The sequence below is a fragment of the Manihot esculenta genome, chromosome 18 (genome assembly GCF_001659605.2).
Source record: "Manihot esculenta cultivar AM560-2 chromosome 18, M.esculenta_v8, whole genome shotgun sequence".
Lineage (NCBI taxonomy): Eukaryota > Viridiplantae > Streptophyta > Magnoliopsida > Malpighiales > Euphorbiaceae > Manihot > Manihot esculenta.
Genome location: NC_035178.2, coordinates 14,762,074 through 14,834,162, shown reverse-complemented (window position 1 = coordinate 14,834,162; position 72,089 = coordinate 14,762,074). Strand labels below are relative to the sequence as shown.

The 72,089-nt window shown below is 44.3% G+C and overlaps 1 protein-coding gene across 1 annotated transcript; it reads left to right on the top strand.

Annotated features, from left to right (window-relative positions):
• Window positions 1-46,686: 46,686 nt before the first annotated feature.
• Window positions 46,687-47,733, top strand: LOC122722408. The gene has a single exon (XM_043953104.1). It carries the CDS (start codon window positions 46,687-46,689, stop codon window positions 47,731-47,733), a length of 1,047 nt encoding a protein of 348 aa, XP_043809039.1.
• Window positions 47,734-72,089: the final 24,356 nt, after the last annotated feature.

Genomic DNA, 72,089 nt, shown 5'->3' with positions numbered 1-72,089 from the left:
AGTAACCTGCCAAACCCAAGAAGCTCTTGATTTCTGTCACTGTAGTGGGTCTAGGCCAGTTAGCTACGGCTTCCACCTTCTTGGGGTCCACCTCTATTCCATTTTCTGACACAACATGCCCCAAGAATGAAATACTCCTCAACCAGAACTCACAATTGGAGAACTTGGCATACAAGCCGTGTTCCCTCAAGGTCTGCAGAACTAACCTCAGATGATGGGCATGCTCCTCTGTATTCCTGGAATACACTAAGATATCATCTATGAAGACAATAACAAAGTGATCCAGATATTGACTGAAAACTCATTTCATGAGATCCATGAATGCTGCAGGGACATTGGTTAACCCGAACGGCATCACAAGGAACTCATAGTGCCCATATCTGGTTCTGAACGCCGTCTTCGGCACATCCTCTTCTCTTATCCTCAGCTGATGGTACCCGGATCTCATATCTATCTTGGAGAAACAACCTGCTCCTGCTAGCTGGTCGAATAGATCGTCGATCCTTGGCAACAGGTACTTATTCTTGGTAGTGACCTTGTTCAACTGCCTGTAGTCGATACAAGGTCTGAGGGATCCATCCTTCTTTCTCACAAACAGCACTGGAGCACCCCAAGGTGAGGTACTCGGTCGGATGAAGCCCTTATCTACCAACTCTTGCAACTGCTCTTTAAGCTCCTTCAATTCAGCTGGTGCCATCTTGTAGGGAGGGATAGAGATCGGTCTGGTTCCAAGCATCAACTTTATTTCGAACTCTATCTCCCTAGTAGGTGGTAAACTTGGCAGCCCGTCTGAGAAGACGTCTAAAAACTCTCTGACCACGGGCATTGAGGCGGGCTCTCTGACATGACTATCCAGCTCTCTCACATGAGCTAGAAAACCTTGATAATCCCTCCTGAGCAGCCTACGAGCCTGTAGGGCTGATATCAAACCTCTAGGTGTACCCCTCCTGTCTCCTCTAAAGACAACCTCTGACCCATCCTGACCTCTGAACCTGACTACCTTGTTTCTGCAGTCCAAGGTAGCACCATGGGTAGATAGCCAATCCATCCCTAGAATGACGTCAAAATCTGTCAAATCTAGAACCACAAGGTCGGCTGAAAGGCATCTCTCCTCAACAAAAACTGGACTACACTGGCATACTGACTCTGCCACTGACGGGTCACACTTGGGTCCACTGACCCATAGGGGACACTCTAATCCAGAGACCATCAAACCCAACCTCTCGACGGCTCTCAGAGCAATGAAAGAATGAGATGCACCAGGGTCCATTAAGGCATAAACATCTGAACAACCAATGATGAGATTACCTGACACCACGGTGTTTGATGCATTTGCCTCCTGCTGAGTCATCGTGAAGATCCGTGCTGGAGCTGATGGACCTTCACCCCTGAAACCCGCTGAAGAAGAGGTTGACCCTCTCCCTCTGCCTCTGCCACTGGCCTGAGTCGCGGCTGGAGCTGCTGGCTGAGCCACACTACCCGAAGTTGTCTGCTGGGACTGCGCCACAAAAGCTGCTCTAGGACACTCCCATGCCATGTGTCCCTCCTGCCCACATCTGAAGCAGGCTGTCGTCCCAAACCGACATACCCTTTTGTGTGGCTTCCCACACTTCATACATACTGCATTATCTGCACCTGAGCTCAAGCCACTTTCTAATCCCAGTCCTGACTTGATCTTGTTCTAGAACTTGTTCTTCTTAGACTTGGCCTTACCCCACTTTTTACTGCTTGAAGCTGCTGCACTCAGAGAAGAAGGGTCTAACCTTCTCCCACCTGGGGTCTTGGAACCAGAGGGTTGTGCCACTAACTGCTTAACTGTTCCCTGAATGATGGCACTAGCCTCCATTTTTCGGGCCATATCTACTATGGCATGGAAGCTCTCCCTATCTGCTGATTGGATCAAGGAGGAATACCTGGAATGAAGCTTCATGATATACCTCCTAGCCTTCTTCTAATCTGTATCAAGGGTCTGCCCTGCAAACGCAACAGCTCTAAGAACCTGTCTGTGAACTCCTCTACACTCATATCCTCTATCTGCCTCAACTGCTCAAATTCGATCATCTTTAACTCCCTTGAACTGTCAGGGAAAACCCATCCTGCAAACTCATTAGCTAACTCTTCCCATGATAGGCTATCCAATCTCGGGTTCACATAGTTTTTGAACCACTCTCGGGCCTTCTTACACTTCAATGTGAACCCAGCCATCTGAATGGCTCTACTGTCATCAGCTTCTATCTCATCTGTAATCATCTTGACCCTCCCAAGGTACTCAAACGGGTCATCACCTATTTCATATTGGGGAGCACCCAGCTTCATGTAATCGGTCATCTTGACCTTGCTCCCTCCAGATGAGCTGGGTTTAGGTACTTGGGTTTCTGGGACAGTAGGTTTTGCTGGTGGTGGAGGAGGTGCAACATCCCCTGGGTTAGGGTTTGCTGTACCTGGGTAGAAAGATGGGGGTGGGTACTGTGGGTATGGTGGGTAGAAAGGTGGGTATGGCATGTGAGAATGATATGGTTTAAAGCTGGGGTAATCTGATGTACCTCCCATCGAATACCCGGGATTCTGTGAAAGGGTGGGTACTGGGGTGGCTGAACAAATCCCGAGGCCTGAGTGCCTCCCTGAGACTCTCCTATGCCCTCTTCAGACATACTCACTCCAAGACTACCATCCCTCCTCTGGTCCACATCCATATCATTCCCCACATCTTCCGACATTTCACCTTGCACTGTTTCTCTTCTGCTCACATCAAAAGACCTTCTAGGGTCCCTTGATGTTCTCTCCCTGCTAGACCTGCAAGACATTGCCCTAGGCAATGCAGGAGAACGGGCATCCGTGCCCTCGTCCTGAGGTGGTACTCCAGTCAATCGTGCAGATCGACGAGTTCCTCTCATCTTGCTTACTGAAAAACTGCACACATCATATAAGACATTAGCATCAAATGGTTCATGTGCAAACACATGAACCCGCATACATCCATCACATACATAGCATATCATCAATGCACATGCATAAAATCATGGCATTTCACATCATCATTCAAGACAGGACTCTACATCCTATCCTAGTGGACATGATTTTCCCATTGTGCTTGACCTTCTAGAACATCTATGAGCCCGGCACTCTAGGTCCGACCATATAAACCTAGGGCTCTGATACCAATCTGTAACGACCCGAAAATCGGACCGCTACCGACGCTAGGATTCAGATCGACTTAAGGCCACCGAGACCCGTAGCAAGTCTAACACACAACCTGTACACCTATTTAATCCCATACATGATCAACATATACATAAAAATTTTGAACTTTTCTCATTCATTTACCAAACTCAACCTGTGCATGCACAACTCATAAGCATAACCATCAACCCCACATTGGAGTCCTCACTAATGCTCCAATGGGGTAACATACATAAAATAAGTTTGGTTTACATAAACAGTGATAAAACATTTTATAGATCATGTACAAAGGGATTAACTAACATACTAAGGTCAAGCACATCTCTAAACCTCAATACTCGTCATTACATTACATTACTATACATTACATCATCCTCATGTCCACAACAAACTATTACATAAAACATAACTTTACTCTTCTTGACCTCCCGGCCTATCCCGTACCTGCATACCTGGGGGATTAGGGAAATGGGGTGAGCTACTAGAGCCCAGTGACCAGAATAATAAAACATTTAATTTAAAACACATGATCTCATGGAATGCATCACATCACAAACAAATCACAATCAAGGATGGTTTTGTCACCAATAGTCCTCTACATATCCAATAGTGCCAGGGGCGTAGAATGGGCCTCGTCCTGGTCTTTCTCTTAACATAACATACATAACATAACATTCCTATAATGCCAGAGGCATAGAATGTGCCTCGACATGGTCTTTCTCTTAACATAGTGCCAGGGGCATAGAATGGGCCTCGACCTGGACTTCCATACCATACCATATCACATCATGTCATCATCATCTCATATCATACGAGGACTAAAGGATCATTCAATACTCATCCACATCATCATCATATTATGCAATGCAACATATTCGTGAATTCTAATGCAAACAACCTAATTTATCTCATGGCATTCGTGATGCATGAACATGCTCAAAATCTGATTTATTTACTTTGAAACATAAAGAGTTATTCCACTCACCTCAGGCTAGCTCTGACAAGACACTGAAGCAGCTGCCTCACTGCTGGGGTCCTCGATTCCTCGGGTCCGAACCTACACAGGTGGACTCAAATGAGGGACCAAACATACATGAACATGGCTCTAAAATACTCCCCAAAAACCCCCTAAAACACCTTAAAACAATCATAGAAATCATGCAAAGGAAGGCTGAACAGGGTACTTTCGGCGGCAGGTTCGGCGGCCGAAAGTCCCTCTAGTGACGAAAGTCAGGCACCTTCGGCGGCACTTTCGGCGGCCGAAGGTTCCTTCCAGAGACGAAACTCATGCATGTTCGGCGGCACCTTCGGCGGCCGAAACTCCCTTCCAGAGTCGAAAGTCCACTTTCAGGGGCAGGGTTCGGCAGCCAAAGGCCTACCTCCACAGGCAGGCCTGAGTTCTTCCAAAGGGCAGAACTCAGCCTCCACAATGTACATTTGTCTCCCAAACCATCCAACTGAAAACCAACACTTCCAAAACATGCATACATACTTCCATACGCTCATAGGGGCCTCAAACTAATGTAAACCCCAACCAAAACACATCAAACAAACATACACAACATACATTGCTCAAAAACTCAACATTAACCTAAACATGCATTTCTACGCCACAAATCTTATAAAACTTGTTTAAAACATGGAATGAGCTAAAGATCTACTCTTACCTCGTGAAGATCGAGAGAAGAGGCGATCCAACTCGGAGATGGGGGAGATCGAGCTCCTGGGGTCTCCAAGTTACCAACTTCACTCTTTTTGCTCAAATATCTTCAAACCAAGGTAGAACTAGTTAAAACTCGAAAGATTTGAGGAAAGACATCAAAAATCAACCATGGGAGAGCATGGACTCACCGTTGGCCGAAAATGGGGAGAAAGCTCGCCCGTTTCGGCCATGGGCCCATATATAGGGGCTGGCCAGACCACCTTCAGCAGCCTAAAGTGCCTCCAAAACTCATGCAAGTTCGGCGGCCGAACATGGGGTTCGGCGGCCGAACATGGGGTTCGGCGGCCGAACCTGAGCCACTTTCGGAAGCCTAACTTGCCCCCCTAAACTATCCCTTGTTTGGCGGCCGAACTTGAGGTTCGGCGACTGAACCTAGAAATGCCTCCATGGTCTTTTTCATTCAAATTTCAATTTCTTTCTTACTTAAAATCATAAAACACATTAAAACATTTTATGAAAACATGATTTTACCCCTCTAGAGGTCTCCGACATCCGAGATCCCACCGGACGGTAGGAATTTCGATACCGGAGTCTAGCCGGGTATTACAGGCGTAGCATGGGCCTCACTGGTCTTTCTCTTACATTGTACCAAGGACGTAGAATGGGCCTCACTGGTCATACATACCACACCATATCATATCATATCATATCATATCACCATACGAGGGCTAATGGATCATTCAACACCCATCTTCATCAACATTATATTATGCAATGCAACATATTCGTGAATTCTAGTGCAAACAACCTAATATATCACATGGCATTCGTGATGCATGAACATGCTCGAAATTTATTTGCTTTGAAACGTAAAGATCCATTCTACTCACCTCAGGCTAGCTCTGAAAAGACACTGAAGCAGCTATCTCACTGCTGGGGTCCTCGGTTCCTCGGGTCCGAACCTACACAGGTGGACTCAAATGAGGGACCAAACATACATGAACATGACTCTAAACTACTCCCCAAAAACCCCCTAAAACACCTTAAAACAATCACTGAAATCATGCAAAGGAAGGCTGAACAGGGCACTTTCGGCGGCAGGTTCAGCGGCCGAAAGTCCCTCCAGAGTCGAAACTCAGCCACTTTCGGCGGCACCTTCGGCGGTCGAAAGTGGTTCCAAAGCCGAAACTCGTGCATGTTCGGCGGCACCTTCGGCAGCTGAAACTCCCTTCCAGAGTCGAAAGTCCAACTTTCGGGGGCAAGGTTCGGCAGCCGAAAGCTTGCCTCCACAGGCAGGTTCGGCGGTCGAAAGTCATTCGGCTGCCGAACCTGAGTTCTTCCAAAGGGCAGAACTCAGCCTCCTCATGCACAATTTGCCTCCCAAACCATTCAAACATGCATTTAGCTATTCTACAATATGCATACACATACCACCAAGCATATAGGGGTCTCAAACTACCCTAAACCCCAACACAAACACATATAGCAACTCAAACAACATATATTATCCATAAACTCAACATTAACCTAAACATGCATTTCTACCCCATAACCCCTCAAAACTTATTTAAAACATACAAGAAAGGTAGGATCTAAGCTTATCTCTTGAAGATCGAGAGGAGAGACGATCCTAACTTGGAGATGGGAGAAATCTAGCTCCTTAGGTCTCCAAGCTCCAAAACTTGATCTTAGATTCAAAAATCTTCAAAACCAAATTAAAACTTGTTAAAACTTGAAAGATTTGAGGAAAATCATCAAAACCAACCATGGGAGAGCATGGACTCACTGTTGGCCGAAGATAGGGGAGAAAGCTCGCCCATTTTCGGCCATGGGGCCTTTTATAGGTGGCTGGCCAGGCCACCTTCGGAAGCCGAAGGTGACTCCAAATCTCATGCATGTTCGGCGGCCGAACATGAGGTTCGGCGGCAGAACATGAGGTTCGGCGGCAGAAGATGAGGTTCGGCGGCAGAACCTGGATTTCCCTCTATGGTCTTTTTCATTCAAAACTCAATTTCTTTCTTACTTAAAACCATAAAATACATGAAAACATTTTATAAAAAACATGATTTTACCCTTCTAGAGGTTTTCGACATCCGAGATTCCACCGGACGGTAGGAATTCCGATACCGGAGTCTAGCCGGGTATTACATTCTCCCCCTTAAGAACATTCGTCTCCGAATGTTCATCAAACCAGCATACATAGCATAAAACATAAACATTCATACAAAACACATAACACTCACCTTAGAAGAGATGAGGATATTGCTGGAGCATAGACTCCCGTGTCTCCCAAGTACACTCTTCGATGTTGTGGTGATTCCAAAGGACTTTCACCATCGGGATTTCCTTGTTCCTTAGCTTTCTGATCTGGGTGTCTAGGATCCGTACTGGCTGCTCAACATAGGTGAGATCTCCAAGGATCTCCACATCAGGCTCACTAAGAACCTTGCCCGGATCCGACATGAACTTTCGTAACATGGAAACATGGAAAATCGGATGGATTCTCTCCATTGAAGCAGGTAAGTCCAACTTGTACGATACATTTCCAATCTTTTGCAAGATTTCAAAGGGTCTGATGTACCGTTGAGCTAACTTACCCTTCATTCATGAGCTTGTGAAACTATTTCACCACCGGTCTCCTCTCTGCTGTAATATGGGACAAACTGTTAAGTGATTTCCGGTTTAGGGCGTCTGCCACAACATTCGCCTTATCCGAATGGTACTGAATCTTGCAATCATAGTCACTAAGCAGTTCTACCCATCTCCTCTGCCTCAGATTTAACTCCCTCTGACTCAAGATGTACTGCAAACTATTATGATCAGTGAAGATCTCACATTTAACCCCATAAAGGTAATGCCTCCACATCTTGAGTGCAAAGATTACAGCTGCCATCTCTAGGTCATGTGTAGGATAATTCAACTCATGCTTCTTCAGCTGCCTAGAAGCATAAGCAATTTCATTTTGCATCAACACACAACCTAGTCCCACACGGGACGCATCACAAAACACTGTGAAGTCTTCATTACTAGTAGGCAGAGCTAACACCGGTGCCGACGTCAACCTTTTCTTCAGCTCTTCGAAACTCTCTTCACACTGGTCAGTCCACACGAACCTCTAATTCTTCTTAGTCAGTCGGGTCATAGGAGCTGCAATCTTAGAGAAGTCCTGAACGAACCTCCTGTAGTAACCTGCCAAACCCAAAAAACTCTTGATCTCTGTCACTGTAGTGGGTCTAGGCCAGTTAGCTACGGCTTCCACCTTCATGGGGTCCACTTCAATTCCATTTTCTGACACAACATGCCCCAAGAATGAAATGCTCCTCAACCAGAACTCACACTTGGAGAACTTGGCATACAAGTCGTGTTCCCTCAAGGTCTGCAAGACTAACCTCAGATGGTGGGCATGCTCCTCTGCATTCCTAGAATACACTAAGATATCATCTATGAAGACAATAACAAAGTGATACAGATACTGACTGAAAACTCTGTTCATGAGGTCCATGAATGCTGCAGGGGCATTGGTTAACCCGAACGGCATTACAAGGAACTCATAGTGCCCATATCTGGTTCTGAACGCCGTTTTCGGCACATCCTCTTCTCTTATTCTCAGCTGATGGTACCCAGATCTCATATCTATCTTGGAGAAACAACCTGCTCCTGCTAGCTGGTCGAATAGATCATCAATCCTAGGCAACGGGTACTTATTCTTGGTAGTGATTTTGTTCAACTGCCTGTAGTCAATACAAAGTCTAAGGGATCCATCCTTCTTTTTCACAAATAGTACTGGAGCACCCCAAGGCAAGGTACTCGGTCGGATGAAGCCCTTATCTACCAGCTCTTGCAACTGCTCCTTAAGCTCCTTCAACTCTGCTGGTGCCATCCTGTAGGGAGGTATAGAGATCGGTCTGATTCCAGGCATCAATTCTATTTCAAACTCTATCTCCCTAGCAGGTGGTAAACCTGGCAGCTCATCTGGAAAAACATCTAAAAACTCTCTGACCACGGGCACTGATGTAATACCCGGCTAGACTCCGGTATCAGAATTCCTACCGTTTTGTGGGATCTCGGATGTCGGAGACCTCTAGAGGGGTAAAATCATGTTTTTATAAAATTTTTTAATGTGTTTTATGATTTTAAGTAAGAAAGAAATTGAAATTTGAATGAAAAAGTCCATGGAGGCGTTTCCAGGTTCGGCCGCCGAACGTGGGACAGTTTAGGGGGGCAAGTTAGGCTTCCGAAAGTGGCTCAGGTTCGGCCGCCGAACCCCATGTTCGGCCGCCAAACTTGCATGAGTTTTGGAGGCACTTTAGGCTGCTGAAGGTGGTCTGGCCAGCCCCTATATAAGGGCTCCATGGCCGAAATGGGTGAGCTTTCTCCCCATTTTCGGCCAACAGTGAGTCCATGCTTTCTCATGGTTGTTTTTGATGGTTTTTCCTCCAATCTTTCAAGTTTTAACAAGTGTTTTCTTGGCTTTTGAAGATTTGTGAACCTTGAGCAAGTTTTGAAGCTTGGAGACCCAAGGAGCTAGATCGCCCCCATCTCCGAGTTGGATCGCCTCTCCTCTCGATCTTCAAGAGGTAAGGGTAGATCCTTAGCTCATTTCATGTTTTAAACAAGTTCTATGAAAGTTTATGGGGTAGAAATGTATGTTTAGGTTAATATTGAGTTTTTGGGTTAATGTTGAGTTTTTGAGCAATGTATGTTGTATATGCATGTTTGATGTGTTTTGGTTGGGGTTTAGGCTAGTTTGAGACCCCTTTTTGCTTATGAAAGTATGTATGCATGTTTTGGAAGTGTTGGTTTTCAGTTGGATGGTTTGGGAGACAAATGTGCATTGTGGAGGCTGAGTTCTGTCCTTTGGAAGAACTCAGGTTCGGCAGCCGAAGGGACTTTCGGCCGCCGAACCTGCCTGTGGAGGCCAGCCTTTGGCTGCCGAACCCTGCCCCCGAAAGTGAACTTTCGACTTTGGAAGGGAGTTTCGGCTGCCGAAAGTGCCGCCGAACATGCATGAGTTTCGTCTCTAGAAGGAACCTTCGGCCACCGAAAGTGCCGCCGAAGGTGCATGACTTTCGTCTCTGGAGGGACTTTCGGCCACCGAACCTGCCGCCGAAAGTACCCTGTTCAGCCTTCCTTTGCATGATTTCTATGATTGTTTTAAGGTGTTTTAGGGGGTTTTTGGGGAGTATTTTAGAGTCATGTTCATGTATGTTTGGTCCCTCATTTGAGTCCACCTGTGTAGGTTCGGACCCGAGGAACCGAGGACCCTAGCAGTGAGACAGTTGCTTCAGTGTCTTGTCAGAGCTAGCCTGAGGTGAGTGGAATAACTCTTTATGTTTCAAAGTAAATAAATCAGATTTTAAGCATGTTCATGCATCACGAATGCCATAAGATAAAGTAGGTTGTTTGCATTAGAATTCACAAATATGTTGCATTGCATAATATGTTGATGATGTGGATGAGTATTGGATGATCCTTTAGTCCTCGTATGATATGAGATGATGATGATATGATGTGATATGGTATGGTATGGAAGTCCAGGTCGAGGCCCATTCTACGCCCCTGGCACTATGTTAAGAGAAAGACCAGGTCGATGCTCATTCTACGCCCCTGACATTATAGGAATGTTATGTTATATATGTTATGTTAAGAGAAAGACCAGGACGAGGCCCATTCTATGCCCTTGGCACTATTGGATATGTAGAGGACTATTGGTGACAAAACCATCCTTGATTGTGATTTGTTTGTGATGTGATGCATTCCATGAGATCATGTGTTTTAAATTAAATATTTTATTATTCTGCTCACTGGGCTCTAGTAGCTCACCCCATTTCCCTAATCCCCCAGGTATGCAGGTACGGGATAGGCCGGGAGGTCAATGTAACGATCCAAAAATCGGACCGCCACCGGCGCTAGGATCCAGGTCGGCTTAAGGCCGCCGAAACCCGTAGCAAGCCTAACCTGACCTCTGTGTACCTGATAAATCCCATACATGATCAAACATAAACACAAAAAACTGAAAACACTTTCCTTTCCCTTACCAAGCTTGACCTGCAAGCACTATGTGTGAAAACATAGAACCCACTCTCATAGGGTCAGCATTTCACAAGTCAGCCTTGGCTCGACACATTTCTCATCAAGAAACATAAAACAGGCAATAAAGATCATGCATAACAAGGGATTAACCATACACTAGGGCAAAGCACAACTCTATCCATTACATGACATAACATATCTATACATTCCATTACATACTAATCCTTTAATGTACATCATGTCCACGACTCTATTACATACACTTCATACTCTAACTCTACAGACTCTGACTCCCCATAGCTATCTCTGGCCCTGCAAAACTAGGGTTAGGGGAGAGAGGTGAGCTAAAAAGCCTAGTGAGTAGAAACAAGGAAAACAGTTCATTAATAACATGCTTTCATGAAATGCGTAACAGCACAAACATTTCACATCTCGGATTGGACATGACCTCAAAACTCCCTCTGTCAACACCCAGCCCCTCCCAGGAGCTCACACAAGTCTTTTCTTGCTTAATAGATCGTGGGCTATTGAGCTCACCTTGGTCCATCCCCATCAATAAGAAATAATGCAATGCATCATATTCGTGTAACTAGTAATGCAATCAACCTATTCTCATGGTACTCATGGTGCATGAAACATGCTAAAAGCATTTAACTTCTCTTTAAAACATTAAGTTTAGTTCCACTCACCTCTGGCAGACGCTGGACTGACTCTGCAACAGCTAACACTAACGGCCTCCTCGGTCCTTCGGGTCCGATCCTACACAGGTGGACTCGAATGAGGTGCCAAACTTACTCTAAACAACTCATAAACAACTCCCCAAAAACCCCCTTAAACATCCTCAAACATGCATGGGGAATAAGGAAAGAAAAGCTGGACAGGGCATCTTCGGCGGCACCTTCGGCGGCCGAACCCCCTCTCCAGAGACGAAGCTCAGGCACTTTCGGCGGCACCTTCTGTAATACCCGGCTAGACTCCGGTATCGAAATTCCTACCGTCCAGTGGAATCTCGGATGTCGGAAACCTCTAGAAGGGTAAAATCATGTTTTTATAAAATGTTTTAATGTATTTTATGATTTTAAGTAAGAAAGAAAATGAGTTTTTCATGGAAATAGCCTTGGAGGAAAACTCAGGTTCGACCGCCAAACCTCAAGTTCGGCCGCCGAACATCCATGCATTTCGGGAGTGCTTTAGGCCCCCAAAGGCATGAGTGAGGAAAGTCTAGGTTCGGCCGTCGAACCTTATGTTCGGCCGTCAAACCTTATGTTCGGCCGCCGAACATGGCATGCATGCGAAGGCACGTTAGGCCCCCGAAAGTGGCCTGGCCAGCCACCTATAAAGGGGTCCCCATGTCCGAACGGGTGAGCTTTTCTCTCCGTTTTCGGCCAAGGTGAGTTCTCCGCCATCCCTCCTCAATTTTGAGCTTCTCCTTCCAAATCTTCATGATTTTCTTATGAGTTTTCACTTGGTTTGAAGATATTTGAGCAAAAGAGCAAGTTTTGAAGCTTGGAGACCAAAGAGTTGATTTCTCCCCATCTCCAAGCTAGGATCGTCTTTCCTCTCGATCTTCAAGAGGTAAGCTTAGATCCGACCTTCCTTGTATGTTTTAAACAAGTTTTATGAAGATCTATGGGGTAGAAATGCATGATTAGGTTTATGTTGAGTTTTTGGTTTATGTTGTGTTTATGGACAATGTGGGTTGTTTATGCATGTTTGATGTGTTGTAATTGGGGTTTAGGATAGTTTGAGACCCCTATATGCTTGTTGGCTTGAGTTTGCTTGTTGTAGAATAGGTAAATGCATGTGTGAATGGATTGGGAGGTTTTGATGCATGAAAGAGGCTGAGTTCTGCCCTTGGAAAGAACTCAGGTTCGGCAGCCCAAGGCTCTTTCGGCCGCCGAACCTGCCTGTGGAGGCCAGCCTTTGGCTGCCGAACCCTGCCCCCGAAAGTGGACTTTCGGCTCTGGAGGGGAGATTCGGCCGCCGAAGGTACCGCCGAACATGCATGAGTTTCGTCTCTGGAGGGAACCTTCGGCGGCCGAAAGTGCCGCCGAAGATGCATGACTTTCGGCTCTGGAGGGCCTTTTGGCCGCCGAACCTGCCGCCGAAAGTGCCCTATTCAGCCCTCCTTTGCATGATTTCTATGATTGTTTTAAGGTGTTTTAGGGGGTTTTTGGGGAGTATTTTAGAGTCATGTTCTAGTATGTTAGGTCCCTCATTTAAGTCCACCTGTGTAGGTTCGGACCCGAGGAACCGAGGCACCAGCAGTGAGTCAGCTGCTTCAGAGTCTTGTCAGAGCTAGCCAAAGGTGAGTACAATGACTCTTTATGTTTTTAAGCATATAATGAAGGTTTTAGCATGATTCATGCATCATAATTGCCATGTTATATAATAGGTTGTTTGCACTAGAATTCACGAATATGTTGCATTGCATATGATTATGTTGGTGCGGATGGATATTGGATGATCCATAGCCCTCGATCTATAATGTGATGATATGATATGTATGGTACGGAATGAAAGACCAGTGGGACCCATTCTACGTTCGCTGGCACTATGTAAGAGAAAGACCAGGACCCATTCTATGTTCTAGCACTTTGGAATGTTATGTTTAAGTGAAAGACCAGGACCCATTCTACGTTCTGGCGCGATTGGATATGTAGAGGGCTATTGGTGACAAGTCCATCCTTGATATGATATGTTTGTGTTGTGATGCATTTCATGATAGCATGAACTTTTAATGTAATGTTTTATTATTCTGCTCACTGGGCTCTAGTAGCTCATCCCATTTCCCTAATCCCCCAGGTTTGCAGGTACGGGATAGGCCAGGAGGTCAAGAAGAGTAAAGTTATGTTATGTAATAGTTAGATGTGGACATGATGAAATGTAAAGTATTGAATAGTTATATAATGTAATAGTGTTGTTGAGGATAGAATTGTGCTTGACCCCAGTATGTTGTTAATCCCCTTGAGTACATGATTTTAATGATGTTTTGTGTAGACCAAACTTAATGCATGTTATGTTACCCCATTGGAGCATTGTTGAGGACTCCAGTGTGGGGTTAATGATTATGTTTATGTTTAGTGCATGCACAGGTTGAGTTTGGTGAATGAATGAAAAGAAAAGTTCAAAATTTTTATGTATGTGTTGATCATGTATGGGATTAAACAGGCATACAGGAAGTATGTTTGGCTTGCTACGGGTCCCGGCGGCCTTAAGCCGATCTGGATCCTAGCACCGGTAGCGGTCCAATTTTCGGGTCGTTACAGAGTGGTATCAGAGCCCTAGGTTCATATGATCGGACCTATAGAGTGTTGTCGGGCTCATAGATGTCATAGAAGGGCAAACACAATAGGAAAATCATGTCCACTAGGATAGGATGTAGAGTCCTGTCTTGTATGATAATGATGTGGATGCCATGATTTTATGCATGTGCATTGATGTTATGCTATGTATGCATGTATGTTGCAAGTTCATGTGTTTTCACCTGAACCGTATGATGCTAATGATTGTTTTGTATGCTTGTGTGTTGTTCTTCAGAGGAGCTAGGATGCGAGGTACTCGTCGATCTGTGAAATCGACTGGAGTTCCATCTGAGAGGGAAGGTACGGGCACCTTTCCCCCTGCCCTGCCAAGAGCACAGTCATGGGGAGTCAGCAGATGGGGAACATCAAGGGACCCTGAAAGGTCTTTTGATGTGAGTAGAGAAGGAATGGCTCCAAGAAGGATGTCAGCTAGTATGAGGGAAGTAGAGATGGATGTTCAGAGAAGGGATATCAGTTTGGGAATCAGAGTGCCAGGAGAAGGTATGGGAGATTCTCAGGAGGATGCTCAGACTCAGGATTCCAGAATCTCGGGTTCAGGAGGGATTGATCCCTCCACTTTGAGTACAGTCTCCACGAAAAGCAAGAAGTGGGGCAGAGGCCTCAGAAGGTCGAAGAAGAAGTTCTGGAAGAATTTGAAGGCTAGTCTGGGTTTTGGTGGTGGCTCAAGCTCTGGCTCAGGCAGTTCAAAATGCATGAGGTGCGGAAGGCCACACAAGGGAGTCTGTCGGTATGGGACCAATATATGTTATAGGTGCGGACAGGAGGGGCACATAGCACGTGAGTGTCCCACTGCGCCCTGGTTGGCCCAGTCCCAGCAGGCAGTTTCAGGTAGAGCGGCTCAGCCAGTAGCTCCAGCCATGTTTCAGGTCAGTGGTCGAGGCAGAGGAAGAGGGTCAGCCTTTTCTTCTGAGGGTTCCCTTGGAGAAGGTCCGTCAGCTCCAGCTCGGATCTTCACCCAAGCTCAGCAAAAGGCAAACACATCGAACATGGTGGTGTCAGGTACGCTCACTTTTGAATGTTCTGATGTGTATGTTTTTGTGAACTCCGGTGTTTCTCTTTCTTTAGTTGCTCTAGGAGCCGTCGAGAGGTTGAGTTGATAACTTCTGGGCTAGAATGTCCTCCTTGGGTCAGTGAACCCAAGTGTGATCCATCTGTGGCAGAGTCAGTCTGTCGGTTCAGATCTATGTCAGCAGAGGGTAGATGCCTTCCACCCAACCTTGAGGTCCTAGACTTGATTGTCTGGACGTCAATCGAGGGATGGATTGGGTTTTTCTACTTGTAGTGCTATCTTGGTCTGCAGAGACAAGGTAGTCAGGTTCAGAGGACAGGATGGGTCAGAGGTAGTTTTCTGAGGGGACTGTGTAGGGATGCCTAGAGGTTTAATGTCAGCCTGTCAGGTTCGTAAGGTACGTAGGAGAGGTTGTCAGAGGGTTCTAGCTCTTGTGTGAGAGAGCTGGATAGTCATGTCAGAGAGCCCGCCTCAGTGCCCGTGGTCAGTGAGTTTTTAGACGTTTTCCCAGATGAGCTGCCAGGTCTACGCCTGCTAGGGAGATAGAGTTCGAAATTGAGTTGATGCCTGGAACTAGACCGATCTCTATCCCTCCCTACAGGATGGCACCAGCAGAATTGAAGGAGCTTAAGGAGCAGTTGCAAGAGTTGGTAGATAAGGGCTTCATCTGACCGAGTACCTCACCTTGGGGTGCTCCAGTGCTATTTGTGAAAAAGAAGGACGGATCTCTCAGACTTTGTATCGACTACAGACAGTTGAACAAGGTCACTACCAAGAATAAGTACCCGTTGCCAAGGATCGACGATCTATTCGACCAGCTAGCAGGAGCAGGTTGTTTCTCCAAAATAGATCTGAGATCGGGGTATCATCAGCTGAGGATAAGAGAAGAGGATGTGCCGAAGACAGCATTCAGGACCAGATATGGGCACTATGAGTTCCTTGTGATGCCGTTCGGGTTAACCAATGCCCCTGCAGCATTCATGGACCTCATGAACAGAGTTTTTAGTCAATACCTAGATCACTTTGTTATTGTCTTCATAGATGATATCTTAGTGTATTCTAGGAATGCAGAGGAGCATGCCCATCATCTGAGGTTAGTTCTGCAGACCTTGAGGGAACATGGCTTGTATGCCAAGTTCTCCAAGTGTGAGTTCTGGCTGAGGAGCATTTCATTCTTGGGGCACGTTGTGTCAGAAAATGGAATCGAGGTAGACCCCAAGAAAGTGGAAGCTGTAGCTAACTGGCCTAGACCCACTACAGTAACAGGGATCAAGAGCTTCTTGGGTTTGGCAGGTTACTACAGGAGGTTCGTCTAAGACTTCTCTAAGATTGCAGCTCCTATGACCAGACTGATTAAGAAGAACCAAAGGTTTGTGTGGACCGACCAGTGTGAAGAAAGCTTTGAGGAGCTCAAGAAGAGGTTGACTTCAGCACCAGTGTTAGCTCTGCCAACTAGTAATGAAGACTTCTCAGTGTATTGTGATGTGTCCCATGTGGGACTGGGTTGTGTGCTTATGCAGAATGAAAGGGTGATTGCTTATGCTTTCAGGCAGCTAAAGAAGCACGAGTTGAATTACCCTACACATGACCTAGAGATGGCAGCGGTGATCTTTGCACTCAAGATGTGGAGGCACTACCTTTATGGGGTAAAATGTTAGATCTTCACAGATCATAAGAGCCTGCAATACATCTTGAGTCAGAGAGAGTTGAATCTGAGGCAGAGAAGATGGGTAGAACTGCTTAGTGACTACGATTGCAAGATTCAGTATCATCCGGGTAAGGCGAATGTTGTAGCAGACGCCTTAAGCCGGAAATCACTTGGCAGTTTGTCCCATATTTCAGCAGAGAGGAGGCTAGTAGTGAGGCGGTTCTTTGAACTCATTAATGAAGGTTTGCAGTTGGAGTTGTCAGGTACAGGTGCTTTGATAGCCCAGATGAGAGTAACACCCATGTTTCTGGAGCAGGTGGCTCAGAAACAGCATGAGGACCCAGAGTTAGTGAAGAATGCCAGAACTGTTCAGTCGGGCAAGAATGAAGAGTTCAGATTTGACAGCAAGGGGATCCTCCGCTATGGGAATAGATTGTGTGTACCAGATGACGTAGGGCTAAAGGGAGACATTATGAGAGAGGCTCATAATGCCAGATACAGCGTTCACCCTGGAGCCACCAAGTTGTATCAAGAATTGAAGAGAGTTTATTGGTGGCCAGCTATGAAAAGGGAAGTGGCACAGTTCGTGTTAGCCTGCGAAGTATGTTAGAGGGTGAAGCTGGAATATCAGAAGCCGGCTGGAATGCTTAACCCACTACCTATTCCAGAGTGGAAATAGGAGAATATAGCTATGGACTTCGTGGTGGGGCTACCGGCGGCATCCAATAGATTGGACTCCATATGGGTGATTGTGGACAGATTGACCAAATCTGCTCACTTCATCCCTGTCAGGAGTGGCTACTCTGTGGACAAGTTAGCGCAGGTGTATGTAGATGAGGTTGTCAGGCTGCATGGGGTTCCTGTTTCGATAGTGTCTGATAGAGGGCCCCAGTTCACCTCCAGGTTTTGGCGGAGTCTGCAGAACGCTATGGGTACCAGGTTGGATTTTAGCACTGCTTTCCATCCTCAGACGGACGGACAGTCAGAGAGGACCATCCAGACAATAGAGGATATGCTCAGAATGTGTGTGCTGGATTTTGGCGGTTCTTGGAGGCAGCATCTACCTTTGGTGGAGTTTGCCTACAATAACAGCCATCATGCTAGCATAAGGATGGCTCCATATGAGGCTTTGTATGGAAGGAAGTGCAGGTCACCTGTTTGCTGGGAGGAAGTTGGAGAAAGGGCCTTGGCAGGGCCTGAGCTAGTAGAGATCACCAGCAGAGTGGTGCCCATAATCAGAGAAAGGATCAAGACTGCTGTGAGCAGGCAGAAGAGTTATGCAGATATCCGCAGAAGGCTAGTAGAGTTTCAGGAGGGGGATTTGGTATTGCTCAAAGTGTCTCCAATGAAAGGGGTGATTCAGTTCGGGAAGAAAGGTAAGCTAGCTCTACGGTACATCGGACCCTTTGAAATCTTGCAAAAGATTGGGAGTGTATCATACAAACTGGACTTGCCTGCTTCAATGGAGAGAATCCATCCGGTTTTCCATGTTTCCATGTTAAGAAAGTTTGTGTCAGATCCGAGCAAGGTTCTTAGTGAGCCTGATGTGGAGATCCAAGAAGATCTCACCTATGTTGAGCAGCCAGTGCGGATCCTAGATACCCAGATCAGGAAGCTAAGGAACAAGGAAATCCCGATGGTGAAAGTCCTTTGGAATCACCACAACATCGAAGAGTGTACCTGGGAGACACGAGAGTCCATGCTCCAGCAATATCCTCATCTCTTCTAAGGTGAGTGTTATGTGTTTTGTTGTGTGGTTATGTTTTATGCTTTGTACGTTCATGTTTTATGCTATGCCATGTTTGTTTGGTGAACATTCGGGGACGAATGTTCTTAAGGGGGGAAGAATGTAATACCCGGCTAGACTCCGGTATCGGAATTTCTACCGTCCGGTAGAATCTCGGATGTCGGAAACCTCTAGAAGGGTAAAATCATGTTTTTATAAAATGTTTTAATGTATTTTATGATTTTAAGTAAGAAAGAAAATGAGTTTTTCATGGAAATAGCCTTGGAGGAAAACTCAGGTTCGGCCGCCGAACATGCATGCATTTCGGGAGTGCTTTAGGCCCCCGAAGGCATGAGTGAGGGAAGTCCAGGTTTGGCCGCCGAACCTTATGTTCGGCCGCCGAACATGGCATGCATGCGGAGGCACGTTAGGCCCCCGAAAGTGGCCTGGCCAGCCACCTATAAAGGGGTCCCCATGTCCGAACGGGTGAGCTTTTCTCTCCGTTTTCGGCCAAGGTGAGTTCTCCACCGTCCCTCCTCGATTTTGAGCTTCTCCCTCCAAATCTTCATGATTTTCTTATGAGTTTTCACTTGGTTTGAAGATATTTGAGCAAAAGAGCAAGTTTTGAAGCTTGGAGACCAAAGAGTTGATTTCTCCCCATCTCCAAGCTAGGATTGTCCTTCCTCTCGATCTTCAAGAGGTAAGCTTAGATCCGACCTTCCTTGTATGTTTTAAACAAGTTTTATGAAGATCTATGGGGTAGAAATGCATGATTAGGTTTATGTTGAGTTTTTGGTTTATGTTTTGTTTATGGACAATGTGGGTTGTTTATGCATGTTTGATGTGTTGTAATTGGGGTTTAGGATAGTTTGAGACCCCTATATGCTTGTTGCCTTGAGTTTGCTTGTTGTAGAATAGGTAAATGCATGTGTGAATGGATTGGAAGGTTTTTATGCATGAAAGAGGCTGAGTTCTACCCTTGGGAAGAACTCAGGTTCGGCAGCCGAAGGCTCTTTCGGCCGCCGAACCTGCCTGTGGAGGCCAGCCTTTGGCTGCCGAACCCTGCCCCCGAAAGTGGACTTTCGGCTCTGGAGGGGAGATTCGGCCGCCAAAGGTGCCACCGAACATGCATGAGTTTCGTCTCTGGAGGGAACCTTCGGCCACCGAAAGTGCCGCCGAAGGTGCATGAATTTCGGCTCTAGAGGGCCTTTCGACCGTCGAACCTGCCGCCGAAAATGCCCTGTTCAGCCCTCCTTTGCATGATTTTTATGATTGTTTTAAGGTATTTTAGGGGGTTTTTGGGGAGTATTTTAGAGTCATGTTCTAGTATGTTAGGTCCCTCATTTAAGTCCACTTGTGTAGGTTCGGACCCGAGGAACCGAGGCCCCCAGCAGTGAGTCAGCTGCTTCAGAGTCTTGTCAGAGCTAGCCAAAGGTGAGTAGAATGACGCTTTATATTTTTAAGCAAATAATGAAGGTTTTAGCATGATTCATGCATCATAATTGCCATGTTATATAATAGGTTGTTTGCACTAGAATTCACGAATATATTGCATTGCATATGATTATGTTGGTGCGGATGGATATTGGATGATCCATAGCTCTCGATCTATAATGTGATGATATGATATGTACGGTACGAAATGAAAGACCAGTGGGACCCATTCTACGTTCGCTGGCACTATGTAAGAGAAAGACCAGGACCCATTCTACGTTCTGGCACTTTGGAATGTTATGTTTAAGTGAAAGATCAGGACCCATTCTACGTTCTAGCACGATTGGATATGTAGAGGGCTATTGGTGACAAGTCCATCCTTGATATGATATGTTTGTGTTGTGATGCATTTCATGATAGTATGAACTTTTAATGTAATGTTTTATTATTCTGCTCACTGGGCTCTAATAGCTCACCCCATTTCCCTAATCCCCCAGATTTACAGGTATGGGATAGGCTAGGAGGTCAAGAAGAGTAAAGTTATGTTATGTAATAGTTAGATGTGGACATGATGAAATGTAAATTATTGAATAGTTATGTAATGTAATAGTGTTGTTGAGGATAGAATTGTGCTTGACCCCAGTATGTTGTTAATCCCCTTGAGTATATGATTTTAATGATGTTTTGTGTAGACCAAACTTAATGCATGTTATGTTACCCCATTGGAGCATTGTTGAGGACTCCAGTGTGGGGTTAATGATTATGTTTATGTTTAGTGCATGCACAGGTTGAGTTTGGTGAATGAATGAAAAGAAAAGTTTAAAATTTTTATGTATGTATTGATCATGTATGGGATTAAACAGGTATACAGGAAGTATGTTTGGCTTGCTACGGGTCCCGACGGCCTTAAGCCGATCTGGATCCTAGTGCCGGTAGCGGTCCGGTTTCTAGGTCGTTACACCTTCGGCGGCCGAAAGTCCCTTCCAGATCCGAAAGTCTAAACTTTCGGGGGCAAGGTTCGGGGGCTGAAAGACCTTCCCGAGCTTAAAGTTAGGCACTTTCGGCAGCCGAACCTTCCTTCGGCGGCCGAAAGTCTGCTTTCAAGCCACAACTCCCCTTTCGGGGGCAAGGTTAGGCGACCATCACAGCCTTCCTACGGGGTTCGGTGGCCGAATCCTCACTTCGGCGGCCGAACCTGAGTTCATCCCGAACTCAGCTTCATGCCCAAACAAGCCACCCAAACCTTCCAAACACCCAAAATATGCAAACCACACTTCCACAACCTGCATATACTCACGTATAGGCACAAAGGGGTCCAAAACTAACTTAAAACCCCAACAAACAACACATCTAAACACATAAGCATGCTTTGACCACAAATCAACCAAAAACCCACTTTACCGTAAACATGCATCTCTACCTAGAAACCTTCAGCAAACCCACTTAAAACTTCATAAAAGCAAAGGATCTACACTTACCTCTTGAAGAACAAGAGTTGGTGTGACCCCAAACGTGAAGATATGGAGATCCAAGCTCCACAAGTGTCCAAGCTTCAAACTCTTGCTCACAGCTCACAACTCTTCAAAACAAGGAGAAAACTCATGAAAACTTTGAAAGATTTGAAGAAACATCATGAAAACAACCCAAGAAGAGCATGAACCTACCCTTGCACGAAAAGAGAGTGAAACACACTCCATTTCCGGTCAACGGGGCTCTTATAGGTGGCCCATCTGCCTCTCCTTCGGCGGCCTAAGCTGCATGCAAACCCATGCAATGTTCGGCAGCCGAACTTCACCTTCGGCGGGCGAAACCATGCAATGTTCGGCGGCCGAACTTATCCTTCGGCGGCCGAACCTGCCATGTTCCTCCTTGGTCTTTTCCTTTCAAAACCCAATTCCTTTGCCTTCAAAACCATAAAACACGTAAAAACATTTTGAAAACCTTTCTCTAACCCTTCAAAGAACCTCCGACATCCTAGAATTCCAGATTCCAACGAAAACTCGCCGGAAAGTAAGAATTCCGATGCCGGCGTCTAGCCGGGTATTACAGTCAAGAAGAGTAAAGTTATGTTTTATGCAATAGTTAGCTGTGGACATGAGGATGATGTAATGTATAGTAATGTAATGTAATGACGAGTATTGAGGTTTAGAGATGTGCTTGACCCTAGTATGTTAGTTAATCCCTTTGTACATGATCTATAAAATGTTTTATTACTGTTTATGTAAACCAAACTTATTTTATGTATGTTACCCCATTGGAGCATTGGTGAGGACTCCAATGTGGGGTTGATGGTTATGCTTATGAGTTGTGCATGCACAGGTTGAGTTTGGTAAATGAATGAGAAAAGTTCAAAATTTTTATGTATATGTTGATCATGTATGGGATGAAACAGGTGTACAGGTTGTATGTTAGGTTTGCTACGGGTCCCGGTGGTCTTAAGCCGATCTGGATCCTAACGTCGGTAGCGGTCCGATTTCGAGTCGTTACAGAGGCGGGCTCCCTAACCTGACTATCCAGCTCCCTCACATGAGCTAGAAAACCCTGACAACCCCTCCTGAGCAACCTACGAGCCTGTAGGGCTGATATCAAACCTCTAGGTGTACCCCTCCTGTCTCCTCTGAAGACAACCTCTGACCCATCTAGACCTCTGAACCTGACTACCTTATCTCTGCAGTCCAAGATAGCACCATGGGTAGATAGCTAATCCATCCCTAGAATGACATCAAAATCCGTCAAATCTATAACCACAAGGTCGGCTGGAAGGCATCTACTCTCCATAAACACTGGACAAAACCGGCAGACTGACTCTACCACTAATGGGTCACACTTGGGTCCACTGACCCATAGGGGACACTCTAACCCAGAGGCCATCAAACCCAACCTCTCAACGGCGCTCGGAGCAACAAAAGAATGAGATGCACCAGGGTCCATTAAGGCATAAACATTTGAACAACCAATGATGAGATTACCTGACACCACGGTGTTTGATGCATTTGCCTCCTGCTGTGTCATCGTGAAGATCCGCGCTGGAGCTGATGGACCTTTACCCCTAAAACCCGCTGAAGAAGAGGCTGCCCCTCTCCCTCTGCCTCTGCCACTGGCCTGAGTCGAGGCTGGAGCTACTGGTTGGGCCACACTACCAGAAGCTGTCTGCTGGGATTGTGCCATATAAGCTGCTCTAGGACACTCCCGTGCTATGTGTCCCTCCTACCCACATCTGAAGCAGGCTGTCGTCCCAAACCGACATACTCCCTTGTGCGGCTTCCCACACTTCATACATACTGTACTGTCTGCACCTGAGCTCGAGCCACCTCCTAATCCCAGACCTGACTTTATCTTGTTCCAGAACTTGTTCTTCTTTGACTTTTTGGTGGTACTGCCCCACCTCTTACTGCCTGAAGCTGCTGAACTCAAAGAAGAAGGGTCTAACTTTCTCTCACCTGGGGTCTTGGAACCAGAAGGCTGTGCCACAGACTGTTTCACTTTCCCTTCAATTATTGCACTAGCCTCCATTCTCCGGGCCATAACCACTATGGCATGGAAACTCTCCCTCTCTGCTGACTGGATCAAGGAGGAATACCTGGAATGAAGCCCCATGATATACCTTCTAGCCTTTTTCTGATCTGTGTCAAGATTTTGCTCGGCAAACGGCAACAGCTCCAAGAACCTATCCGTGTACTTATCTACACTCATCTCCTCCGTCTGCCTTAGCTGTTCGAACTCAATCATCTTCAACTCCCTTGAACTATCAGGGAAAGCCCATCCTGCAAACTCATTAGCAAACTCCTCCCATGATAGACTATCCAACCTCGGGTTCACATAGTTTTTAAACCACTATCGGGTCTTTTTGCACTTCAGTGTGAACCCAGCCATTTGAATGGCTCTACTGTCATCTGCTCCTAACTCATCTGTTATCATCTTGACTGTCCTGAGGTACTCAAACGGATCATCACCTGTTTCATACTTAGGAGCATCCAACTTCAAATAGTTAGTCATCTTGACCTTGCTCCCTCTAGATGAGCTAGGTTTAGGTGCTTGGACTTTTGGGACCATAGGTTCTGTTGGAGGTGGAGGAGGTGCAACATCCCCTGGATTAGGGTTTGCTGTACCTGGATAAAAGGATGGGGGTGGGTACATAGGGTACTGTGAGTATTGTGGGTAGAAAGGTGGATATGGCATGTAAGAAGGATAAGGGAAACTGGGGTAATCCGATGTACCTCCCATCGAATACCTGGGATTCTATGAAAAGGGTGGGTATTGGAGTGGTTGAACAAACCCCGAGGCCTGAGTGCCTCCTTGAGACTCTCCCATGCCCTCTTCTCTATGCTCACACCAAGACTGCCATCCCTCCTCTGATCTATATCCATATCATCCCCCACATCTTCTGACACTCCACCTTGAACTGTTCCTCTTCTGCTCACATCAAAAGACCTTCTAGGGTCCCTCGACACTCTCTCCCTACTAGACCTGCAGGACATTGCCCTAGGCAATGCAGGAGGACGGGCATCCGTGCCCTCATCCTGAGGTGGTACTCTAGTCAATCGTGCAGATCGACGAGTTCCTCTCATCTTGCTTACTAAAAAACAACACACATCACATAAAACATTAGCATCATATGGTTCATGTGGAAACACATGAGCCCACATCACATACACAGCATATCATCAATGTACATGTATAAAATCATGGCATTTCACATCATCATTCAAGACAGGACTCTACATCCTATCCTAGTGGACATGATTTTCCTATTGTGCTTGCCCTTCTAGAACATCAATGAGCCCGATACTCTCTAGGTCCGACCATATGAACCTAGGGCTTTGATACCAATCTGTAACGACCCGAAAATCGGACCGCTATCGGCGCTAGGATCCAGATCGGCATAAAGCCGTCAGGACCCGTAGCAAGCCTAACATACATCCTGTATACCTGTTAAATCCCATACATGATCACACATATACATAAAACTTTAAACTTTTTCTTTCATTTACCAAGCTTAACCTGTGCATGCACAAACTCATAAACATAAAACCCCACACTGGAGCCCTCATCAAATGCTCCAATGGGGTAACATATCATACATTAAGCTTGGTTTACATAAACATCAATAAAACATTTCATAGATCATGTGCAAAAGAGATTAACTTTACATACTAGGGTCAAGCACAACTCTAAACCTCAATATACATCATTACATTACATTACATTACTATACTTTACATTACAATGTCTTTTTCATGTCCACAACTAGCTATTACATAAAACATGACTTTACTCTTGTTGACTCCTTGATCTATCCCATACCTGCAAACCTGGGGGATTAAGGGAATGGGGTGAGCTACTAGAGCCCAGTGAGCAGAATAGTAAAAACATTATATTAAAATTCATGCTTTCATGAAATGCATCACATCACAAACAAATCACATCAAGGATGGACTTGTCACCAATATCCCTCTACACATTCCAATAGTGCTAGGGGCGTAGCATGGGCCTCACTGGTCTTTCTCTTACATATCATAACATAACATAACATTCCAATGTGCCAGGGGCGTAGCATGGGCCTCACTGGTCTTTCTCTTACATCGTACCAGGGGCATAGAATGGGCCTCACAGGTCATACATACCATACCATATCATATCATATCACCATACGAGGGCTAATGGATCATTCAACACCCATCTACATCAACATTATATTATGCAATGCAACATATTCGTGAATTCTAATGCAAACAACCTAATATATCATATGGCATTCGTGATGCATGAACATGCTAGAAATTTATTTGCTTTGAAACGTAAAGATCCATTCTACTCACCTTAGGCTAACTCTGAAAAGACACTGAAGCAGCTATCTCACTGCTGGGGTCCTCGGTTCCTCGGGTTCGAACCTACACAGGTGGACTCAAATGAGGGACCAAACATACATGAACATGACTCTAAACCACTTACCAAAAACCCCCTAAAACACCTTAAAACAATCACTGAAATCATGCAAAGGAAGGCTAAATAGGGCACTTTTGGCGGCAGGTTCGGCGGCCAAAAGTCCCTCCAGAGCCGAAACTCAGCCACTTTCGACGGCTGAAAGTGGTTTCAGAGCCGAAACTCGTGCATGTTCGGCGGCACCTTCGGCGGCCGAAACTCCCTTCCAAAGCCGAAAGTCCAACTTTCGGGGGCAGGGTTCGGCAGCCGAAAGCTTGCCTCCACAGGCAGGTTCGGCGGCCGAAAGTCTTTCGACTGCCGAACCTGAGTTCTTCCAAAGGGCAGAACTCAACCTCCTCATGCACAATTTGCCTCCCAAACCATTCAAACATGCATTTAGCTATTCTACAACATGCATACACATACCACCAAGCATATAGGGGTCTCAAACTACCCTAAACCCCAACACAAACACATATAGCAACTCAAACAACATATATTATCCATAAACTCAACATTAACCTAAACATGCATTTCTACCCCATAACCCCTCAAAACTTGTTTAAAACATACAAGAAAGGTAGGATCTAAGCTTACCTCTTGAAGATCGAGAGGAGAGACGATCCTAACTTGGAGATGGGAGGAATCTAGCTCATTGGGTCTCCAAGCTCCAAAACTTGATCTTAGCTTCAAAAATCTTCAAAACCAAGTTAAAACTTGTTAAAACTTGAAAGATTTGAGGAAAATCATCAAAACCAACCATGGGAGAGCATGGACTCACCGTTGGCCGAAGATAGGGGAGAAAGCTCGCCCATTTTCTGCCATGGGGCCTTTTATAGGTGGCTGGCCAGGCCACCTTCGGAAGCCAAAGGTGACTCTAAATCTCATGCATGTTCGGCGGCCGAACATGAGGTTCGCCGGCCGAACCTGGATATCACTCTATGGTCTTTTTCATTCAAAACTCAATTTCTTTCTTACTTAAAACCATAAAATACATGAAAACTGTAATACCCGGCTAGACCCCGGTATCAGAATTCCTACGTTCCGGCGGATTTTCCGTTGGAAGTCGGGATTCGAGGATGTCGGAGCTTGCCCTAAGGGTATAAGAAAGGTTTTTAAGATGTTTTTTAAGTGTTTTTATCATGTTTGCATGTTTTGAGTTAAGAAAATTGAGTTTTGAAATGAAAAGGCCAAGGGGACAAAAGCCAGGTTCGGCCGCCGAAGGTGAAGTTCGGCCGCCGAAAGTTGCATGGTTTCGCATGCACGTTAGGCCGCCGAAGGAAGAGTCGGTTGGCCACTACAAAAGCCCCTTTGCCCGAGACTTGAGTGTTAAACACTCTGTTTTTTGGGTCAAAGGTAGGTTCAAGCTCTCCTTGGTGTGATTTCTCATGTTTTCCTCAAATCTTGCATGTTTTCACTTGATTTGAGCTTTGTTTTAGAGATTTGAGCAAAAGGAAGCAAAGTTGAGCACTTGGAGATTTTGATTGAGTTTTCTCCTATCTCCAAGCTTGGATCATCAATCCTCTAGTTCTTCAAGAGGTAAGCATGGATCCTCACCTCCCCTTATGTTTAAAGCAAGTTTTAGAAGTTTTGGAGAGGTTTATGGCATGTTTTGGGGTATAAGCATGAGTTTGAGCATATGTTGCTCATATGCGTTTTGTTGTTGTTTTTGGGGCTTGAACTAGTTTTTAGGCCTCTATATGCATGAGATATGTTATATGTTAGTTCAGAAGGGTTGGTATGCATGTTATGGGTGTTTGATAGGATTTGGAGGCTGAGAGCATGAGTTGTGCTCGGATTCTGCCTTTCTAGAGAATCCAGGTTCGGCCGCCGAACCCCTTGTGGAGGCAGTTTCGGCTGCCAAACCTTGCCCCCGAAAGCTAGGCTTTTGGGTGAGAAAGGGGCTTTCGGCCGCCGAAAGTGCATGAGTTTCGTCTCTGGACGAGACTTTCGGCCGCCGAAGGTGCCGCTGAACATGCATGAGTTTCGTCTCTGGAGAGGGGTTTCGGCCGCCGAAAGTGCCGCCGAAAGTGCCCAGTCCAGCCTTCTTTTGCCCATTTTTCCATGCATGCCTATGATGTTTTAGAGGGGTTTTGGGGAGATAGTAGGAGTTATGTTTAAGTAAGTTTGGTCCTCATTTGAGTCCACCTGTGTAGGTACGGACCCGAGAGACCAAGGAGGCCCACAGAGTTAGAGTTACAGAGACTGCTCAGCAGTTGTCAGAGGTGAGTGGAACAGAACTTTATTTTCAAAGTTAAGAACTGTTTTAGCATGATTCATGCATCATTAATGCCATGTTTATGTAGGATGCTTTGCATTAGTATTCACCAAGTTGATGCATTGCATTATTACTTGTATATGTGGATTGGACCGAGGCGATCTCAATAGCCCATAAGTCTGTCAATATTGTATGTCCTGTGTGAGCTCCTTTGGGGCCGGGCATTTACCTTGGATGAGTCCTGTGAGAGCCCTTATAGGGTCGGGCACCATGAGTAGTTAGTGAAAGACCTGTGTGAGCTCCTTTGGGGGCCGGGCACTGACAGAGGGAGTTTTGGGATCATGTCCAATCCGAGATGTGAAATGTTTGTGCAGTGATGCATCATATGATAGCATGTTTTAAATGTGATTTTTTATAGATTCCGCTCACTGGGCTTTAGCAGCTCATCCCTCTCTCTAACCCCATTTTTTCAGGGCCTCAGAGAAGAGAAAGAGAAAGAGAAAGCAAGGGTAAAAGTATATGTAATAGTATAGAATAGTGGACATGATAATGATGTACAGTACAGAGTTTATGTAATGTATAGAAATGATGTATTAGTAAGTTATATAGTGAGTTATAGAATTGTGCTTGGCCCTAGTGCTTGTTATCCCTTTGCACATGATCCTTTTATGTTATATATGATTGAGATAATGTTGTGATGATGATGAGCTAAGCTTGGTGCATGGTAGTCTTTCTATCTCTGTAGTCACTGTATGGTACCATAGCAGGTATCACTCTTCGAGTGCATACAGACAGAGCATGCATAGTCCAGGCTTAGTGGAAGTTATACAGAAAGAAAAGATAGTCAAGCAAAGAAAAAAAAAGAGTAAGTAACAGTTTTAAGCTTAAGTATGATCATGTATGGGATTTATCAGGTACACAGAGTTGACAGGAGGCTTACTACGGGTCCCGGCGGCCTTAAGCCGATCTGGATCCTAGTGCCGGTGATGGTCCGGTAAGCGGGCTGTTACAGATTGGTATCAGAGCATAGGGCCTCGAGAGTACGGTGTGCTGAGCTAAGATGCTCAGGGATTAGAGATATCTCACATCGGAAAGAGGTTGTTTTAGAGGGCAAGCACAATAGGAAGATCATGTCCACTAGGATAGGATGTTGAGTCCTGTCTTGATGTGTAATGCCATGATTTTATGCATGTGCATTTAATGATATGCTATGATATGCTATGCTATGAGTTGAGGGTTCATGTTGTTACATGGATCCTATGATGCTAACGTTCATGTTATGTTTTCAGAAGCTAAGATGAGAGGAACCCGTCGATCAGCTAGATTGACTGGAGCTCCGCCCGAGAATGAGGGTATGGAAGGGCGTCCCCCTGCTTTGCCAAGAGCTATGTCCCAAAGGGCAGGCAGAGAAAGATCATCAAGGGACCCTAGAAGGTCTTTTGATGAAAGCAGGAGGGAGACAGAACAGAGAAGAAGATCGAGTGATACAAGGGAAGAGATGGATGTGGATCCAAGAAGGGATGGAGGGTTAGGTGTTGGCACTACGGAGGAGGATGTGGGATCATCACAGGGAGGCGGTCAGGCCTCGGGGTATGGTTATCCACCCCACTATCAGCCCAACCCACAGGGCCCAGGATATTCGATGGGAGGTACATCGGATTATCCTAGTTTTCACCCATATCCCACATATATGCCTTATCCACCGTATTACCCCCCATATCCACCATATCCCATGTATCCACCCTCACCTTTTTACCCCAGTCCAGCATACTCTACACCAGAAAGTTCTGCACCTCCCCCACCACCACCAGTGGTACAACCAGAAGCCCCAGTTATCCAAACACCTCAACCTGGCCCATCTGTGAGGAGCAAGGTAAAGATGACTGATTACCTAAAGTTAGATGCTCCTAAGTATCAATCAGGAGATGATCCGTTTGAGTACATTAAAGCAGTCAAGATGATAGCAGATGAGCTAGGGGCAGATGATACCAGAGCCATTCAGATGGCAGGGTTCACTTTAAAATGTAAGAAGGCGAAGGAATGGTTTGGCGTCTATGTGGACCCTAGGTTGGATAACATGTCTTGGGAGGAGTTTGCTAATGAGTTTGCCGGATGGGCATTCCCAGATAGTTCGAAAGAGCTAAAGATGATAGAGTTTGAGCAGCTCAAGCAGACAGAGGATATGAGTATTGATGAGTTTACTGACAGGTTTCTGGAGTTGCTATGGTATGCAGGACAGGCCTATGATACGGAACAGAAAAAGGCTAGGAGGTATGCTATGAAACTTCATTCCAGGTATTCCTCTTTGATCCATGCAGCCGAGAGGGAGAGTTTCCACACCGTGGTGGATTTAGCACGGAGGATGGAGGCTAGTGCCATTATACAGGGTACAGTGAAACAGCAGCCGGCACAGTCTTCTGGTTCTAAGACCCCAGGTAGGGGTAAGTCAGATCCCTCTTCACAGGGTGCAGCAACTTCCAGTGGTAAGAAGTGGAGTGGTTCCACGCAGAAGTCGAGGAAGAATAAGTTCTGGAATAAGATTAAAGCAGGTCTGGGATTAGGCAGTGGCATGAGTTCAGGCTCAGAGGTTCCAGTGTGTGGTCGGTGCGGTAAGGCGCACAGAGGAGTTTGTCGTTTGGGGATTACAGGATGTTATAGGTGCGGCCAGGAGGGACACATGGCTCGTGAGTGCCCTCAGGCATCTTTCACGGCACCATCCCAGCAGACAGCTCCAGCTAGCATGCCACAGCCACCAGTTTCAGGTATGACGCAGGGCAGAGGCAGAGGGAGAGGGTCAGCCTCTTCATCTGCGGGTCCCCGAGGTGGAGGTCCGTCAGCTCCGGCGCGGATTTTCACGATGACACAGCAGGAGGCAAACACTTCTAACACCGTGGTGTCAGGTAATCTCCTCATTGGGTGTTCTGAGGTGTATGCTTTGTTAGACCCTGGTGCTTCGCATTCCTTTGTTGCTCCCAGAGCCATAGAGAGAGTGGGTTTGATGACGTCTGGGTTAGAGTGTCCCCTATGGGTCAGTGGCCCTAAGTGTGATCCATCGTTGGCAGAGACAGTCTGTCGACATAGTCCAGTGTTTTTAGATGGTAGATGCCTTCCAGCTGACCTTGTGGTTCTAGAGTTGACAGATTTTGACGTCATTCTAGGGATGGATTGGCTATCTGCATATGGTGCTACCTTGGACTGCAGAGACAAGGTAGTTAAGTTCAGAGATGAGGATGGATCTGAGTTTGTCTTCAGAGGAGACAGGAGGGGCACGCCTAGAGGTCTGATATCAGCCCTACAGGCTCGTAGGTTGCTCAGGAGGGGATGTCAAGGATATCTAGCACATGTGAGAGAGCTAGACAGTCAGGTTAGGGACCCCAGTTCAGTGCCCGTAGTCAGAGAGTTCCCAGATGTGTTTCCAGATGAGCTTCCAGGACTACCACCTGATAGGGAAATAGAGTTCGAGATAGAGTTAGTGCCTGGTACCAGACCGATCTTTATTCCTCCCTACAGGATGGCACCAGCAGAGCTGAAAGAGTTGAAAGAGCAGCTACAGGAGTTGGTAGATAAGGGTTTCATCCGTCCAAGTACCTCACCCTGGGGTGCTCCAGTGTTGTTTGTCAAGAAAAAGGATGGATCCCTTAGACTTTGTATCGACTACAGGCAGTTGAACAAAGTCACTACCAAGAATAAGTATCCTCTACCCAGGATCGATGATCTATTCGACCAGCTAGCAGGAGCAGGTTGTTTTTCTAAGATAGATCTGAGATCGGGCTATCATCAGCTGAGAATCAGGGAAGAGGATGTACCTAAGACAGCTTTCAGGACCAGATATGGGCATTATGAGTTCTTAGTGATGCCGTTCGGGTTGACTAATGCCCCTGCAGCATTCATGGATCTCATGAACCGAGTTTTCAGAGAGTACCTGGATCACTTTGTTATTGTCTTCATAGATGATATCTTGGTGTATTCCAGGAATGCAGAGGAGCATGCCCATCATCTGAGGATAGTCCTGCAGACCTTGAGAGAGCATGGTTTATATGCCAAGTTCTCCAAGTGTGAGTTCTGGCTAAGGAGCATTTCATTCTTGGGGCATGTAGTGTCAGATCAAGGTATAGCAGTGGACCCCAAGAAGATAGAAGCTGTAGCCAATTGGCCTAGACCCACCACAGTGACAGAGGTCAAGAGTTTCTTGGGTTTGGCAGGCTACTACAGGAGGTTCGTTCAGGACTTCTCTAAGATAGCGGCTCCTATGACCAGATTAACCAGAAAGAACCAGAGATTCACATGGTCTGACCAATGTGAAGAGAGTTTCGAAGAGTTAAAGAGAAGATTAACTTCAGCACCGGTGTTAGCTCTGCCTACTAGTGATGAGGACTTCACAGTGTTCTGTGATGCGTCCCGAGTGGGATTAGGTTGTGTGTTAATGCAGAATGACAGGGTAATAGCTTATGCTTCTAGACAGCTGAAGAAGCATGAGCTGAACTATCCAACACACGATCTTGAGATGGCAGCTGTTATCTTTGCACTCAAGATGTGGAGGCATTACCTCTATGGGGTGAAATGTGAGATCTTTACAGATCATAAGAGCCTACAGCACATCCTGAGTCAGAGGGAGTTAAATTTGAGGCAGAGACGGTGGGTGGAATTGCTTAGTGATTATGATTGCAAGATCCAGTATCATCCGGGAAAGGCAAATGTTGTAGCCGATGCCTTGAGCCGGAAATCATTAGGCAGTTTATCCCACATTACAGCAGAAAGGAGGCCGGTGGTGAAGGACTTCTACAGGTTAGTTGAGGAAGGGCTACAGTTAGAGTTAACTGGTACAGGTGCTTTGATTGCACAGATGAAAGTTACACCCGTGTTTCTGGAGCAGGTGGCTCAGAAACAACATGAGGATCCAGAGTTGATCAAGATTGCCAGGACTGTTCAGTCAGGCAAGAGCGAAGAGTTCAGATTCGACAACCAAGGGATTCTCCGCTACGGGCATAGACTATGTGTACCAGACGACATCAGTTTGAAAGGAGACATTATGAGAGAAGCTCATAATGCGAGATATAGCATTCACCCTGGAGCCACCAAGATGTATCAAGATCTGAAGAGAGTGTATTGGTGGCCAGCAATGAAGAGAGAAGTGGCACAGTTTGTGTCAGCCTGCGAGATATGTCAAAGGGTGAAGCTAGAGCACCAGAAGCCGGCTGGAATGCTTAACCCACTGCCGATTCCAGAATGGAAATGGGAGAATATAGCCATGGATTTTGTAGTGGGGTTACCGGCGACGTCCAACAGACTAGACTCCATATGGGTGATTGTGGATAGACTGACTAAATCTGCTCACTTCATTCCTGTCAGGAGTGGCTACTCTGTGGACAAGCTAGCGCAGGTATATGTTGAGGAAGTTGTGAGGTTACATGGGGCTCCTGTTTCTATAGTGTCTGATAGAGGACCCCAGTTTACCTCCAGGTTTTGGCGAAGTCTGCAAGAAGCTATGGGCACAAGATTAGACTTCAGCACTGCTTTCCATCCACAGACTGACGGACAGTCAGAGAGGACCATCCAGACCATAGAAGATATGCTTCGAATGTGTGTGCTAGATTTTGGCGGATCTTGGAGGCAGCATCTACCCTTAGTGGAGTTTGCCTACAACAATAGCCATCATGCTAGCATAGGGATGGCCCCATATGAAGCTCTGTATGGGAGGAAGTGCAGGTCACCAGTTTATTGGGAAGAGGTTGGAGAAAGGTCCCTAGCAGGGCCTGAGTTAGTAGAGATCACGAACAGGGTGGTGCCCATCATCAGAGAGAGGCTCAAGACTGCTGTTAGTCGGCAGAAGAGCTATGCAGACGTTCGCAGAAAGCACATAGAGTTTGAGGAGGGGGATCTGGTCTTGTTGAAGGTGTCTCCAATGAAAGGGGTGGTTCGTTTTGGGAGGAAAGGTAAGCTGGCTCCGCGGTACATTGGACCTTTTGAGATTTCGCAGAAGGTCGGAAATGTGTCGTATAAGCTTGATTTGCCTATGTCTATGGAAAGAATCCATCCAGTCTTCCATGTTTCGATGCTAAGGAAGTTTGTGTCAGATCCGAGTAAGGTTCTCAGCGAACCAGATGTGGAGATCCTAGGTGATCTCACGTATGTAGAACAACCAGTGCGAATCATTGACACCCAGATCAGGAAGCTAAGGAACAAGGAGATCCCGATGGTGAAAGTCCTCTGGAACCACCATAACATAGAAGAGTGCACCTGGGAGACACGGGAGTCTATGCTCCAACAGTACCCCCATCTCTTTTGAGGTTAGTGTTAGCTTCTTTTGTTCTTTATGTGCTTTATGTTATGTTTTTACTCTGTTTTGAGTTAGAGAGGAACATTCGGGGACGAATGTTCTTAAGGGGGGAGAATGTAATACCCGGCTAGACCCCGGTATCAGAATTCCTACGTTCCGGCGGATTTTCCGTTGGAAGTCGGGATTCGAGGATGTCAGAGCTTGCCCTAAGGGTATAAGAAAGGTTTTTAAGATGTTTTTTAAGTGTTTTTATCATGTTTGCATGTTTAAGAAAATTGAGTTTTGAAATGAAAAGGCCAAGGGGACAAAAGCCAGGTTCGGCCGCCGAAGGTGAAGTTCGGCCGCCGAAAGTTGCATGGTTTCGCATGCACGTTAGGCCGCCGAAGGAAGAGTCGGTTGGCCACTACAAAAGCCCCTTTGCCCGAGACTTGAGTGTTAAACACTCTATTTTTTGGGTCAAAGGTAGGTTCAAGCTCTCCTTGGTGTGATTTCTCATGTTTTCCTCAAATCTTGCATGTTTTCACTTGATTTGAGCTTTGTTTTAGAGATTTGAGCAAAAGGAAGCAAAGTTGAGCACTTGGAGATTTTGATTGAGTTTTCTCCTATCTCCAAGCTTGGATCATCAATCCTCTAGTTCTTCAAGAGGTAAGCATGGATCCTCACCTCCCCTTATGTTTAAAGCAAGTTTTAGAAGTTTTGGAAAGGTTTATAGCATGTTTTGGGGTATAAGCATGAGTTTGAGCATATGTTGCTCATATGCGTTTTGTTGTTGTTTTTGGGGCTTGAACTAGTTTTTAGGCCTCTATATGCATGAGATATGTTATATGTTAGTTCAGAAGGGTTGGTATGCATGTTATGGGTGTTTGATAGGATTTGGAGGCTGAGAGCATGAGTTGTGCTCGGATTCTGCCTTTCTGGAGAATCCAGGTTCGGCCGCCGAAGTAAGGTTCGGCCGCCGAACCCCTTGTGGAGGCAGTTTCGGCTGCCAAACCTTGCCCCCGAAAGCTAGGCTTTTGGGTGAGAAAGGGGCTTTCGGCCGCCGAAAGAGGGAGTTCGGCCGCCGAAAGTGCATGAGTTTCGTCTCTGGACGAGACTTTCGGCCGCCGAAGGTGCCGCCGAACATGCATGAGTTTCGTCTCTGGAGAGGGGTTTCGGCCGCCGAAAGTGCCGCCGAAAGTGCCCAGTCCAGCCTTCTTTTGCCCATTTTTCCATGCATGCCTATGATGTTTTAGAGGGGTTTTGGGGAGATAGTAGGAGTTATGTTTAAGTAAGTTTGGTCCTCATTTGAGTCCACCTGTGTAGGTACGGACCCGAGAGACCAAGGAGGCCCACAGAGTTAGAGTTACAGAGACTGCTCAGCAGTTGTCAGAGGTGAGTGGAACAGAACTTTATTTTCAAAGTTAAGAACTGTTTTAGCATGATTCATGCATCATTAATGCCATGTTTATGTAGGATGCTTTGCATTAGTATTCACCAAGTTGATGCATTGCATTATTACTTGTATATGTGGATTGGACCAAGGCGATCTCAATAGCCCATAAGTCTGTCAATATTGTATGTCCTGTGTGAGCTCCTTTGGGGCCGGGCATTTACCTTGGATGAGTCCTGTGAGAGCCCTTATAGGGTCGGGCACCATGAGTAGTTAGTGAAAGACCTGTGTGAGCTCCTTTGGGGGCCGGGCACTGACAGAGGGAGTTTTGGGATCATGTCCAATCCGAGATGTGAAATGTTTGTGCAGTGATGCATCATATGATAGCATGTTTTAAATGTGATTTTTTATAGATTCCGCTCACTGGGCTTTAGCAGCTCATCCCTCTCCCTAACCCCATTTTTTCAGGGCCTCAGAGAAGAGAAAGAGAAAGAGAAAGCAAGGGTAAAAGTATATGTAATAGTATAGAATAGTGGACATGATAATGATGTATAGTACAGAGTTTATGTAATGTATAGAAATGATGTATTAGTAAGTTATATAGTGAGTTATAGAATTGTGCTTGGCCCTAGTGCTTGTTATCCCTTTGCACATGATCCTTTTATGTTATATATGATTGAGATAATGTTGTGATGATGATGAGCTAAGCTTGGTGCATGGTAGTCTTTCTATCTCTGTAGTCACTGTATGGTACCATAGCAGGTATCACTCTTCGAGTGCATACAGACAGAGCATGCATAGTCCAGGCTTAGTGGAAGTTATACAGAAAGAAAAGATAGTCAAGCAAAGAAAAAAAAAAAAAGAGTAAGTAACAGTTTTAAGCTTAAGTATGATCATGTATGGGATTTATCAGGTACACAGAGTTGACAGGAGGCTTACTACGGGTCCCGGCGGCCTTAAGCCGATCTGGATCCTAGTGCCGGTGATGGTCCGGTAAGCGGGCTGTTACAAAAACATTTTATAAAAAACATGATTTTACCCTTCTAGAGGTTTTCGACATCTGAGATTCCACCGGACGGTAGAAATTCTGATACCGGAGTCTAGCCGGGTATTACAGTAGCTATATCACTCGGATCAACTCACGCTAAAGCGCTGGACAAGATCTTGGACCAGGGTGGTCGTCAGGGCGAGTAAGAAGAAAGCAAGGATAGCGCACGGCCAGCCTAGATAGAAGTTGACTTAGTTTGACAGATTGAACTAATTACGCATGGTTCCACTCACGAAAACCAATATGATTTACACTTTAGGACCGTGACACATTTCACAATCAGGCCACCAAAAGGATACACGCTAGGATAATGACCGGGTGTCAGTCCATATTAATAACATTTCCAAGTCATGATCGAGTGTTAAGTTCGATTTATTATTTATAGCCGCAAGGCAATTGTCATTTATGGGCAAGAGCAGGCAAAGCGATACGCGTATGGAAGGCTAGTCTAAACAAGCCACGTGCTCCAAATTATGAAGGCAATTGTCACTTTCAAATCTAAAGAATCAAAGACCAGTGGATAGACCTCTGATATTACACAATAATCGCCCAAAGTGGGTCATGAGTTGTAATCATGAGACAAGGTCATGTGGTAAGAGTTTGGTTAGCCAATACGTAGTCTCACACGTAGAGAGGAAGACCCAGACAACGTAACATCCGGCTCTTCATCAAGAACTTGCCCTCTCCTGATTATGATGAGTCTTCATATGAAGGCGAGTTCTCATATAAAGACGAGTCTTCACATATAGTTACTGTTAGCAGACACAATCCAGCAGGCTCTCGTTATGTGTGTAATCAGAAGATTCCTGACCAATTAGCCAGCGAGAACCTTTATTAACAAGTCGGTCACATCATTGTCAGATTACTAGAAAATACTATAATTAACCTCACCTCCTTATAGTATAAAAGCCAATGATCACAAAGACTAAGGTACACTATTCTCTCACACAACTACTCTTGAGTTCTAAATATTATACTTGCCCTTCTCTTTAACTTACTGACTTGAGCATCGAAGTGGCTGTCGTGGACGCCAACCATCTTGTTCTCTCTTTCTTGTAGAATTGACCAATAACCGCACAACTCCATTTTGACCACATCATCAATTTGATTTCATCAATATCATTACTATTTATTAAAAACGCTTTTAAAACTTAAAATTGAAAATTATAAATATGGGTTTTATTTTATCACTTATTTTTCTTTATAACTTTTATCAGATTATCATTAACAATTTTAAGGTATTATCTCTGTCAATTAAATTTATTTATTTAAATACATTTACATTCAATTAATTTATAATATATACTTTTATTTTTTTATTATAAATAAAAATTATTATTTAATCCATCTGATATAGAAAAATTCATTAGTTAACCTCTTGATTTTGAAAAATATATTAAAATATTAATGAGATTTTAAAATCTAGTATATTTTCCATTAGTTTTAATTTTTAAGTGTTTTGCTATTTAATTCTTATATTATAAAAAAATTCATTAATTGATTTTTCAATTTTGTAAAAATGTCTATTAATTAATTTTTATATATTGAGGACATTTTAGACCTTTTGTATAATACTTAATTGCTAAAATACTATCTAGTAAATTTTTAAAATTTTTTAAAATATTTTAATAAATTTTAAAAATTTAAAGATTAACTAATGAGTTTATTTATACAGCAGTAAGTTTGTTTTTATTATAAGTTAGATATACTTTATAATAATATTTTATTATTCATTTTTATGCACAATTATTTATAAAATTATTAATTAAAATACGCAAAGTTGAAATCATAATTACCAAAATTAATAATTTTGATGCTATTAAATTATTAAATAATAAAATTAATTTTTTTAATAAAAATGATTATAAGATCATAATATTATAATATAATTCAATTAAATAATAATGATAATTTAATTTTTAGTAATAAAGTAAATTACTGATTATCTAGAATATCGATGATACAGATGAAATTTTATAGTTATTTTTTTATTTTTCTTATAGTGAGTTAAAGTATTAAAATAATTATCATAATATTAAATCATTGCATAATAAGTTCAATTTTTTAAAAAAATTACGAGATAATGAATGGATGATTGTAATTTTAAAAACAAATTTAAAATGCGGTAATATTAATATTGTTAAACTTAGATTTATTTTTTTGCAAAAAATAACTTCTATTTAAAAAATATTTCATCTAAATATATAGAAAATATTTTTTTAAAAATTATTTTTATTATAATTTAAAAAATAAAGGAAATTACTAAATTTATAATATAATATTATTACTGAGATATTCAAAATTAAGAAATGACTTGCTCAATGAAATCAATTTTCTTAAAATTAATTTAGTTTACTCTTTAACCAGCAAAATATATTTTATTAACTAATTTTCTTATTATTTTATTGTAATTTAAAAAATGAAGGCAATTATTAAGTTTATAATATAATATTATTACTGAGATACTCAAAATTAAGAACCGACTTAATGAAATCATTTTTCTTAAAATTAATTTGGTTTGTTTTTCACTAGCAAAATATATTTTATTAATTATTTTTCTGAAAAATATTTTGTATGAAATAAATAATGGCTTAAAAGGATTTCTTTTCTTTTCTCAAAAAAGTAATTATTATATTTTTAAGAATTAACTTAATTTTAAATATTGACAATTTTAATATTATTTAAAAATTTAAACCTTCCTGGTGGACAAAATCACAAAAGAAAGAAGAAAGAAAAGAAGAAGAAACTGCTGTATTTTCTGCAGAATTGCTGAAGAGGAGATGCCTCTTTGCTGGTTTGGATGCTGCCCTTATATAGCTGGAGAATCCCAATTCCAATTTGATTAGGGTTTTGAAATCTCAATTTGATTTGATCTTCTTTGTAGTCTTTGATTCCTCTTTGGATTTTGTATTTGATTGAGAATGGAAATCTCTAAGTGAAGGGCGTGGCTCTTGGGACTGATCTTGTGGTGTTTGAAGTGGATTTGGACTTCTTTTCTTTGAATTTGGATTTTCTGCTCTTTTTCCGCTTCTGCTGTCAATTCCTGCTGTCAGTCTGATCGGGGCGGTGATTTGGGCAGATCGTTGCCCTGATCGCTTCCTGTGAATCAGTCCAGTTTTCAGCTTTCTGTTTCTGCTTGATTTGGGCAGTGATTTGGGCAAATCACTGACCCAATCAATTTTCTGTCATTTTCTGCACTTTTTCTTCAATTTTCCAATTTCTTTCTTTTCTGTAAAAACAAAGTAAAAAATCATAAATTAAGCTAAAAATTGTGTAAATAAGCAATAATAAATATAATAAAAATGTGGCTAAATTATGCTTGATCACCCATTACCATTTATCGACAGGTTACTAGACTCGACATCGGGTCACACAGTAGTTTCCTTTCTTAATGTCATTTCATATTACCACCAAATCATGACAGACACCGAGAATGTAGAGAAGGCTGCGTTCATTACAAATGAAGGAGTTTTCTGCTACAAGATGATACCATTTGGACTAAAAAATGCAGGAGCGACTTACCAAAGGTTTGTATCAAGTATCTTTAAAGACATGGTGGGATTAACAGTCAAAGTGTACGTGGATGACACAATGGTAAAGAGCTAATCCTTGGAAGGCTATCCAGATGATATTCGAAAAGTCTTCGATGTACTGGACAAGGTAGATATAAAACTAAACCCTGAAAAGTGTACCTTTGGGGTAAAACTGAGAAATGTTTTAGGGTATATAGTTTCAGAAAGAGCCATAGAAGCAAACTTTGAAAAGATTAGTGCCATCCAAAATATGGAAACACTCAAAACTAGAAATCTACTATTTTAGTGACTCATAATTAGTTGTTAATCAGTGCTAGGGATAATTTGAAGTCTGAGAACTGAATCTTTTCAAGTACGAGGAAAAGGTTTGATCCTTAATGGAGAGGATTAAAGACGGTCTAAGCAGCTGTGAGCTTTGCCAGGTGGCAAGAGGAGACAAAGAGGAGGCAGATGTTCTAGCCAAAATGGCAGCAACGGAAGAACAACACCTAACTCAACCATTTCAGTTTGAGGAAATGCACACTCTAGCAACTAACGAAGAAGAGTCTTTTCCCATATAAGAAGGAGAATCATGGATGACGGTCGTATACAAGTTTTTGATACAAGATGATCTGCCAGCCGATGAATTATTGGCCAAACAGGTAATATGAAAATCCTCTAAATATGCACTAATTGATGACTGGTTGTACAAGAAGTCCTCAACCCAACTATGGCTGCATTAAAAGATCTCAGATGATCACCCGTAAAGTATTCAGACAAGGGTATTACTGGCTAATGATAATGCAAGATGCGAGACAGCTTGTCTAGAAGTGTCGAAGATGTCAAGTACATGCAAAAATTCCAAGAACCCTGGGAGAGATGCAAGCAGCAATTGGAAGCCTCTGGCCCTTCTTTCAGTAGGTGATAGACATCCTTGGCCTCTTCTAAAAGACAACTAGTTCAAGAAAGTTTGTAATCATAGCAGTGGATCATTTCAATAAGTGGGCCGAAACTAAGGCAATGCAATCCATCACCACCCAACAAGCAATCACTTTTGTCAGCAAAAACATTTTCACTCTATTTGAAATTCCAAAGATAATAATCACCGAAAACGGAACTCAATTTGCAAGCTCCAGGTTTAAAGATTTCTATAGAAAATGGGAGGTTGATTTGAGGTGCAGCTCGACCTATCAGCCATAGACCAACAAAATGACCGAGGTACAAACAGAACCATCCTACAAGGGCTAAAGAAAAGGTTCGACAAGCCAAGGGCAACTGGTCTGAGGAATTGCCCCACATACTATGGGCATACAAAACAACCCCAAGGACAGCCACCAAAGAAACAACATTTTCTCTTGTATACAGGGTCGAGGCAGTTATTGATGCGGCTTACATCAATTATTCCTATGGAAATCCAAGTAATCAACTTTAGGATACAACACCCTGAGATTTTAGAAAATCCCGAAGAAATGCAATTCAATTTGGATTAAGACAAATTTCTACGAGAAAATGCCATAATTAGAATGGCGGTAGAAACAAAATGTCTAAGATGTTCAACAGTAAAGTCAAGCTGCGTGCTTTTAACATGGGGGACCTAATTCTTAAAAGAACAAATGTAACAAGCAGTAATGTCAGGTCTGGTAAGTTGAAAAAATTGAAAAGGACCATTTAAGGTCTCGAAGGTCATTTACCTAGGGTCCTATAAGCTGGCTAAGTTAGATGGTCGAGTCATCCTCTACTCATAGAATATTTATAATCTAAGGAAATTTAATCAATAACAGTTAACAAGGTATTTTTTATATGTTGTACTCTTCAGTGACAATGAAGGATGGGATTGCCTTTCTCAAAAAGATTAAAGAGATAAAGCAAGGCCACAAGGCAGATTCTGCCAGGCTAGTGCACAAGGTGGGTTTCACCAGGCCACAACTCAGGTGTTAGTCCCACTAATAAGGCCACAAGACGGGTTTTGCCAGGCCAGACCACAAGGCGGGTTTTGCTAGGCCATAATTCGGGTGTTAGTCTCGCTAAACGTGGCCACAAGGTGGGTTCCACCAGACCACAATATGGGCATTGGTTCCACCAATCAAAGGCATCTTATGTCAGGTCACAAGGCAGGTTCCGTCAAGGCAGAAGACCGAGTGTTGGTCCTACTAATTAAGGCATTCATACTAGACCAAAAGATCGGGTGTTAGTCTTACAAAACAAAACATCTTATGCTAGGATATCAGGCGAGCAACCGATAGAAAAAATCGTGGGTTCCAATCTCCAAAAGACGAAGGTGCTAATCAGAGACTAAAGTTGATGGGGAGAGACTTACAACCCAGCCTCAAGATGTGCGACTAGATGTAAGTCCCATATTATAAAATTTCCCTAAAAGCATTTCATGCTCAGAAGGCGGGAGTCTGCCAGGCCACATGTCTAGGTATTGATCCTGTTTTACTCCAAATTATTTTATGACCTCTAATCGAGTGTTAAGCCGGGCTTTTTGTAAATTTCGGGGTGGGGGAATTAAAATTTGCTGATTTGGGGTTGGGAAAAACTTATTGACGGATTTGGGGTTCGCCTGCCACGTGGCAGGCGAAAAGAGAGTTTGGCGCTTCTTTGAGAAGCGCCAGACCCTGGCGCCTTTCAAAGAGGCGCCAGATTAAGTCTTGGCGCCTCTTTGAAGGGCGCCAGCGTGGCTTGACGCCTCGGGAAGCGTTGCCCGGTGCTTCCCAGGTCACGCTGGCGCTTGTGTAAGAAGCGCCAGCCTGACTGGCGCTTGTTTAAGAAGCGCAAGCCTAACCGTGGCGCCTCGGGAAGCGCCAGATCAAGCTGGCGCTTCTTACATAAGCGCCAGGTAAGGTTGGCGCTTCTTAAAGAAGCGCCAGCCTGACCCAGGCGCCTCAGGAAGTTTCGCCTGACGCTTCCCGAGGCGCCAGTCTGTGTCCCGAGGCAGGCTGGCGCTTCTTAAAGAAGCGCCAGAGTCAGGCTGGCGCCTCGGGACACATACATGGCGCCTCTTAAAGAGGCGCCAACCCCCCTACCCCGACCCCATAAATAAAACCCTCCACCACCATTTTCCTGCTCCCTTTTACTCTTCTTCATATCCACCATTTTCTTGCTCTTCTTCATATTTCCTCTCCTTTTACTCTTATTCATATCCACCATTTTACTCTTCTTCATATTTACCTATCCTTTGACTTAATACCCCTCCACCACGAGTCTGATTTTCTCCTGTTCTTTCTCATATTTTCCCTCTCCTTTTATTTATTTATTTTTTGATAATTGATTTTCACACTTTTATATTATTTTTTTTCTGTTTTAAGTAACTTATGGCTTATATTTATGTTGTTTCAAAAGTTTTACGAGGTAAATTAGCTAAAAATAGAGTGAAAAAAATGTGGAGAGAAATATATAAATTAAGAGTAGATTCTGAAAATAATTTTTTTTCAACATATTTTATGGCTTAATTATTATTTGCAAGAAATAATTTGCTCTGGTTATAATATTCGGAATATAGAAATGATTAATGTTTTGATCGAAACAGTTCCGTTATGTTATTTTAAAATTTTAAATTTTATTTGGTCAAAACCCGAAATTAAAAATTATTCTGATATAGTTAATTATTATTTTTGTGTTTATGAAAAACTGGATTATGAACCTTGGATGCGTCTGCAACACAGTCTTCCTATTTTGCAAAAAGAATTCTGTAAAAGAGAGAATAGAAGATTAAGAGGTACGTATTTAGTTAAACTTAATATTTAATGTAATGTATATTTTTAACTTTATATTCACTTACTTATTAATTTCAGGAGGAGGTGAACCAGTTATAAAGCGAATCTGTATGACTATTTGGAACAAAGAAGGGGAAGAACATTTAAATCCGCTAAACGTTCAAGCGAAGGTCGCAAATTTGGAAAATGTAAAAATAAATAGAAAAATGAAAATATATGTAATGAGTTAGTATTTTAAATTTATATTATCTTTTTTATTTTAAAATGTATATTTTGTTATGTTACATATATTTAATGTTAATATTTTTATTCAAAATTTTTTTTGTTAAAATTTGATTGGATAATAACTTAAAAACTGCCTTTATAATGAAAAGTATATAATATAATATGAAAGTAATTGTTCTTAAATAATAAAGTTTTAAATTAAAAAAATATATTTAATTTAATTGTAATTAATTATAAATGCATTGAAAAATTAAAGTATATTAAAAATTATACTTTTCACATATGTAAAATATTAAACTTTTAATAAAAGAATTACATTGTAGTAAATTATAAGGTACATTACTATATAATTAATGAGAAAAAAAATTAATTAATTTTTATAATTAATAATAATTAATTTTTTGACTCATTTTAAAATTTTTATTTGAAGTATTATAATCACAATAAATATAAGACCAATAAATAAATAAAGGATTATAATTTGAAAATTTGTCATTTATTAATTAATTTGAAAGCAAAAAAGAAAAAAAATAAAAGTTGGCCATGCATGAACGTCCTGAATTCATGGCGCCACTTAAAGTGGCGCCAGGAATTCTCTTCATGGTAGAGAATCTCTGCCATGAAGAGACTTGGAAGAGTTCGTGGCGCCACTTAAAATAGCGCCACGAACTGTTCATGGCAGAGATTCTCTGCCATGAAGAGACTTCTCTTCATGGAGAGAAGAGTTCGTGGCGCCACTTAAACTGGCGCCACGAACTGTTCATGGCAGAGATTCTCTTCATGGAGAGAAGAGTTCGTGGTGACACTTAAACTGGCGCCACGAACTGTTCATGGCAGAGATTCTCTGCCACGAACTGTTCATGGCAGAGATTCTCTGCCACGAACAGTTCGTCTCTTCATGGCAGAGAATCTCTGCCATGAAGAGAGGGGCCGAACTGGTGCGTTGGGACACAGCTTCCTTCCTGGCGCCACTTAAAGTGGCGCCAGGATGCAGTCCCGAGGCGTGAAGAGAAAAGTCCTGGCGCCACTTAAAGTGGCGCCAGAATGCTGTCCTTAGGCGTACAACACTAGACGCCTCGGGACTGCTACAAAACCATCCTGGCGGCACTTTAAGTGGCGCTAGGATGCAGTCCCGAGAAACCTGGCGCCGCTTTAAGTGGCGCCAGGTTTCCATTTATACATCCCTCCCCCTTCCTCACGTCATTTACTCTCCCCCTCACAAACCCTCCTCGCAAACTCTCCTCACATTTACTCTCCTCTACTGTACTTAACTAACAATTTTCATTCCCATTTTCAACATACTCTCCTTTCAATTTTAAAGAAGTTGTGAAGGTTAGTTATATTATTTAATATGTTTATTCAATACTTTATATAGTATAATATAATTATTAGTATGCACCATTTTTTATTATATAATATATTTATTTCAATTGATGTTACTTTTAATTTTTTAATTAATACATAAGAACCATTGATTAGAAAAAATTAGACTTATCTTCATATTTTATTTTTTTTCTTGGTTGCTGCAATAATTTTAGGTTATTTAATTTTTTTGTATATTATAAAATAAGATTATATATCTCTATGAGGGAAAGGAAAACATGAAAGATAAAATATGTCTTAGAATAAAATATAAAATAAATAATAGAAATTTTTTTTTTCTAATTTGTGTTTATTTACAAATCTGCTGGGTAAAAAATTTGTAATATAAATTTAATTAAAATTTGAAGAGTTTTAAATAATAAATTAAAATAAAATGTCTAAAATGATGCGTACATTAAAAATTTAAGAAAATTTAGGATAAAATTATCCTTATTTTTTCAGAAAATTGAACTTTACATAGTATTTATATTTTATTTTACTTATATATGTAAAATGAAAATTATTTTTTACACAATAACTGTTTCACAAAAATATATTATATTAACAACTATTAATAAATAAATATAAATAATATATATATTCTTTTTAATGGCAGTAAAATTATAAGAATTATAAGTAAAATAAAATTTTAATTATTGTTTTAAAATTTTTAATTTAATCTTTATTTTGTGTGAAGTTATGTCATTTATTAATTAATTTGATTACATAATAAATAAAATAAAATATTTATCAAAATCGAATTTTTATAAATATATAGTAAAATTATAAAATCAAATTTTTATAAATATATAATAAATTTAACTGTTGATATTGCAGTTTGGGGTACAATCTTCATTGTAAGGCCATAATATCGAATTATTCAAAACAAAGAGGTATGAGCAATTATATTGCACTTAAATATATTGCACTTAAATATATTGCACTTATATTTTAGTGTTAATTAAATACTTAATTAATCTTTGTTTTGTTTGAAATGTCTATGATAGATTTGACAAAAATGAGTTTTCCGACTTATGGAATTGTACACTGGGATGATAATGTTATTAGAACCGAATTAGGTTACGACTATGTTGGTGGCCAGCACAATTTTTTTCGTATGAAACGAAGGTTGAATTATGAGGATCTTTTTATGAAAATAGTTCGTTCTACAAATTTGTTAGACAACAACCAATTCATATGCAAGATTGAATATAGGAAACCAATTATTAGTGGTAACGATTACAAATTTGAACTACATAAGTTGCTGAACGATGACGATGTAGAGATGATGTTCGATTACGTCAGTACATTAGGGTCTAACAGCATAGTTTTTTACGTCGATGTCGTTAGAGATATTTATAGAAATCAGAACGATGATTGTGCTGGTCCCTCTAATACTGATCCAAGAACGATGATTGTTAATGAAGTTGTGGATGAAGTTGTGGATGAAGTTGATGAATATGTTGATTTAGAGAGATTATCTGATTCTGACATTGACGAGTACGAAAGTGGTTGGATTGAGGACGACGAATTATTATCAGGTGATGATAATGTTGTTGCTCAGTTTACTAATCCTATTTTGCCACTAGTGCATCCACCGCCATTTTCAGAAATAGATTTTGAATTAATGCGTGTAGACCCTTATGCAAAGCCACCAACTGATATGTTTTGGAGTCCGACTATGGAGTTTTCTGTTGGGATGATTTTTCCAAGCAGAGATGCTGTCATGGCAGCAGCAAAGGAATATCATTTGCGTAGACATCATCAGTTTTGTTCTGACGAGACAAAGAGAAAAACATATAGCATTATATGCAAGAATAAAAAACATAACTGTAAATGGCATTTGCGTGCTTCAATGAAGGAGGGATCTGAGGTTTGGAAAATTGTATCGTATAATGGACCGCATACTTGTTCAAATCCAATGGTTGAAAAAGACCATCCTCAATTGGATAATAAATTTCTATGTCAATTTATTTTGCCTATGATAGAAGAACAACCACAAATTAAAATAAAAACACTTCAGGCAGAAGTTAGAGATAAAATTGGATATGAACCATCATTGTAATACCCGGCTAGACTTCGGTATCGGAATTCCTACCGTCCGGTGGAATCTCGGATGTCGGAGGCCTCTAGTAGGGTAGAATCATGTTTTCATAAGATGTTTTAAGGTATTTCATGGTTTTAAGAAAAATGGAAATGAGTTTTTGCATGAAAACAACCTTGAAGGAAAACTCAGGTTCGGCCACCGAACATGCATGCGTTCGGGAGCGCCTTTAGGCCCCCGAAAGCATAAGTGAGGAAAGTCCAGGTTCGGCCGCCGAACCTCAAGTTCGGCCGCCGAACATGGCATGCATGCGGAGGCACGTTCGGCCCCCGAACGTGGCCTGGCCAGCCACTATAAAAAGGTCCCTTAGCCGAAAACGAGCGAGCTTTTTCCCCATTTCCGGCCAAGGTGAGCTCTCCGCCGCCCCTCACCGATCTTGAGTCTTTTCCTTCAGATCTTTCGAGTTTTTCACTAGTTTTCATCTTGTTTTGAAGATTTCCGAGTTTTGAGCAAGTTTTGGAGCTTTGAGGTTCAAGAACTCAAATCTCTTCCAACTCCAAGTTAGATCGCCTCCACCCTCGATCTTCAAGAGGTAAGAGTCGATCTCTAGCTTACTTTATGTTTTAAGCAAGTTTTATGCAAGTTCATGGGGTAGAAAATGCATGTGTAGCTTATGTTGAGCTTATGGGTTTTTGATGTGATTTTGAACAATGTGAGTTGCTTGTGTGTTGTATGTAACGACCCAAAAATCGGACCGCTACCGGCGCTAGGATCCAGATCGGCTTAAGGCTGCCGGGACCCGTAGCAAGCCTGACATGTAACCTGTAAACCTGTATAATCCCATACATGATCAACAGCATGCATAAAAATTTAAAACTTTTCCTTCAAACATCCAACTCAACCTGAACATACACTGTACATAGTCATAATCATAATCGTGATCCCTCTGTGGGATCTCATCAATGCCCCAACGGGCGATACAACATGAGATGAGTTGGCTTTCATGAACATTATAAAACATTCTTGATCATGTAATAAAAGGGATACCTCATACACAATGTCAAGCACAATATCTAATCCTTAATATCATTACATGACTGAAACTGTACTTTTACATAACATTAATACATTTATCATGTCCACACTATCTATTACATAAAACAGACTTCATTACTCTTGTAAACTTCCTGGTCTACCCTGTACCTGCAATCCTGGGGAAATGGGAGAGGGATGAGCTACTAGAGCCCAGTGAGCAGAATAATAAAAACATTTAAATCATATGGATCATGGAATGCATCACATCACATCTAATCACATCAAGGATGAATTTGTCACCAATAGCCCTCTACATGGTCCAACTGTGCCAGAACGTAGAATGGGTCCTGGTCTTTCCCATACATAGTGCCAGGGAATGTAGAATGGGTCCCACTGGTCTTACATTCCGTACCGTACATATTACATCGTCATATCATAGATCGAGGGCTATGGATCATCCAACATTCATCCACATCAACATAAAAATATGCAATGCAACATATTCGTGAATTCTAATGCAAGCAACCTAATTCATCACATGGCATTCATGATGCATGAAGCATGCTAAAAAGTACATTATTTGCTTTAAAACATAATAGGTTATTCCACTCACCTCTGGATAGCTCTGACCAGACACTGGGGCAACAGACTCACAGCTGGGGTCCTCGGTTCCTCGGGTCCGAACCTACACAGGTGGACTCAAATGAGGGACCAAACAAACATGAACATAACTCTAAACTATTCCCCAAAACCCCCTAAAACATCATGGAATAATCATAGAAAAACATGCAAAAAAGGGCTGGACAGGGCACTTTCGGCGGCAGGTTCGGCGGCCGAAAGTCCCTCCAGAGCCGAAAGTCAGGTAGGTTCGGCGGCACCTTCGGCGGCCGAAACTCCCAGACAGAGGCGAAACTCATGCATGTTCGGCGGCACCTTCGGCGGCCGAAAGTCCCAGACAGAGACGAAAGTCTCTTTTCGGGGGCAACTTCGGCAGCCGAAAGGCCTGCCTCCCCAGCCATGTTCGGCGGCCAAAAGTTCCTTCGGCTGCCGAACCTGGTTTCTGCCAAAGGGCAGAAACTTGGCTCCCTTATGCATTTGTGCCTCCAAAACTAACCAATCATGCATAAACTGTAACGACACCAAAAATGGACCGTCACCGGCGCTAGGATTCAGGTCGGCTTAAGGCCGCCAGAACCCGTAGCAAGCCTGCTATACTCTCTGTGTACCTGAAAACATCATACATGATCATACAATTTTCTGTGGAAATAACAACTCTTTTCTGAACCAAGGCTTAACCTGTGCATGCACTATCTCTGTACTCTGTGCTCATGTACTCTGTACTCTGTATCCCTGACTCGAGCTTGCTCTAGATGGGTTAACTCATACCTGTTAAGCCTGGTTTTCACATACAAGAAAACATATATACATATACAGATCATGTACAAAACATACATCACTAGGTCAAGCACATTTCTACCTGTATACACAACTATTACATCTCTTTAATATTACATGTCCATTCTAAGCTATTACAAATCTCTTTACTCTTCCTGTACTCTGCTGAACTGTCCCTGTACACTGTACACTGAACCTGCAAAACTGGGGTTAAGGGAGTGGGATTAGCTCTATAGCCTAGTGAGTAGAACAGTAAAACATCTCAGTAAAATATGATCTCATGGAATGCACCATAGCACAGACAAGCCACATCAAGAGTAAACCTGTCACCACATAGTCCCAGTAACTCTGTGCCAGGGCGTAGAATCGAGCACCTGGTCTTCCTGTCATATAGATATATGTGTATATAACACCTCTGTACTTACCATTGCCAGGGCGTAGTCAAAGGCTCCTGGACTTTGCTATACCTGCCAGGGCGTAGTCAAAGGCTCCTGGACTTCTCTATACCTGCCAGGGCGTAGTCAAAGGCTCCTGGACTTCCTGTCTGAGACTATTGGATCATTCAGCATTCACCCACATCAACAAAGAATTATGCAATGCACCATATTCGTGGTTACGAATGCACTCAACCTATGGCATAATCATGATGCATGAGATATGCTAAAACATTCCATTGTGCAAGTAAAAGAATTAAGTTTAGTTCCACTCACCTCTGGCTATCTGGACTGACTGACTCTGCAGGCTCTGAAACTCTGGAGCAGTACTCACTGCTGCTCCCTCTGGTTCCTCTGGTCTGTACCTATACAGATGGACTCAAATGAGGGACCAAACAAGCTTATGCATAACTTTCTTAAATTCCCCAAGAAGCCCCGTAAACTCACTCAACTATCCATGCAAAGCATGCAAAAGAAAGCTGGACAGGACACTTTCGGCGGCAGGTTTGGCGGCCGAACGTCCTCTCCAGAGATGAAACTCAAGCACCTTCGGCGGCCGAATCTCAAGCTTCGGCGGCCGAACCCTTTCGGGGGCAAGTTTCGGGGGCCAAAAGGCACTCCAGAGACGAAAGTCTCTAACCTTCGGCGGCACCTTCGGCGGCCGAATCCCCCAAACAGAGCCGAACATGCAAAACTCGCGGGGCAAGCTGTGGCAGCCTAAGCCACCATGCAAGAGGTTCGGCGGCCGAATGAACCTTCGGCTGCCGAACCTGAGTTCATCCAGAACTCAGCCCCGACGGCAAACAAGCTCCTCCATCCCATCAATCTCGCCAAACATGCAACCTTCAACTCCTCAACACACATATACTCATGTATATGTACAAAGGGGTCCAAAACTACCTAAAAACCCTAACAAACACATCAAACAAAACACATAATCATGCTTACAAGCTAAACCATAAAAAAACACCCTTTGTCACCTAAGCATGCATCTCTACCCACACCTTCACTTCTGTAAAACAGTAAAACATGTGCACGATCTTCACTTACCTCCTGTAAACAAGAAGATGACCAATCTGAACAAAGAAAATGGATCACCGTCTCTTCAAACTCATAAACACTCAAAACTAAGCTTTTTCACTTCAACCCCTTCAACAACTCTTTGGAAACCAACCAACACTCTGCATGAGCTGGGCTTGCAAATAAAGCATAGGAGACGTGGCCAATCTTCTGGACAGGGTTTGGAGCCAACACCTGTCCAAAATGCTGACTAAGGAATGCTCAATAGTTGGCTAGCCATCTCAGCTTCGGCTGCCGAATCGCATGCAAAACCATGCAACATTCGGGGGCCGAACCTGAACTGCGGAAGCCGAACATTGGTCACTTTCGGCCGCCGAACTTACCTTCGGCGGCCGAACTTGACAAAAAGTCTCCATAGACTTTTCTCTTCCAACCTCAACCCAACTCAAAACAATTCAACGAAAAACCTTAAAACACATCATAACACTGTAGGAAAACACAAATCCTACCCTTTTAGAGCATTCCGACACCCCGGATTCCACCGGACGACAGGAATTCCGGTGCCGGATTCTAGCCGGGTATTACATTCTCCCCCCCTTAAACACATTCGTCCTCGAATGACAAACAAAGAAAACATAAAAAGGAGGAAACTAACCTCAAAACAAATATGGATACTGCTGGAGCATAGACTCCCGCGTCTCCCAGGTGCACTCTTCTAGATTATGGTGGTTCCATAGAACTTTCACCATCGGAATCTCTTTGTTCCTTAGCTGTCTGATCTGCGTGTCCAGAATCCGCACTGGCTGCTCTATATAGGTGAGATCCGTATGAATCTCCACCTCAGGCTCACTCAACACCTAATTCGGATCTGACACAAACTGCCGTAGCATAGAAACATGAAATACCGGGTGAATTCTCTCCATAGAAGCAGGTAAATCCAGCTTATACGACACATTTCCGATCCTCTGCAACACCTCAAAGGGTCCAATGTACCGTGGAGCTAATTTACCCTTCTTCTCAAAACGAACCACCCCTTTCATTGGAGACACTTTCAGCAATACCCAATTACCCTCTTGAAACTCTAACTGCTTTCTGCGAACGTCTGCATAACTTTTCTGTCTGCTCTGCGCTGTTCTGATTCTCTCTTTGATCATGGGCACCACTCTACTGGTCAGTTCTACTAACTCTGGCCCTGCAAGAGCCCTCTCTCCTATTTCTTCCCAGCAAACAGGGGATCTGCACTTCCTCCCATACAACGCTTCATAAGGAGCCATCTCGATGCTAGCATGATGGCTGTTGTTGTAGGCAAACTCCACCAGAGGTAGATGCTGCCTCCAAGAACCGCCAAAGTCTAACACACAGAGTCGAAGCATATCCTCTATGGTCTGGATGGTCCTTTCTGACTGTCCATCAGTCTGTGGGTGGAAAGCAGTGCTGAAATCCAATCGCGTGCCCATCGCACTCTGCAGACTCCGCCAAAAGCGGGAGGTAAACTGAGGTCCTCTGTCTGACACTATAGACACTGGAACTATCAGGAAAAGCCCACCCTGCAAACTCATTGGCGAACTCTCCCCATGACATGCTGTCCATTCGAGGCTCCACATAATTCTTAAACCATTCTCTGGCTTTCTTGCATTTTAATGTGAAACCTGCCATCTCAATGGCTCTCCTATCATCTGCTCCCAATTCACTGGTTATCATCCTAACTGCTCTGAGGTAATCAAATGGATCATCTCCCGTGTTGTATTTAGGAGCATCCAATTTCAAGTACTCCGTCATTTGCACCTTACCTCCAGATGAGCTAGGCTGATGGCTGTCAACAACAGGGGCTACTGGTTCTGGTGGTGGTACTGGGTCATTTGGTTCTGGGTGTGCTGCACTTGGATGGGTAGGGGAAGAGGGATACATAGGATATGGTGGATAGTAAGGATAAGGCATATATGGCATGTAAGGAGGATATGGCATAAAACTCGAGTACTCCGACATACCTCCCATCGGATACGCTGGATAGCCAAAACCTGAGGTCTGAGCGCCTCCCTGCGACTCTCCCATACCTTCCTCAAAGCTGCCTATACCCATGCTGTCATCTCTAGACTGATCAATCTCCATAGCTTCCCTCCTTTCCTCTGATCTTCCTCCCCTAGCTGTTCCTCTTCTGCTCTCGTCGACAGACCTTCTAGGGTCTATTGACGTACCTTCCCTGCTAGATCTCTGCGACCTTGCCCTGGGCAATGCAGGAGGACGAGCAGCTGGTCTCTCACTCTCTGGTGGGACTCCAGTCAATCGAGCTGATCGACGAGTTCCTCTCATCTTTACTCTGGAAACACAACATATAACAGAACACTTTAGCACATAAACATCACATATCTATAATACACATGCAAAACTCATGGCATAGCAGATAGGACTCAATACCCTATCCTAGTGGACATGATTTCCTATTGTGCTTGACCACTTCTACCCTGTATGAGCCCGCCACTGTCTCTATAGGTCCGATCATGTGATTCTAGGGCTCTGATACCAATCTGTAACGACACCAAAAATGGACCGTCACCGGCGCTAGGATTCAGGTCGGCTTAAGGCCGCCAGAACCCGTAGCAAGCCTGCTATACTCTCTGTGTACCTGAAAACATCATACATGATCATACAATTTTCTGTGGAAATAACAACTCTTTTCTGAACCAAGGCTTAACCTGTGCATGCACTATCTCTGTACTCTGTACTCATGTACTCTGTACTCTGTATCCCTGACTCGAGCTTGCTCTAGATGGGTTAACTCATACCTGTTAAGCTTGGTTTTCACATACAAGAAAACATATATACATATATAGATCATGTACAAAACATACATCACTAGGTCAAGCACATTTCTACCTGTATACACAACTATTACATCTCTTTAATATTACATGTCCATTCTAAGCTATTACAAATCACTTTACTCTTCCTGTACTCTGCTGAACTGTCCCTGTACACTGAACCTGCAAAACTGGGGTTAAGGGAGTGGGATGAGCTCTATAGCCCAGTGAGTAGAACAGTAAAACATCTCAGTAAAATATGATCTCATGGAATGCACCATAGCACAGACAAGCCACATCAAGAGTAAACCTGTCACCACATAGTCCCAGTAACTCTGTGCCAGGGCGTAGAATCGAGCACCTGGTCTTCCTGTCATATAGATATATGTGTATATAACACCTCTGTACTTACCATTGCCAGGGCGTAGTCAAAGGCTCCTGGACTTTGCTATACCTGCCAGGGCGTAGTCAAAGGCTCCTGGACTTCTCTATACCTGCCAGGGCGTAGTCAAAGGCTCCTGGACTTCCTGTCTGAGACAATTGGATCATTCAGCATTCACCCACATCAACAAAGAATTATGCAATGCACCATATTCGTGGTTACGAATGCACTCAACCTATGGCATAATCATGATGCATGAGATATGCTAAAACATTCCATTGTGCAAGTAAAAGAATTAAGTTTAGTTCCACTCACCTCTGGCTATCTGGACTGACTGACTCTGCAGGCTCTGAAACTCTGGAGCAGTACTCACTGCTGCTCCCTTTGGTTCCTCTGGTCTGTACCTATACAGTTGGACTCAAATGAGGGACCAAACAAGCTTATGCATAACTCTCTTAAATTCCCCAAGAAGCCCCGTAAACTCACTCAACTATCCATGCAAAGCATGCAAAAGAAAGCTGGACAGGACACTTTCGGCGGCAGGTTCGGCGGCCGAACGTCCTTTCCAGAGACGAAACTCAAGCACCTTCGGCGGCCGAATCTCAAGCTTCGGCGGCCGAACCCTTTCGGGGGCAAGTTTCGGGGGCCAAAAGGCAGTTCAGAGACGAAAGTCTCTAACTGTAACGACCCGAAAATCGGACCGCTACCGGCGCTAGGATCCGGGTCGACTTAAGGCTGCCGGGACCCGTAGCAAGCCTGACATGAAACCTGTAAACCTGTTTAATCCCATACATGATCAACAATCATACATAAAAATTTAAACTTTCTGTCATTCATTTCTCAAACACCAAACTCAACCTGTGCATGCACTAACATAATCATAAACTTGACCCCTCAGTGGGATCTCATCAATGCCCCAATGGGCGATACATCATAAGTTGAGTTGGCTAAACATAAACATCAATAGACATTAAGATCATGTATCAACAAGGGATTACAATACTCATAGGGTCAAGCACATCTATAACCTCAATATACCTCATTACATAACATACTGAATCTCTTACATTACATTAGTACAATTGTCATGTCCACAATCTAACTATTACATAGACATACTTCAAAACTCTGGCTAACCTCCTGGTCTACCCTGTACCTGCACATCTGGGGTTAGGGGAGAGGGGTGAGCTACAAAGCCCAGTGAGTAGAATAGTGAAATCATATATTAAAATTTCATGCCATTATGTAATGCAACACATCACAACTAATCACATCTCGGATGGTATTGTCACCAATAGTCCTCTACATAGTCCAACTGTGCCGGAACGTAGAATGGGTACAACCGGTCTTTCCCTTAACATAACATATCATACAGTCCAATTGTGCCAGGGACGTAGAATGGGTACAACCTGGACTTTCTCTTACATCGTGCCAGGGACGTAGAATGGGTACAACCTGGACTTCCATACCATATCATGCCGTAACATCATCATACCATATGAGGACTAAAGGATCATCCAATAACCAATCCACATCAACATCATAAATGCAATGCAACATATTCGTGAATACTAATGCAAACAACCTACTATATTTCATGGCATTCATGATGCATGGATCATGCTCAAAATTCATATTTCATTTATTTTAAAACTTAAGGTTTATTCCACTCACCTCTGGCTAGCTCTGACAAACTCTGTAGCAGCTGGCTCACTGCTGGGGTCCTCGGTTCCTCGGGTCCGAACCTACACAGGTGGACTCCAATGAAGGACCAAACATACATAAACATAACTCTAATATACTCCCCAAAAACCCCCTAAAACATCATGAAACAATCATAGAAAAACATGCAAGAAATGGCTGAACAGGGCACTTTCGGCGGCAGGTTCGACGGCCGAAAGTCCCTCCAGAGCCGAAAGTCAGGCAGGTTCGGCGGCACCTTCGGCGGCCGAAACTCCCAGACAGAGGCGAAACTCATGCATGTTCGGCGGCACCTTCGGCGGCCGAAAGTCCCAGACAGAGACGAAAGTCTCCTTTCGGGGGCAACTTCGGCAGCCGAAAGGCCTGCCTCACCAGCCATGTTCGGCGGCCGAAAGTGCCTTCGGCTGCCGAACCTGGTTTCTGCCAAAGGGCAGAAACTTTGGCTCCTTTATGCACATTTGCCTTCAAACTCTTCCAACATGTATATAACTCAACCAAAACATGCATACAAGCTCCTAGGGGTCTCAAACTACCTTAAACCCCAACTACAACACACATACACAAGCATTTGCAAGCCACATTTGCAAAAACTCAAAAATCATCCATAACTCACTAAAAACCTACACATGCATTTCTACCCCATAGATCTTGCATAAAACTTATTTAAAACATATAATGAGCTTAAGATCGGCTCTTACCTCTTGAAGATCGAGAGAGAGATGACCTAAACTCGGAGATCCAAGCAAATGAGCTCCTGAGTTCCCAAAGCTCCAAAACTTGTCTTAAATGCTCAAAACTTGCAATGAGAGGTGAAAACTCAAGAAAAATGGAGGAGATTTGGAGAAAGAACACAAGATCTGGGGAGAGGGAGGTCGGAAGCTAGCTATGGCCGAAAATGGGAGAAAGCTCGCCCATTTCGGCTAAGTGACCGTTTTATAGTGGCTGGCCAGGCCACGTTCGGGGGCCGAAAGTGCTTCCGCATGCATCCCATGTTCGGCGGCCGAACTTGGGTTTCGGCGGCCGAACCTGAACTTCCCTCACTCATGCTTTCGGGGGCCTAACATGCCTCCAAAACGCATGCATGTTCGGCGGCCGAACTTGACTTTCGGCGGCCGAACCTGGGTTTTCCTCCAAAGACTTTTCATGCAAAAACTCATTAAATTTTCATACTTAAAACCATGAAATACCTTAAAACATTTTATGAAAACATGTTTCTACCCTACTAGAGGCTTCCGACATCCGAGATTCCATCGGACGGTAGGAATTCCGATACCGGAGTCTAGCCGGGTATTACATTCTCCCCCCCTTAAGAACATTCGTCCCCAAATGTACCTCAACTAGCACACATAGCATGGCATAAAACATAACATACCTAGCACATAAACACAAAGAGATCTAACCTTAAAAGAGATGAGGGTACTGCTGGAGCATAGACTCCCGTGTCTCCCAAGTGCATTCTTCCAAGTTGTGGTGGTTCCATAGGACTTTCACCATCGGGATTTCCTTGTTTCTTAACTTTCTGATCTGGGTGTCTATGATCTGAACTGGCTGTTCAACATACGTGAGATCCTCTTGGACCTCCACATCAGGCTCACTAAGAACCTTGCTCGGATCTGACACAAACTTCCTCAACATTGAAACATGGAAAACCGGATGGATTCTTTCCATTGAAGCAGGTAAATCCAGCTTGTACGACACATTCCCAATCTTTTGCAAGATTTCAAAGGGTCCGATGTATCGTGGGGCTAGTTTACCTTTCTTCCCGAAGCGAACCACTCCCTTCATAGGAGACACCTTGAGCAATACCAGATCCCCCTCCTGAAACTCTAACTGTCTCCTGCGAACGTCTGCATAGCTCTTCTGTCTGCTGGCAGCAGTCTTGATTCTCTCTCTGATTATGGGTACCACCCTGCTGGTGATCTCTACTAGCTCAGGCCCTGCCAAGGCCTTTTCTCCAACTTCTTCCCAGCAAACAGGTGATCTGCACTTCCTTCCGTACAAAGCTTCATATGGAGCCATCCCGATGCTAGCATGATGGCTGTTGTTGTAGGCAAACTCCACCAAAGGTAGATGCTGCCTCTAAGAACCGCCAAAGTCCAGCACACACATTCTGAGCATATCTTCGATAGTCTGGATGGTCCTTTCTGACTGTCCATCAGTCTGGGGGTGGAAGGCAGTACTGAAATCCAACCTAGTACCCATGGCATTCTGCAGACTCCGCCAAAACCTGGAGGTGAACTGGGGCCCTCTATCCGACACTATCGAAACCGGAACCCCATGCAGCCTGACAATCTCATCCATATATACCTGCGCCAACTTGTCCACAGAGTAGCCACTCCTGACATGAATGAAGTGAGCAGATTTGGTGAGTCTGTCCACAATCACCCATATGGAGTCCACTCTGTTGGACGCCGCCGGTAACCCCACTACGAAGTCCATAGCTATATTTTCCCATTTCCACTCTGGAATAGGTAGCGGGTTAAGCATTCCAGCCGGCTTCTGATGTTCCAGCTTCACCCTCTGACATACTTCGCAGGCGGACACAAACTGTGCCACTTCTTTCTTCATCGCTGGCCACCAATAAACCTTCTTCAGATTTTGATACATCTTGGTGGCTCCGGGGTGAATGTTGTATCTTGCATTATGAGCCTCTCTCATAATGTCTCCTTTTAGCCCTATGTCATCTGGTACACATAGTCTGCTCCCATAGCGGAGGATCCCCTTGCTGTCGAATCTGAACTCACTATCATTGCCTGACTGAACAGTCCTGGCAATCTTCACTAACTCCGGGTCCTCATGCTGTTTCTAAGCCACCTGCTCCAGAAACACGGGTGCTACTCTCATCTGGGCCACCAAGGCACCTGTACCAGATAACTCCATCTGTAGATCTTCCTCAATAAGCTTGTAGAACTCATTCACCACTGGCCTCCTCTCTGCCGATATGTGGGATAAACTGCCTAGTGACTTCCGGCTTAGGGCGTCTGCCACGACATTCGCCTTACCCGGATGGTACTGAATCTTGCAATCATAGTCACTCAGCAGCTCCACCCATCTCCTCTGTCTCAAGTTCAAATCTCTTTGACTCAGGATGTACTGCAGGCTTTTATGATCTGTAAAGATCTCACATTTTACCCCATAGAGGTAGTGCCTCCACATCTTGAGTGCAAAGATTACTACTGCCATCTCTAGGTCATGTGTGGGGTAATTCAACTCATGTTTTTCTTCAGCTGCCTAGAAGCATAAGCGATCACCCTCTCATTCTGCATTAGTACACAACCCAGTCCCACACGGGATGCATCACAAAAGACTGTAAAGTCCTCATCACTGGATGGCAGAGCTAACACTGGTGCTGAAGTCAACCTCTTCTTAAGCTCTTCAAAACTCTCCTCGCACTGGTCGGTCCACAGAAACTTCTGATTCTTCCTGGTTAACCTGGTCAGAGGAGCTGCTATCTTCGAGAAGTCCTGAACGAACCTCCTGTAGTAACCTGCCAAACCCAAGAAACTCCTGATCTCCGTCACTAAAGTGGGTCTAGGCCAGTCAGCCACAGTCTCTGTCTTCTTGGGGTCTACCTCTATCCCATTCTCTGACACTACATGCCCCAAGAACGAAATGCTCCTCAGCCAGAACTCACATTTAGAGAACTTGGCATACAAGCCATGTTCCCTGAAGGTCTGCAAGACCAACCGCAGATGATGGGCATGCTCCTCTGCATTCCTGGAATACACTAAGATATCATCTATGAAGACAATAACAAAGTGATCCAGGTACTGGCTAAACACTCTGTTCATGAGATCCATGAATGCTGCAGGGGTGTTGGTTAACCCAAACGGCATTACAAGGAACTCAAAATGCCCATATCTGGTCCTGAAGGCTGTCTTCGGCACATCCTCATCCCTTATCCTTAGCTGATGGTACCCCGATCTCAGATCTATTTTGGAGAAACAACCTGCTCCAGCTAGCTGGTCGAATAGATCGTCGATCCTTGGCAGAGGGTACCTATTCTTGGTAGTGACTTTGTTCAACTGCCTGTAGTCGATACAAAGTCTAAGGGATCCATCCTTCTTTCTCACAAACAGGACCGGAGCACCCCAGGGTGAGGTACTCTGTCGGATGAAACCCTTTTCTACCAGCTCCTGCAATTGCTCTTTCAACTCCTTTAACTCGGCTGGAGCCATCCTGTAGGGAGGGATAGAGATCGGTCTAGTTCCAGGCACCAACTCTATCTCGAACTCTATCTCCCTAGCAGGTGGTAAACCTGGAAGCTCATCCGGAAAAACATCCTGAAACTCTCTGACAACTGGCACCGAGGCCGGCTCCCTGACCTGACTGTCTAGCTCTCTCACATGAGCTAAGTACCCCTGACATCATTTCCTAAGCAACCTACGAGCCTGAAGAGCTGATATCAGACCTCTAGGTGTGCCCCTCTTGTCTCCTCTGAAGACGACCTCTGACCCGTCCTGATCTCTGAACCTGACTACCTTGTCTCTGCAGTCCAAGGTAGCACCATGGGTAGATAGCCAATCCATCCCTAGAATGACGTCAAAGTCTGTCAAATCTAGAACCACAAGGTCGGTGGAGAGGCATCTTCCCTCAACAAAAACTGGACTGTACTGGCAGACTGACACTGCCACTGACGGGTCACACTTGGGTCCACTGACCCATAGGGGACACTCTAACCCAGAGACTATCAGACCCAACCTCTCAACGGCTCTCGGAGCAATAAATGAATGAGATGCACCCGGGTCCATTAATGCATACACATCAGAACACCCAATGACGAGATTACCTGACACCACGGTGTTGGATGTGTTAGCCTCCTGCTGTGTCATGGTGAAGATCCTGGCTGGAGCTGATGGACCTTCACCTCAGGAACCAGAAGAAGAGGCTGCCCCTCTTCCTCTACCTCTGCCACTGCCCTGAGTTGTGGCTGGAACTGCTGGCTGTGCCACACTACCAGAAGCTGTCTGCTGGGGCTGGCCCATAAAAGGCGCTCTAGGACACTCCCGAGCTATGTGTCCCTCCTGTCCACATCTGAAACATGTATTAGTCCCAGCTCGACACACTCCCCTGTGCGGTCTTCCACATCTCTGGCATTCTGTACCATCTGAGCCTGAGCTCGAGCCACCGCCAAATCCCAGACCGGATTTCAACTTGTTCCAAAACTTATTCTTCTTCGGCTTCCTGGTGGTGTTATCCCACCTCTTCTTACCTGAGCTCTGAGAAGAGAAACCTGGTCCTCCTCTGCCTAGGGTCTTAACCCCTGAAGACTGGGTCACTGACTGCTTCATTGACCCCTCAACTATAGCACTTGCTTCCATTCTTCGAGCCATATCCACCACAGTGTGGAAACTTTCTCTCTCAGCTGATTGAATCAACGAGGAGTACCTGGAATGCAGCTTCATAACATACCTCTTGGCTTTCTTCGTATCCGTATCTAGAGCTTGCCCTGAAAAAGGCAATAGCTCCAAGAATTTATCCGTGAACTCCTCTACACCCATGTGCTCTGACTGCCTCAGTTGCTCAAACTCAATCATCTTCAGTTCTCTGGAACTGTCTGGAAAAGCCCATCCAGCGAACTCATTCGCAAATTCCTCCCATGTCATACCGTCTAGTCTCGGGTCCACATAACACTTGAACCATTCTCGTGCCTTCTTGCACTTTAGGGTGAACCCTGCCATCTGAATGGCCCTGCTATCACTTGCCCCTAGCTCATCAGTTATAGTCTTCACCACTCTCAGATACTCAAAGGGGTCATCCCCTGACTTGTATTTGGGAGCATCCAGCTTAAGGTAATCTGTCATCTTTACCTTGCTCCCATCAGCTGAGCTAGGTCTAGGAGGTTGAGTAACTGGGGCTGCTGGTTCTGTAGGTGGTGGAGGTGGAGGTGCAGCATTCCCCGAGGTGGGGTTTGCCGGGTTTGGATAGAAGGGTGAGGGTGGATAAGCTGGGTACTGTGTGTAAGGTGGATAGAAAGGTGGAAAGGGCATGTAGGTAGGGTAAGGGTTAAAGCTGGAGTAATCCGATGTACCTCCCATCGGATACCCTGAACCCTGTGGAAAGGGTGGATAATGGGGTGGAAAACCATACCCCGAGGCCTGAACGCCTCCCTGAGACTCCCCTGTCCCTTCTTCCTCCATGCTCACATCCAAGTTCCCATCCCTCCTCTGATCCTCTTCCATAACCTCCCTCACATCTGAAGAACTTCCTCCTCTATCAGTCCCCCTTCTGCTAGCATCAAAAGACCTTCTAGGGTCCCTTGACACTCTTTCTCTGTTGGCTCTACAAGACATTGCCCTAGGCAATGTGGGAGGACGGGCGCTCGTGCCCTCATCCTCAGGTGGCGCTCGTGCCCTCATCCTCAGGTGGCACTCCAGTCAATCGTGCAGATCGACGAGTTCCTCTCATCCTGTTTTCTGAAAAACAGTACACATCAAGCAAGCATTAGCATCATATGGTTCATGTGCGCACACATGAACCCTCATCACATACACATCACATTCATATCATATCATTAATGCACATGCATATAATCATGGCATTTCACATCATCATACAAGACAGGACTCAACATCCTATCCTAGTGGACATGATCTTCCTATTGTGCTTGACCTTTTATAACATCTATGAGCCCGACACTCTAGGTCCGATCCTATGAACCTAGGGCTCTGATACCATTCTGTAACGACCCGAAAATCGGACTGCTACCGGCTCTAGGATCCGGGTCGACTTAAGGCCGCCGGGACCCGTAGCAAGCCTGACATGAAACCTGTAAACCTGTTTAATCCCATACATGATCAACAATCATACATAAAAATTTAAACTTTCTGTCATTCATTTCTCAAACACCAAACTCAACCTGTGCATGCACTAACATAATCATAAACTTGACCCCTCAGTGGGATCTCATCAATGCCCCAATGGGCGATACATCATAAGTTGAGTTGGCTAAACATAAACATCAATAGACATTAAGATCATGTATCAACAAGGGATTACAATACTCATAGGGTCAAGCACATCTATAACCTCAATATACCTCATTACATAACATACTGAATCTCTTACATTACATTAGTACAATTGTCATGTCCACAATCTAACTATTACATAGACATACTTCAAAACTCTGGCTAACCTCCTGGTCTACCCTGTACCTGCACATCTGGGGTTAGGGGAGAGGGGTGAGCTACAAAGCCCAGTGAGAAGAATAGTGAAATCATATATTAAAATTTCATGCCATTATGTAATGCAACACATCACAACTAATCACATCTCGGATGGTATTGTCACCAATAGTCCTCTACATAGTCCAACTGTGCCGGGACATAGAATGGGTACAACCGGTCTTTCCCTTAACATAACATATCATACAGTCCAATCGTGCCAGGGACGTAGAATGGGTACAACCTAGACTTCCATACCATATCATGCCGTAACATCATCATACCATATAAGGACTAAAGGATCATCCAATAACCAATCCACATCAACATCATAAATGCAATGCAACATATTCGTGAATACTAATGCAAACAACCTACTATATATCATGGCATTCATGATGCATGGATCATGCTCAAAATTCATATTTCATTTATTTTAAAACTTAAGGTTTATTCCACTCACCTCTGGCTAGCTCTGACAAACTCTGTAGCAGCTGGCTCACTGCTGGGGTCCTCGGGTCCGAACCGACACAGGTGGACTCCAATGAAGGACCAAACATACATAAACATAACTCTAATATACTCCCCAAAAACCCCCTAAAACATCATGAAACAATCATAGAAAAACATGCAAGAAATGGCTGAACAGGGCACTTTCGGCGGCAGGTTCGGCGGCCGAAAGTCCCTCCAGAGCCGAAAGTCAGGCAGGTTCGGCGGCACCTTCAGCGGCCGAAACTCCCAGACAGAGGCGAAACTCATGCATGTTCGGCGGCACCTTCGGCGGCCGAAAGTCCCAGACAGAGACGAAAGTCTCCTTTCGGGGGCAACTTCGGCAGCCGAAAGGCCTGCCTCACCAGCCATGTTCGGCGGCCGAAAGTGCCTTCGGCTGCCGAACCTGGTTTCTGCCAAAGGGCAGAAACTTTGGCTCCTTTATGCACATTTGCCTCCAAACTCTTCCAACATGCATATAACTCAACCAAAACATGCATACAAGCTCCTAGGGGTCTCAAACTACCTTAAACCCCAACTACAACACACATACACAAGCATTTGCAAGCCACATTTGCAAAAACTCAAAAATCATCCATAACTCACTAAAAACCTACACATGCATTTCTACCCCATAGATCTTGCATAAAACTTATTTAAAACATATAATGAGCTTAAGATCGGCTCTTACCTCTTGAAGATCGAGAGAGAGACGACCTAAACTCGGAGATCCAAGCAAATGAGCTCCTGAGTTCCCAAAGCTCCAAAACTTGTCTTAAATGCTCAAAACTTGCAATGAGAGGTGAAAACTCAAGAAAAATGGAGGAGATTTGGAGAAAGAACACAAGATCTGGGGAGAGGGAGGTCGGAAGCTAGCTATGGCCGAAAATGGGAGAAATCTCGCCCATTTCGGCTAAGTGACCCTTTTATAGTGGCTGGCCAGGCCACGTTCGGGGGCCGAAAGTGCTTCCGCATGCATGCCATGTTTGGCGGCCGAACTTGGGTTTCGGCGGCCGAACTTGGGTTTCGGCGGCCGAACCTGAACTTCCCTCACTCATGCTTTCGGGGGCCTAACGTGCCTCCAAAACGCATGCATGTTCGGCGGCCGAACTTGACTTTCGGCGGCCGAACCTGGGTTTTCCTCCAAAGACTTTTCATGCAAAAACTCATTAAATTTTCATACTTAAAACCATGAAATACCTTAAAACATTTTATGAAAACATGTTTCTACCCTACTAGAGGCTTCCGACATCCGAGATTCCACCGGACGGTAGGAATTCCGATACCGGAGTCTAGCCGGGTATTACACTAACCTTCGGCGGCACCTTCGGCGGCCGAATCCCCCAAACAGAGCCGAACATGCAAAACTCGCGGGGGCAAGCTGTGGTAGCCTAAGCCACCATGCAAGAGGTTCGGCGGCCGAATGAACCTTCGGCTGCCGAACCTGAGTTCATCCAGAACTCAGCCCCGACGGCAAACAAGCTCCTCCATCCCATCAATCTCGCCAAACATGCAACCTTCAACTCCTCAACACACATATACTCATGTATATGTACAAAGGGGTCCAAAACTACCTAAAAACCCCAACAAACACATCAAACAAAACACATAATCATGCTTACAAGCTAAACCATAAAAAAACACCCTTTGTCACCTAAGCATGCATCTCTACCCACACCTTCACTTCTGTAAAACAGTAAAACATGTGCACGATCTTCACTTACCTCCTGTAAATAAGAAGATGACCAATCTGAACAAAGAAAATGGATCACCGTCTCTTCAAACTCATAAACACTCAAAACTAAGCTTTTACACTTCAACCCCTTCAACAACTCTTTGGAAACCAACCAACACTCTGCATGAGCTGGGCTTGCAAATAAAGCATAGGAGACGTGGCCAATCTTCTGGACAGGGTTTGGAGCCAACACCTGTCCAAAATGCTGACTAAGGAATGCTCAATAGTTGGCTAGCCATCTCAGCTTCGGCTGCCGAATCGCATGCAAAACCATGCAACATTCGGGGGCCGAACCTGAACTGCGGAAGCCAAACATTGGGCACTTTCGGCGGCCGAACTTACCTTCGGTGGCCGAACTTGACAAAAAGTCTCCATAGACTTTTCTCTTCCAACCTCAACCCAACTCAAAACAATTCAACGAAAAACCTTAAAACACATCATAACACTGTAGGAAAACACAAATCCTACCCTTCTAGAGCATTCCGACACCCCGGATTCCACCGGACGACAGGAATTCCGGTGCCGGATTCTAGCCGGGTATTACCTAAACCTATTCTACAACATTCCCAAGCATACACAAGCAAACATACAAGTTCCTAGGGGCATCAAACCATCAAAAACCCCAACTACAACACACAAACAACTCACATTGTTCAAAAATCACACCAAAAACCCATAAACATAACTATGACCTAAACATGCATTCTACCCTCATGAACTTCATAAAACTTACTTAAAACATAACATAAGCTAGAGATCGACTCTTACCTCTTGAAGATCGAGAGTAGAGGCGACAAAACTTGGAGTTGGAAGAGATTCGAGTTCTTGAACCTCAAAACTCCAAAACTTTGCTCAAAAGCTCAAATCTTCAAAACGAAGTTAAAACAAGTGAAAAACTTTAAAGATCTAGAGGAAAAACATCAAAGATCGGTGAGGGGCGGCGGAAAGCTCACCTTGGCCGAAAATAGGGAAAAGCTCGCCCGTTTTCGGCTATGGGACCCTTTTATAGTGGCTGGCCAGGCCACGTTCGGGGGCCGAATGTGCCTCTGCATGCATGCCATGTTCGGCGGCCAAACTTGAGGTTTGGCGGCCGAACCTGGACTTCCCTCACTTGTGCTTTCGGGGGCCTAAAGGCGCTCCCGAAGGCATGCATGTTCGGCGGCCGAACTTGAGGTTCGGCGGCCGAACCTGAGTTTTCCTCCAAGGTTGTTTTCATGCAAAAACTCATTTCCATTTTACTTAAAACCATGAAATACCTTAAAACATTTTATGAAAACATGTTTCTACCCTACTAGAGGCTTCCGACATCCGAGATTCCACCGGACGGTAGGAATTCCGATACCGGAGTCTAGCCGGGTATTACATTCTCCCCCCTTAAGAACATTCGTCCCCGAATGTTCCTCAACTAGCACATAGCATGGCATAAAACATAACATACATACATAGCACATAAACACATAGAGATCTAACCTTAAAAGAGATGAGCGTACTGCTGGAGCATAGACTCCCGTGTCTCCCAAGTGCATTCCTCCAAATTGTGGTGGTTCCATAGGACTTTCACCATCGGGATTTCCTTGTTTCTTAACTTTCTGATCTGGGTGTCTATGATCCGAACTGGCTGTTCAACATAGGTGAGATCCTCTTGGACCTCCACATCAGGCTCACTAAGAACCTTGCTTGGATCTGACACAAACTTCCTCAACATCGAAACATGGAAAACCGGATGGATTCTTTCCATTGAAGCAGGTAAATCTAGCTTGTACGACACATTCCCAATCTTTTGCAAGAAGGCACGGGAATGGTTCAAGTGTTATGTGGACCCGAGACTAGACGGCATGACATGGGAGGAATTTGCGAATGAGTTCGCGGGATGGGCTTTCCCAGACAGTTCCAGAGAACTGAAGATGATTGAGTTTGAGCAACTGAGGCAGTCAGAGCACATGAGTGTAGAGGAGTTCACGGATAAATTCTTGGAGCTATTGCCTTTTTCAGGGCAAGCTCTAGATACATATACGAAGAAAGCCAAGAGATATGTTATGAAGTTGCATTCTAGGTACTCCTCGTTGATTCAGTCAGCTGAGAGAGAAAGTTTCCACACTGTGGTGGATATGGCTCAAAGGATGGAGGCGAGTGCTATAGTTGAGGGGTTAGTGAAGCAGTCAGTGACCCAGTCCTCAGGGGTTAAGACCCCAGGCAGAGGAGGGCCAGGTCTCTCTTCTCAGAGCTCAAGTAAGAAGAGGTGGGATAACACCACCAAGAAGCCGAAGAAGAATAAGTTTTGGAATAAGTTGAAATCCGGTCTGGGATTTGGCGGTGGCTCGAGCTCAGGCTCAGATGGTACAGAATGCCAGAGATGTGGAAGGCCGCACAGGGGAGTGTGTCGAGCTGGGACTAATACATGTTTCAGATGCGGACAGGAGGGACACATGGCTCGGGAGTGTCCTAGAGCACCTTTTATGGGCCAGCCCCAGCAGACAGCTTCTGGTAGTGTGGCACAGCCAGCAGCTCTAGTCACAACTCAGGGCAGTGGCAGAGGTAGAGGGAGAGGGGCAGCCTCTTCTTCTGGTTCCCGAGGTGAAGGTCCATTAGCTCCAGCCAGGATCTTCACCATGACTCAGCAGGAGGCTAACACATCCAACACCGTGGTATCAGGTAATCTCGTCATTGGGTGTTCTGATGTGTATGCTTTAATGGACCCGGGTGCATCTCATTCTTTTATTGCTCCAAGAGCCGTTGAGAGGTTGGGTCTGATAGTCTCTGGGTTAGAGTGTCCCCTCTGGGTCAGTGGACCCAAGTGTGACCCGTCAGTGGCAGAGTCAGTCTGCCAGTACAGTCCAGTTTTCATTGAGGGAAGATGCCTCTCCGCCGACCTTGTGGTTCTAGATTTGACAGACTTTGACGTCATTCTAGGGATGGATTGGCTATCTACCCATGGTGCTACCTTGGACTGCAGGGACAAGGTAGTCAGGTTCAGAGATCAGAACGGGTCAGAGGTCGTCTTCAGAGGAGATAAGAGGGGTACACCTAGAGGTCTGATATCAGCCCTTCAGGCTCGTAGGTTGCTTAGGAAGGGATGTCAGGGGTATTTGGCTCATGTGAGAGAGCTAGACAGTCAGGTCAGGGAGCCAGCCTCGGTGCCAGTTGTCAGAGAGTTTCAGGATATTTTTCCGGACGAGCTTCCAGGTTTACCACCTGCTAGGGAGATAGAGTTCGAGATAGAGTTGATGCCTGGAACTAGACTGATCTCTATCCCTCCCTACAGGATGGCCCCAGCCGAGTTGAAGGAGTTGAAAGAGCAATTGCAAGAGCTGGTAGAAAAGGGTTTCATCCGACAGAGTACCTCACCTTGGGGTGCTCCGGTCTTGTTTGTGAGGAAGAAGGATGGATCCCTTAGACTTTGTATCGACTACAGGCAGTTGAACAAAGTCACTACCAAAAATAGGTACCCTCTACCAAGGATCGATGATCTATTTGACCAGCTAGCAGGAGCGGGTTGTTTCTCCAAAATAGATCTAAGATCGGGGTACCATCAGCTAAGGATAAGAGAAGAAGACGTGCCAAAGACAGCTTTCAGGACCAGATATGGGCATTTTGAGTTCCTTGTAATGCCGTTCGGGTTAACCAATGCCCCTGCAGCATTCATGGATCTCATGAACAGAGTATTTAGCCAGTACCTGGATCACTTCGTTATTGTCTTCATAGATGATATCTTGGTGTATTCCAGGAATGCAGAGAAGCATGCCCATCATCTGCGGTTGGTCTTGCAGACTTTGAGGGAACATGGCTTGTATGCCAAGTTCTCTAAATGTGAATTCTGGCTGAGGAGCATTTCGTTCTTAGGGCATGTAGTGTCAGAGAATGGGATTGAGGTGGACACCAAGAAGACAGAAACTGTGGCTAACTGGCCTAGACCCACTTCAGTGACAGAGATTAGAAGTTTCTTGGGTTTGGCAGGTTACTACAGGAGGTTCGTTCAGGACTTCTCAAAGATTGCAGCTCCTCTGACCAGACTAACCAGGAAGAATCAGAAGTTTCTGTGGACCGACCAGTGCGAGGAGAGTTTTGAAGAGCTTAAGAAGAGGTTGACTTCAGCACCAGTTTTAGCTCTGCCATCTAGTGATGAAGACTTTACAGTCTTTTGTGATGCGTCCCGTGTGGGACTGGGTTGTGTACTGATGCAGAATGAGAGGGTGATTGCTTATGCTTCTAGGCAGCTGAAGAAGCATGAGTTGAATTACCCCACGCATGACCTTGAGATGGCAGCAGTAATCTTTGCACTCAAGATGTGGAGGCACTACCTCTATGGGGTAAAATGTGAGATCTTCACAGATCATAAAAGCCTGCAGTACATCCTGAGTCAAAGAGATTTGAACTTGAGACAGAGGAGATGGGTAGAGCTGCTGAGTGACTATGATTGCAAGATTCAGTATCATCCGGGTAAGGCGAATGTCGTGGCAGACGCCCTAAGCCGAAAGTCACTAGGCAGTTTATCCCACATATCGACAGAGAGGAGGCCAGTGGTGAAAGAGTTTTACAAGCTCATTGAGGAAGGTCTACAGATGGAGTTGTCTGGTACAGGTGCCTTGGTGGCCCAGATGAGAGTGGCACCCGTGTTTCTGGAGCAGGTGGCTCAGAAACAGCATGAGGACCCGGAGTTAGTGAAGATTACCAGGACTGTTCAGTCAGGCAATGACAGTGAGTTCAGATTTGACAGCAAGGGGATCCTCCGCTATGGGAGCAGACTATGTGTACCAGATGACATTGGGCTAAAAGGGGACATTATGAGAGAGGCTCATAATGCAAGATACAGCGTTCACCCCGGAGCCACCAAGATGTATCAAGATCTAAAGAAGGTTTATTGGTGGCCAGCTATGAAGAAAGAAGTGGCACAGTTCGTGTCAGCCTGCGAAGTGTGTCAGAGGGTGAAGCTGGAACATCAGAAGCCGGCTGGAATGCTTAACCCGCTACCTATTCCAGAATGGAAATGGAAAAATATAGCTATGGACTTCGTAGTGGGGTTACCGGCGGCGTCCAACAGATTGGACTCCATATGGGTGATGGTGGACAGACTCACCAAATGTAACGACCCGGAAATCCGACCCGTTACCGGCGCTAGGATCCAGATCGGCTTAAGGCCGCCGGGACCCGTAGCAAGCCTACATACCTCCTGTAAACCTGTGGAATCCCACACATAACAACATATACATGATCTGTAAAATTTTTTCTTTTCTCTTATCCAAGCAAAACCTGTGCATGCACAAAATCATACATAAACCCCACACTGGAGTCCTCATCAAATACTCCAATGGGGCATCATCATCATACATATCGGCTTGGATAATCATGGTCATTAACATCATTACTCATTAAACACTCTGTACATAATGGGGATTCACACACCTCTAGGTCAAGCACTACTATAATCCTCAATACATCATCAAATCATTCATTACATTACATGGTCATAAGTACTCATTACATCATGTTCATGTCCACTACTATCTATTACAACATACATGACTTGACTTCACTCTAGCCGACTTCCTGATCTATCCTGTACCTGCAACTCTGGGGATAAAGGGAGTGGGGTGAGCTACTAGAGCCCAGTGAGCAGAATAATAAATCAACAATTTAAATCATGCTTTCATGTATGCGCCATAACACAAACATTTCACAACAAGGATGAACTTGTCACCATTTAGCCCCTATCTTTCTTACTTATACATGCCGGGGGCGTAGAGCCGTAGCAGGCACACCCGGACTTCCATAATCGGTCATAATGCCAGGGGCGTAGAGCCGTAGCAGGCACACCTGGACTCACATAGGCTATCATGACATACAAGGGCTAATGGATCATTCAACATTCATCCACATCAACGACAAGGTATGCAATGCAACATATTCGTGAATTCTAATGCAAACAACCTAATATATCTCATGGCGTTCATGATGCGTGAATCATGCTAAAACATTTCATTAATTTGCTTTAAAACTTAAAGTTTATTCCACTCACCTCTGGCTAGCTCTGAAGAGACTCTGAAGCAGCTGGCTCACTGCTGGGGGTCTCGGTTCCTCGGGTCCGAACCTACACAGGTGGACTCAAATGAGGGACCAAACATACATGAATATGACTCTAAAATACTCCCCAAAAACCCCCTAAAACATCCTGAAAACATCACATGAAAACATGCAAAAATGGCTGAACAGGGCACTTTCGGCGGC

Coding starts and splice junctions, on each gene's coding strand:
- LOC122722408 (XM_043953104.1), top strand. CDS start 46,687: ATGAGTTTTCCGACTTATGGAATTGTACACTGGGATGATAATGTTATT.